Raw genomic sequence first — 72,089 nt, 5'->3', positions numbered from 1 at the left:
GTTCCTGCAACAGGTGCAAGATAATCTCAAGTTACTTTTGCCTTATGCAGCTATGCAACTGCATAAACTCTATCTACAGGGGGATACACCTATGCCCTCTGTAGGTGATTTAGCAATGGTCAAAGTTTTCCATAAAGCAGGTCCTTGGGATGCAAACTGGGATGGGCCATACCAAGTTCTTGAAGTCATGGGTGATACTATGTTAAAAGTACAAAGACCATTGACAACTAAAAAAGAATCTCGAAGGAGGCACAAGGTATTCTAGGTACATATTGTCCAGGTAAAAACCACATGTGCTGTTTCCACTCAATAGAGTTCACACACCTTATTGAAAAAAAAAACCAAGGAAACATTTTATTGCCTATTTTGTATATAATAATTTGTAAATAAGTTTTGAAAAAAAATCTGTATAATCGTATTTTTTTGTTTTTTCCCATTCCTACAGGCCAATGAGAGCAGGTTGTTTAAAAATGGTCTAATATTTAAAAAGGTTCCACTGGATGATTAATTGATTGGTTACACCTAGTGTGTCTGTTTGGAAATAGACAGGAAGAAGTTACATATTGACATACCTGTATTATGTATACTAACATTTCTTTCTATTTTCGCAGTACATTGAAAAGCAGGCTAAAATGGATCAAAGAGCCCAAGACTTCTCTGATTCTCCTCAACAATTAATACACAGATTATTGTCAGGAGAAAAGGGGGGTGTTATATGGGTATTTGAAGGATGAAAATGTAGGATTTCCTAAATTAAGGATATATGTGGAGATTTTTTATTGGAAATGAGAAGAGCAAAGGCATTGCAAGAACTTGAATGCCACCTAGTGAAGGAAACAATGTAAAGTTCAGTCTGTAATACTCGCCAAGGCTAATTATGTGTGGTTTTGGAAACTCCAATATAGAGAAGACAAAGTTATAAATTATCATAAGTGGGTGGGGAGCGACAGCTAATGCTCGGAGAATCTATTTTTCGTCCACATAGGTAAATCAAGTCAACGACAGGATATCTAGACTGCAGACAGATCGGATGGAAGAGAGGACATCAGATTTGGTACGAAAGGTGGAGACATTCAAAAGTACTTATATCTCTTAATTTCTTATTTAGATGCTGATGAGGCCCAGCTGTAGACAGATGATATTTCTGGCAGATGACTGCATGGACCCTAAGATGATTGAACAGAACACAGATCGGAAGGACCTGAACACATATGTTCCAAAACAGATGTCCAAGATGACTACATCCCAGAACTGCCCCTCATCTCATTTGGTGAAGAAGATTTCATCAAAGAAACAACTACAGACTTTTTGTTTGAAATGTTGATACACATTTGGAAAGGACCTGCTGTTTACATAGGAAGATTTATTTTGTCCTTGCATAAATACAAAAAACAAGGTTTTATTTCCATCTACCTATGTCATAGGAGAGAAATGCTGCTTCTCAACTCTTTCATTACTTTGTACTTTGAACTGTAAAAAAAACACATTGCCATAATTCACCTTCTTTGATCATATGTTCATATAAACACTAAAATGGTGACATACTATACATATGTCAGTTTATCTGTTAAGAACAGGCAACTGCCATCAGGGGGACTTGTTATAGGAAAATTCCCAAAAGATGTCTCCTGTCTTGAAAATTCACCCTTCTATCTCTCCCCCCTCCTTCCTATGCCAACTGCAAAACCAGTAAATACTAGTTCTCACACACACACACACACTTGATCAAAGAATAGAGATTGCTCCTTCCATTTGTTGGGTCAAGTTACAGCCTGGCTCATAAAAGTGAATGAAAAGACTGTGAGGACACATGTGCTAGGACTGCAAGCTTAACAACATCTAAGCCAAGCCTGTGATCTCCAAGGACCAATAAGTATCAATATATTTAAACTGTATTTTGTGTGTAATTGAATATATATTGCTTTGTAGTTAATTGTAACAGGGATATATATGTACTGTGTAATCCTACTTTGATAAACTAACTAACAACTCTATGGTTGTTTTATGTTATAGGACTTATATAGTGGGGACGAGGATTCATAAAGAAAAGAACAGTATAAGGAATTATAAGGGAAAAGTATCCCCTAACATTATCCATCATAAAATACCATCAGGGAGGTGTTTGACTGGCTCCAAATTTATTCTGCAGCAGGACAACGACTCCAAACATACACCCAATGTCATTAAGTACTAACTTCAGCATAAAGAAGAACAAGGAGTTCTGGAAGTGATGATATGGCCCCCACAGAGTCCTGATCTGAATATCATCGAGTCTGTCTGGGATTACATGAAGAGATAGAAGGATTTCAGCAGGCCTGCATCCACAGAAGATCTGTGGTTAGTACTTCAGGATGTTTGGAACAACCTCCCTGCCGAGTTCCTTAAAAAAATGTGTGCAAGTGTTCCTAGAGGTATTGAAGAATTTATGCTGTTTTGAAGGCAAAGGGTGGTCACCCCAAATATTGATTTGATTTAGATCTCTCTTCTATTCATTCACTTTGCATTTTGTTAATTGATAAAAATAAACTATTAACACTTCTACTTTTGAAAGCATTCTTACTTTGCAGCATTTTTTCCATGCCTGCATAAAGCTTTTGCAAAGTACTGTATATATATATATATATATATATATATATATATATATATGGCACTCCTACAGAAAGTTAATAATAGTCCCGGTTGCCTTCTGAGCGCTTGCCAACACGTGGCTGCATAAATACATACAGTATCAGCGGCACTCCGGTGTATAAAAGAACCACAGACGCAGGTGTAATCATCAACGTTTCGATGTATTTCTCACATCGTCATCAGGATACAAAACATTATAAATGTTATACACCGGAGTGCCGCTGATACTGTATATATATATATATATATATATATATATATATATGCGAGAAAGTGTTTCTGTCTGTCTGTTTGTCCTTTATGCACGGCCAAAGTTTTGGACCTAGCTCCACCAAATTTGGCAGGGTGATGTAGTATGACCAGGATTAGGTTTTTGCCTAGGTTTGAACTTTGTCAGGGCCACACACTGTCACAAAATCCATAAAAATGGGGACACTCAAATTACACAGTTCTGAGTCTGGCTCAAGTGGAAATTGGTAGTCTGACAAAAACCTATGTGAATGCTACGAAAGTATCCTTGTAATCTCACAGTCTGAGCAAGTTTAAAACTTGAGACATATTCAATAAGCGGGCAAAACAGCCATTTTTTTCACCATTGGCCAGTTGCTATGGGCAACTTCTCCACTTCTAAAAACTCTCACTTTAGTAAATATTCAATTAGTGTCGAAAGCTGATGTTTTTTTTCACCATTGGCAAAAACTACAGGTTTTTGTAGAAAAAAAAATAAAAAAAACATCTACATTTTCACCAAAAAAACCCAGCGAAAATGGCAAACAGGCAGAAACGGAGAAAAAAAACTGATGAAACATTTTCTTCATCCCAGACCAGCAAGAAAAAAAGGAAAATCCCTATTTTTTTGCTAAAAATTTGGGGATTTCTTTCAGAACCCTTTGAACATGCCCACTAATGATAAATTACCCCAATTTTTTGTGTAAGCTGCGTACTTTGGCAATAAACTACCGCGCAAATCTTGTGTCATAAATACGCAATTTTAAAAAATGTTACAAAACCACCTGCTGTGACGACATGCAATGTTTAAAACACTTGAGGCATCCAAATCACACTCAATACGTCAAAACCATTTTCAATGTTTTCAGGGTTTTTTTCCACCCAAAACTTGCGCGGTAGTTTTTTGACAAAGTACATAACTTACAATTCCCCCCCTCCCAGGAATTTATCATTAGGGGGGGGGTGTCCAAAGGGTTCTCAAAGAAATCCCCACATTTTTAGCCAAAAATAGGGATTTTTTTTCATATTTTTTTCTCCTGGTCTGGGATGGAGAAAACTTTTCTACAGTTTTTTTTCTCCATTTTTGCCTGTTTGCCATTTTCGCCATTTTTGGGGGGCAAAAATTTTGCCTTTCTTGGCGAAAAACGGTCGTTTTTTGTCAATGGCGAAAACAACAGCCATTTTCGCCGCTAATTGAATATTTACTAAAGTGAGAGTTTTTAGAAGTGGAGATCTAGCTACTAATCAGATTCTAGCTATTATATTCTATAAGGTGCTAGTTAAATTTTAAGTATAATCTGACTGGTTGCCATAGGCAACATCTCCATTTCTAAAAACTCTCACTTTAGTAAATATACCCTTATGACTCGTGCAAGTTCATATTAAATCCAGAGTTAGTCCTTTTAAAGTGACCATATATATTAGTCAGCCCTGTTTGCATGCAAGGGCGTAACTAGAACTTTGGGGGCCACATAGCATGATCTTAAAAGGGCCCCTCCCACATTAATGCCCTTTACAGATTATGCCACATAGTAGTAGTGCCCCATATAACACATTATTGCACACAATAGTAGTGCCCCTTACACATTATGCCACACATTAATGCCCCTTATAACATTATGCCACACAGTAATGCCTCTTACACATTATGCCCCCCACAGCAACTCACCTTGCCATCTCCCTCCAGCAGCCTCTTGCCCCCCCTGTGTGCCATCAGCAGCCAACAGGGGTGGATTTGGGGATGGGCAGCAAGCTAATTATAGCGGCAGGCAGTGGCATACATGGAAAGATAGCACCAATGCAATTTGAATATTTTGCCGGTTGCGAGCCAATCGGAGCTCACGGACTGGCACCCATTCAGGAGCCACAACTTCAGATTGGCTGTTGGTCCACAAGCTCTGATTGCCTCGCAACTGGTGGCAACTGTCTCTCCATATCTGCCTGGCAGTGAGCCAGTTGTAATCAGTGTGGGTCGGCAAAAAATCAACACCGCTGCCACCCAGGCACCCCTCGGCATCCCTGACTGGACCAGCACACCTTGTGTGCATGACTGGGTTCAGGAGAAGCAGCATGCCACAAAGGCAGCACCCTTTGCACCCGTGGTAGTTATGCCACTGTTTGCATGCATGTTAGCAAACCGTGGGGTCTTTTTTAGGATAAATGGATTGGGGTTAGAGGTGAGGACAATGTAAACAAATAAAGACTGCAGGTGTACTTCAGGGTCCAGACTTCAACCCGGGCAATGCCGAGTATCCCAGCTAGTCTATATAATAAGTGACAAAGTGTGTGTGTTTATGTTTGTCCTTTATGCAAGGCCTGAGTTTTGTAACTAGCTCTACCAAATTTGGCATGGTTGTTTAGTTTGTCTAGTGATGTCAGTGGGAGTAATTTTGGCTCTGATAGAGCCAAAATCACTCCGGGCCTTGCGGTTGAGAAACTCAACCGCAGGCTTCGGCTCGCAGTGGCGATGGTCGCGATGGTCAAGACCATCGCGACCTTCATCCTGCACGCTCGTATATGCTGTGGGTGGTGACCCACAGCTATACGAGCGTCCAGGAGGACGCTCCATAATTATGGAGGTGGGCCCTGATTCAGAGCGAGCGCTCTGTTCAGAACAGTCCGGCTCTGAATCAGGGCCTTTATCCACAATCTTTGATCCTGGTATGGATACCTAATTAAAACCTCGATGCAATCCTGTCTATACCTTCTAAAATCCTGCCTATACCTTCTAAAATTGTCGCTATTTAGCGTAATGAGTCGCACAGTAAATAAATGTTTTCAGACTTTGAATGTGGTTCCAAAGCACAAAAAGTTATTATTCAATATAAAAACAGATGTTTACACGCTGTGATCTAAAGACAATTAGCGCAAATAAATCATACAGACCCGAGGTACAGTTGTTATATACGCACGCGCTCTGGGCCCAGATACCGGCATTAGCATTAGAAACCTCTGTCAACAGCACAGCAAGAAGACTCAAGACTGGGGTCAGAGAGCGCACATATATACTCTTACAGGGATAGGCAAGTTTGACAAGTTTGACATGATTCCATTGGTTATTCTTAAAATTGCTTCTGTTACAGGATAGTCCTTTTTCCAGCTGCATGCTAATCTAAGCTGCTAACATTACAGAGTACATTTTAATGTTTTAACTCTCTATAGTCCATAGTTTGCAATCTTCTCACCGATGATACTGGAAATCTGTGGAGACACAGTGGATCAGTACAACAGCAAACACGGTCTGCTTACCATGTACTAAACCTTAGATATCATATAACCTTTATTACACAACATTAATAATTACTGCATAAACCTTGGATATTACACTTTAATGCTAGGGAACCTTTTATGTAAGTGTGCAGTGTGTAAGTATTGGGGAATTGGGAAAAGATGCTAGTTAGCGTTGTGCGACTATGTGTTTTGTGGAGTACACCATGTTACGTGTTTTGCAGGGTTAATCATTTTATATGTTTTAGTGACTGTCTGTATTGGTATGATGAGGACTCTTAACTTCTTTCTATTGTGTGGGAATCGCATGATGCTAAATGATAGCATCGCCGTATGTACTTATAATGGCGTGATTCACTAAAATGGCGCTGGGCTGCCAGTCGCAAAATGGCATCTCATTGCCATTCGCAAAATGGTGTCACCCCGATCTAATTTTACACCGATCCTCTCTCAGGCAATTATCTGGCTTCGACAGTCCACTCTTTGATAGCAAACAACATGCTATCATACTCTGATTTTAAAATTAATTTAGGCTTACATTATGACATATTATTTAATGTTATATTAAGGGATGGCACAAGGTGGTTCTTAAACCATCAATAATGGGTCTCTAGGAGGGGACATAAAACTACCCCTATACGCACACCGCGGATCTTGGGAGATCATGGGAAAGATGTGGGGTGCACCAATCCTATAAAGGAAGTCTTGAGGGGGAATAGGGACTTACATTATTTAAGATGTTTTAAAATAACATTTTAATAATACATTTTATGCATGTCTAAATCTTATACATTATACGACGGTACCTTCTAGTTCGACGGTACCTTCAGGGTTGTAATGCAGTTCTACATTTACCTCAGTATTCACATTGTTACTACTGACCACCATCATAATTTAATTCTTCCAGTTTACCTTATCTTTACATTTTCCACATTTCAACACAGTAGGAACACACCTGACACATAAGCCAATTACTATGATGACAACCAGTATGAGAATCAGGAGTTTACCTATGCTCGCAATCATTTCCTGGACCCACTCTCCTAGACCTGAGAACCATTTCACTGGGTTCAACCTTGAAACCCATTCCTCTACCTTCTCCTCCTCTCCTCTTCAGCCACTGAAGCAATATGGTTCTTTCGAAATTCCCAATTTAGCTGCAGAATTTCATCCATCTTCCGGTCTATTACCTCCTTGGGATCGCTGGTATAATTTGTAATGTAAGTGCAACACTTTACTCCAAATTGGGTGGCCAAAGTTACGCAATACCCTCCGGTGACAGCTGTTAAATAATTTAACACTAGTCTATGTTGCACCAGTTCTTTCTTGTATGCTTGCAATTCCCTACCTGTATACCTGAATGTGTCATCATACATCTCGGTGATATTATCTATCAATTTAGAAATGTCTTGGATATATCTGAAATTTAGTGTACCCCGAGCGATCCTGTCGGGATCCAGTGCTACCAAAACTTGAAAGCCAGTTGTCTCATTAATTAAGTGAGTGTCTTTATGCACGTCACCAGGTATCATATTTTTTTTGTCTCTGTGTTCATACTGTGTGTGAAGATATGGTGATTGTGTGTGTTTATGAATACCAAGCATTTCACCATGTGTGAGGGTCATAACCTCTGGGACTACTCTTCCCAGGTATCACAAACCTTCGGAACTCGGAGAGAGCCACTTATACACTTTCCTTCCACATATAAAATATACATCATCGGGGAGAACATAAGGAATAGTATGCATCAGGATCATCAAACACATTTCCCTCACAAATGATCCTATCTCAGGTTCTCCCATCTGGCAAATACATGTTTCTGGTTGTATAACCTTAGCACAGTAACCTTCTGATATTCTACCAATCATTTCTTTGGTGTTACTCAGTGTATATTTATACCGGAAGTGTCTTCCACCTGACCTAATTTTGCGTAACAGTTCATAATTCATAGGCTCACGGTCAGCTCTTTGTGAGAAGATCATCGTCTGGTTATTCCCAGTCACTTCCCAACTTCCTGGTTCATTGGAGTTGGTGATGTTTAAACCTATAAGTGTTTTATCTGCCTGGTACTGGTGGAGTTTAAAATGGGGTGGTTTGGTATTAAGAAATTTTCCATCCAGTGTCTTCCCTTTTTGCAATTCATTAAGTTCAGAGATATTGGGAATGGCACTAATCCGACATTATGTTGTCCTTGGGGCACGTGAGAGCACACCCAACAGTCGGTTTGGTTAAAAATTTTGCCCACCATGGTGTGATAATCCTCTAAAGGATACCCACCCCAATACTGGTTATACTTAGGTTGACACTGTTGGATGCATCTCTCGTTGGCTACGGACCCACAGAACTCACACATACAATAATCCTCAGACGATAGACCTTCACACTGTCTCCGAGTATCCAAAATAGCAGATCTCTTAACAATTACAGTACTAAGATTGGTCAGACACTCCCCTGATTGGCATAGCACTCCTCCTCTCGACTCCGCTCCATCAATACTGCCATTAGCTCCCATCTCCTCTATCGGTCCCCCGCCACAGAAACCAGAGATCCCCGAACAAATCAGGATGATGGAAACTCTGGAAGAGAATACAAAAATGAACACAGCAGACCAGTCCATTGCCGTAGGAAGGACCTGCAAATTTCTATAGTTCAGATATCTCACTGCAACCTTTTAACCCTCCCAGAACAAGCTCGCGATCGACAGGTCCACGTTATCAGCCTTGTCTCCACCTTGTTTCTCCGCCGGTTGGTTGACCTTCTTGCAGTGAGTGGAATGGACCCAGGTATCTCTCTCGGCCACCTTCAAAGATGTGGTACTCGTCAGCAACACCTGATACGGACCTTCCCAACGATCAGTCAAACAACCTGAATGCAAGAAATTTCTGATCATAACATATTCTCCAGGTTCAACATCATGACAGTTTCTTTCAGGCATATCATGGGACAACAATTTCAGTTTCTGCTGTTGCTGTTTTAACTGTTTACTCATTGTTATAAGATACCTTACAGTTACCTCGTTGTTACCTTTAAAATTTTCCTGCAGACTTATAATCAAATGAGGTTGTCTACCAAACAGTATTTCAAAGGGGGACAGATTTAGAAGGGGTCTAGGAGTGGTCCTTATGCTATGTAGGACCAACGGTAATGCTTCTGGCCATCCTAGTTCAGTCTCTGCCATGATCTTACTTAATTTATTTTTAATAGTACCGTTCATCCTCTCCACCTTGGCACTGGCTTGCGGTCGGTAGGGCGTATGAAGTAGACTATTAATACCCATCAGTTTACACATATTTTGAAACACATCACCTGTGAAATGAGTACCCCTATCACTCTCGAATATTTTGGGGATACCGTATCTGCACACAAACTCCTGAACAATTTTCTTGGCAGCGAACGCAGCAGTATTAGTGGCAGCTGGGTATGCCTCAATCCAATTGGAAAACACATTGGTACACACAAATACATACTTGAGATTCCTGCAGGGTGGTAATTGGATGAAATCAATTTGTATTACCTGGAAAGGTCCATCAGTCAGAGGAAAGTGGGATGGTTCGGTAGGGATTGTTTTCCCAATGTTTTTCCTCAAGCAGGTCAGACATGACATTGCTCTCTTTTCTGCTTGAGAAGAAAAAGCCGGTGCGCACCAGTATGCTCTCACCAATTTACACATACCTTGCTTTCCCAGATGAGTCAGACTGTGCGCTGCCTCAGCCAGACTTGGGTAGTATGCATTGGGAGCCACTGGCTTACCTTGTCCATCCCTCCAGAGCCTGGAGGACTCTTGCCCACATCCCTTGGACCTCCAGACTGACTTTTCCTGGATAGAACACAAATTTTGCATCTCAATTAATTTCAGCATATCAATTGTTTGAAAAGTCATGATTTGTTCAGTTGGTGCATTCATTTTTAACCCTGCTGCCCATCTTGCAGCTTCGTCTGCCCTGTTGTTGCCCAGTGACACCGGATCATCCTCACATGTATGTGCTTTACACTTAATTACTGCCACTGACTTTGGCAATTGGATTGCTGTTAGTAGTTCTTTTATATGTTTGGAATGTGCAATTGGTGTGCCTGCTGCTGTCAAAAAGTTTCTCAGATGCCATAAGGCACCGAAATTGTGTACTACCCCGAAGGCATACCTAGAGTCAGTGTAGATATTAGCAGATTTACCTTCCGCTAATTCACATGCTCTCTTTAGTTCCACCAGTTCCGCCACTTGGGCCGAGTGTGGTGGGCCTAAAGGTTTGGCTTCTATAATGTCCTCATCATTTACCACAGCATAACCTGTACCTAACTCTCCAGTGTCAGTTTGTCTATGACACCTCCCATCCATGTAAAATGTCACATTTACATTTTCTAAAGGTGTATCCCGTATGTCAGGTCTTGCAGTAAAGGTTTGATTCAGATATTCCATACAATCATGTGCATTAATATAAATGCAAAAACTCACCTGTTTCCAGCGGCTCACCTCTCTCCACCCTTTGTGCATCATGTTGCACATATGGTAAATACATAGCTGGATTTAATGTACTGCACCTTTTGATGGTGATGTTTACAGGTGCTATTAAGGCAAGTTCCCATTTTGTGAACCTGTCTGAGGAGACATGTCTGGTTTGGGCAGAGTTTAGCAAAGCAGATACAGCATGGGGAGTATAGACAATCATATCATGGCCTAGTACCACATCCTCACTCTTACTGACCAATAGAGCAGTTGCTGCTACACTTCTTAAACACGCTGGGAGTGATCTTGCCACAGTGTCCAACTGTGCACTGTAGTATGCTACGGGCCTACTGGCATCACCATGTTTTTGTGTGAGGACACCTGCTACACAACCATCGGCTTCCGTACAATACAAATCAAAAGGTCTTTCATAATCAGGTATTCCCAATGCAGGTGCTCTTGTCAGACTATCCTTAAGATTAAGGAAAGCCTGCTCTGATTCCTCTGTGTGTATGACATGATCGGGCTTTGAGGAAGAGACTAAGGTGGTCATTCAGACCTGGTCACAAGTGCCGAGCACTCGCAACCGGGTCGATGTTTCCCCACTGGGCATGCGCACATCAGAGCCGGCTCCGACATGCGCATGCACGAGACCTGGCTAGCGACGGGCGCTCCATCACTACGGGTCTCGCACCAAAAGGGGCGAGCTGTCGATTGTGAGTAACAGCTTGCCCCATTTGGGAGGCGGGCAGGGGGCATGGCCGACCAAACGGAAGCATTCCCGATCAAAGCAGGAAGCTCCCTATCACGACCAGGGTTTCCCGGCATAGGGGACGACGGGTATCACCAGTGAGGGTGCTGTGGCGTGGTCCTTCCGGTGGAGGGGCTGGTGTGTGGCGGCGGGCATTGGCTGTGCGAAGTGTTCTGCGGGCACTGTGTCATTCTGGCCGGGGTAGGCCTGGTGGTGTTTCCATTCCACTCTGGTATGGGCGCCGCCATCTTGCCTCTGGTCATGTGACTTAGCTGCTCCAGTCCTGGCGTGTCACATGCTCTCTCTGACCTATCACGATTCTGCACTGGGTACTTAAGGGAGTTCAGAGCTTCCCATAGTTGCCAGTGCAACGTGTTTCACAGCGTAGCTGTGAGAGAGTCTGTGTGCCTTGAATTATCTGTCTGAGTGCTTTCCTGTGCTTCTGCTGGATCCCAGCTTCCAAGTAGCCTGCACCACTCTGCCTGCTCCCAGTCTCCTGCAAGAACCATCCTGCACCTCCTATTTACCCTTTCCCTGCCAAAGGACCTGTGTCTACAGTTAACCTTGAACCTGCCCTGTCTCCATTTACCTAGCTCTCTGATTCCACTCTGAGCCATCACAGTTCTACTCTCCACTTAATTCCATCAGCTGTTACTATTCTAATTACTCCATAGCCCCTCTGGATTTTACCTCACCAGTTTTAATCAGTGACTGTAATCCAAGACTTTTATTAATTCTGCCACTACCTGGACATTACCTATTCATACTACAATACAGCCTCTAGTCATCACCTTCCTCGTTATACTCTGGACTTTATTTTATCTGTATACATGTCTGCAACTTCACCTATTAAAAAACCCACTTTCCAAATTAAATCCGTTCAGGTGTCTGCTCCTATTTCCACCCCAGGTCTACAACAAACTCAGGTCCGAACACTCCCTGGGGCTTGCGGTTGACGAGACTCAACCTTAGGGTCTCGTTGCAAGCCCCGATGGTCGCGATGGTCTTGACCATCGCAACCATCACCCTGGTCGATTGCAAGAGCTGTGGGTGGTAACCCACAGCCTAGCAATCGACCAGGAGGCGGCACTTAAAAAAGTAAGTGGCCGCCCTCATTCAGAGCAATCACTTGCAGCAAGCGATCGACTCTGAATGAGATCCTAAGTCCTATAATGGCAAGGCCAAAATAGAAAAACCTGGGATCCACATTCTGCAGTATCCACACATACCCAAGAATTTACGAATTTGCTGTTGGTTCTGCGGCAGTGTCATGTTCTGTATGGCCTGGATTCTGTCATTTGTGAGATGTCGTAACCCCTGAGTTAGGCAGTGTCCCAAATATTTAACCCTGGACTGGCATGGTTGTTGTTTGTCCTTAGCAACCTTGTGTCCTGTTTGCGAGAGATGAAGCAACAAAAGTTTAGTATCATTTAAACATGACATAAACGAATCAGAACATAACAATAAATCGTCGACATATTGTATTAGAACAGATCCATTGGCAGGTTGAAAAGATTGTAAACAGTCGTGTAAGGCCTGGGAGAAGATACTGGGGCTGTCTATGAAACCCTAGGGCAATCGTGTGCATGTGTATTGTACACCCCTGTATGTAAAGGCGAATAGGTACTGACAGTCAGGATGAAGAGGTACAGAGAAGAAAGCAGAACAGAGGTCAATGACAGTGAAATGGGTTGCATTGGGTGGGATCTGCATAAGAATGCCAGCTGGATTTGGCACTATGTGAAATTGGCTCTCTACCACCTTATTAACCCCTCTAAGGTCTTGTACCAGCCTATAACCCCTCCCACCACTCTTCTTTAGAAAGATGGGACTGTTGGCTACACTTGCTGTACAAACTAAAATTCCCTGCTGTAACAATCGCTCAATTATGGGATAAACCCCTAATTCTACCTCCTGTTTTAATGGGTACTGGGGAATTTTAGGAGCTTGCCTACCACTTTTTAGATTTACCATTATGGGACTTACGTTTGGCATTAATCCAGTGTCCTGTCCATTCTTGGTCCAAAGTGAATCTGGAATTTGGGATAACATTTGATCTACCTGAGATGGATTTTCACTTAAACCAGTAGATTGATACATTATCCTTTGGGGAGTGTCCAACATATCCCTCACCTTGTGCGCATCTCTCTCTGGGATATCTAGAAATACACCAACACAGGTACAATATATGACACATCCCATCTTACATAACAAATCCCTTCCCAGCAGGTTAGTATGAGCCGCTGCTGCCAGGAGGAAAGAATGCCTGGTATGCAATGGTCTGAAAGTGACCTCTGTGGATTTTGTTAAAGGATAATGTTGCACTTTGCCCGTAACACCCATTGCTGGTACCGTCTCGCTGGTTACCTGTAAGGTAGCGGAAGATTTTATCACTGACCTGATCGCCCCTGTGTCTACAAGAAAAGGATATATAGTACCAGCTACATCAACAATCATCACCGGTTCTTCCCTAGTACTTCCCGTTAACCTGACTATCTGTAACTACAGGTATGACCTGACCCCTAGCATTGACTCTCACTCTCCAATACAGCATTTACGGACACAATTGGAGCTGGTGACTGTTGTAGGTTTCCTGTACTCTGTGTATATCCCTTATGGGGATATCCAGGTACTCCCTGGTTAGGGGGTCCTACCTTCTTCACCCTACAGTTCCTACTTACATGTCCCACTTGGTTGCAGTTAAACACCTTCGTGAGTGGGGTGGGTGAAAGGATTGCTGTGTGGGTTGAGCAGAAGGGAAAGATGGTGGGTGTGTGTAAGGATATTGAGGGAAATATGGTGGTTGTGGCTGTGTGTAATAAGTGGGGTAGGGTTGTGTTTGAGGTGGTGCAGGATTGGTGAGGACGTGTAGCTGTGCAGGTGCATGTGAGTCTGTTGGCTGTGATGTTATAGTCATTCCTTCTAGAGCTTCAATACTAACAGCCATTAGCTTCTCGCTCTGGGTCTCTCTCTTTTTAAGGATGTTGCAGGATTGGTGAGGACGTGTAGCTGTGCAGGTGCATGTGAGTCTGTTGGCTGTGATGTTATAGTCATTCCTTCTAGAGCTTGAATACTAACAGCCATTAGCTTCTCGCTCTGGGTCTCTCTCTTTTTAAGGATGTTCTTATCGTGTTTAATAGCGGATTCTATGAGGGTGTCTACAGTGACTCCCCTCCAACCAGGTTCTGAGCGATGTTCGCACAACTGCGCATGCGTACGGATTGTAATACGCATGCACGAACCAGTCAGTGCGGCCGAAAATTGTGTGCTCGCTAAATAGCGAAGCCTGCTATTTTGAGTGACAGAATGAGGCGTATGAGGGTGGTAACAGGTGAAGGTGCTTGAAAACGGGGAGTGGAGAGCCGAACGCAGGCGTGCCAAAAGGTCAAAACGGGCGTTTTAAGGGTGTGCATAATTAATACAGCAGCGTCATCGACCACGTCACTTGGTTATTTTATAGTCAGAACTGCTCGCAAGATTGCGGTAGGAAAAACCAACCACAAGGATAGCGAGCAGTTCATTCGCCTTTCGATGTACTCGATTAATGTAATAAATAGCGGACATGACGTATGATGCGAGCGGCCAGGGGGCATTTTTTGCAAAATTAGGACCGCAAGTTTTGTTCGCTCGTTCTAACATAAAGGCGTCAACAGACCACAAAGAGCGAACGGTTAATTTGAATAGCCACCCCTTTTTTCTGAATGAGTGAGCGCAAAAAGCGTCCGGCTCTGAATCAGACCTATTGTTCAATACCTCCTTATCAAAGCTGCCAATTCTGGGAAACGGTCTAACACTCTTCATCGTCATTTTAAACCATACATCACAGTACCTAATTGCATAAGCACCGTACTTAGGGCCTGATTCAGAGCCGGATGCTATTTGCGCTCACTCATTCAGAAAAAAGGGGTGGCTATTCAAATGAACCGTTCGCTCTTTGCGGTCTGTTCACGCCTCTAGGTCTGAACGAGCGAACCAAACATGCGGTCGTTTTTTAGAAAACTACGCCCCCTGGCTGCTCGCATCCTACGTCATGTCCGCTATTTATTAGATTAATCGAGTACATCGACCAGCGTATGAACTGCTCGCTATTCTTGTGGTTGGTTTTTCCTACCGCAAACTTGCGAGCAGTTCTGACTATAAAATAACCCAGTGACGTGGTCAATGACGCTGCTGTATTAATTATGCACACCCATAAAACACCCGTTTTGACCTTTAAGCACGCCTGCGTTCTGAATTCCACTCCCCGTTTTCAAGCACCTTCCCCTGTTACCACCCACATACGCCTCCTCCTGTTACTCAAAATAGCAGGTATTCGCTATTTAGCGAACAAACGATTTTCGTCCGCAATGACTGGTTCACGCAGTTGGGCAAACATCGCTCGGAACGAATGAGCGGCCGCTTACGAGCGGCTCTGAATCATGCCCTTAATATGCATAATATGGCGTGCCGACCCAAGCGGCTCTTCCAACAGCAGCACATCATCTAACATCTCTACCATTTGCTTGTCCCCCATCTGGGAGAACCCTAAGCTTTTCAATAGAGATTTAAACTGTTGAAAGACAGTCAACATATTTTCACTTACCTGTGGACGATATTAAAAGGATGCGTCCACACACCTATGGAAGAATAACCAGGCTGCTTCCACGCACCTAATCCCTTTTTGACTACCTTTCAACTGCTAGCATGTAGGTATTCCAATAACACCTACCCTTTTCAGTAATTTTGTCCACCCTCTACCCAGTTCACAATCACAATTTAGCCAAAACTGTGCGGTTCAATTACAATGCTCAAATAACCCTAACAGATCACTGAATACTATAATCACACTGGGAGCTGAACCTACAACAAAGACAACAACTACACCTGCTTATGTGTTACAATGGTATCTACTACCGAGCTACTAGGTCGACCCCTGCACCTAGTCCTTAAGGGTCCTACAATACCCTTAACTAGGGAACTGTTGTCCCTATCACCAAATACTCACTGTTACACACCCTTTTCCTGCGCAGAAAAATACATGTTTTCCCAGGCTATGGCAACACTGATCAATGTATTTACAAAAATGTTATCTATCATTATCACCGTGCACTCTCAACGGCTTTGTTTAAAACACGTGGCATCAATACAGGAAATACGTATATGCTATTGTGCGACTAGTCTCATACACAATAATGCGACTACTACACAACACGTATTATGATTTTTATGCTATAGTGCGACTGGTCGCATACACAATAATGCGACTTCCTCTTTTTAACACAAAAAACTATCGATGAAGGAAAACAAACTTTTTCCTCCCTCGTCCCTGGATTCTCAATCAGCGCTCCTAAAGCCACAATAACAGGTAGTGGACTCTCAGCGACAAAGTGGTTGCAGATTTCGAAGGCCTTTTGCTGAGAGATCGCTACCGAGTGTTACCAAGTGACCGGTAGCGTGATTAACACTGCGAGCCCCCAACTATGGATACCTAATTAAAACCTCTATGCAATCCTGTCTATACCTTCTAAAATCCTGCCTATACCTTCTAAAATTGTGGTTATTTAGCGTAATGAGTCGCACAGTAAATAAATGCTTACAGACTTTGAATGTGGTTCCAAAGCACAAAAAGTTATTATTCAATATAAAAAAACAGATGGTTACACACTGTGATCTAAAGACAATTAGCACAAATAAATCATACAGACCCAAGGTACAGTTGTTATATACGCACGCAGTCCGTGCCCAGATACCGGCATCAGCATTAGAAACCTCCGTCAACAGCACAGCAAAAAGACTCAAGACTGGAGTCAGAGAGCGCACATATATACTCTTACAGGGATAGGCAATACAATAGACAAGTTTGACATGATTCCATTGGTTCTTCTTAAAGGTGCTTTTGTTACAGGATAGTTCATAGGTCAATTCGAATGGACACAAACAGCCTCTAACAACCCTTTGTGTCCTTTTTCCAGCTGCATGCTAATTTAAGCTGCTAACATTACAGAGTACATTTTAATGTTTTAACTCTCTATAGTCCATAGTTTGCAGACGCATGTTGCGATCTTCTCACTGATGATACCGGAAATCTGTGGAGACACAGTGGATCAGTACAATACCAAACACGGTCTGCTTACCATGTACTAAACCTTAGATATCAAATAACCTTTATTACACAACATTAATAATTACTGCATAAACCTTGGATATTACACTTTAATGCTAGGGAACCTTTTATGTAAGTGTGCAGTGTGTGAGTATTAGGGAATTGGGAAAAGACGCTAGTTAGCTTTGTGCGACTATGTGTTTTGTGGAGTACACCATGGTACGTGTTTTGCAGGGTTAATCATTTTATATGTTTTAGTGACTGTATTGGTATGATGAGGACTCTTAACTTCTTTCTATTGTGAGGGAATCGCACAATGCTAAATAATAGCATCGCCGTATGTACTTATAATGGCGTGATTCACTAAAATGGCGTTGGCAGGCAGTCGCAAAATGGCGTCTCATTGCCATTCGCAAAATGGCGTCGCCCCGATCTATTTTTACACCGATCCTGTTTCAGCCAATTATCCGGCTTTGACGCTGGCAAAGCTTAGCATACAGAGATTACAAACAGCAGGGGAGATTCGTTGCAGCCACACAGTGCCACTGCAGGCGGGCCCCCTTCTATCTGAGAACAGGGCTCCAGTCCTAGCATTCCCCCACTGATGGCAACCCTGCTCGACATAGTCTTCAATGTTGGTATGCAGAGTGATTTCAGGGGGTGATTCAGCTGCAGACACAGCGACAGGGATCATGCAGATTCCCGATTATCAGGAATCTGCACATGACCCGTACTTTGAATTTACAGTATGGGTCTGCGATCCCGCATGCAGTCCAGCAGCAGACTGTCAGAGATTGACAGTCTGCTGCCATTTCTAGGTCGGGAGGGGGCAATGACGTCCTCTGTTTCCCAAAATGGAGGCATATCACTGTCATTGGGGGGGAGTGGAGAGGCCAGGACCTCCGTTGGCTGACAGAGATTTCCTGGCCTCTTTTACTCATCTGGGGTGACCGGCTTGCATGACCACACAGTTACTCAGGCAACCAAAGGGATCACAGATGATCCGATGCTGCGTCCTTGGACAAAGCTCAGATCAGTAATGCATGCAGGTGTGATGCCTCCTGCTGTATCACCATATTACAGCTATTGCATGTTAGCAGCTGCGATAGTGATATATATGTGTGTGTATGTGTATATATGTATATATAGATAGATATATCTCACTGAATGTTTGTGAGTCTATCTATCTATCTATCTATCTATCTATCTATCTATCTATCTATCTATCTATCCATCTCAAAAGACCAGCACTGAACCAGCAGTTTTCAGCATAACAGGGTGCCATCCCAATGCAGCATATGCAAATCTTCAATGTCCCCCAGGGAGCAAAAGGCGACACTCTCTAAATTGATAGTTAAAAAACAGCATTTATATTCCAACTGATGCAAACAATTCAATGCAGTACGTAAATACCAGAACATGTCTCCATATACATTCCAAATACAAGCTTTAAGTTAGGTCAGGTTACCAGCCCTTTCCTCAGGACCACATATTGCAGGTTGCCAATGGTTTATGTACTAACCCGATGGTGGGTGAACTGCGCATGTGCAGGACTCCTTCTGCACATGTGCAGAACGAGTGCTGCGATCACAGTTGAGGTACCCCCTGAGCCGTAGGCTGTGGCTGTTGGGGGTGGCGCCGGGCTGCATTCCTGGAAACTAGGGCATGTCGCCCCCATTTCCTAGGAGTGCTAAGGCCAGGGCAGGGGGGGTAACTAGAGCTTGGGGGCCCCATTGCAAAATTTTCTTGGTCCCCCTAGGTCCCAAGACCACACAATGCCAGAGTCTACTGCTCCACAGAGAGGAGGGGGCATGCACAGAGTAGTCTGCACACGAGCCCCCTCCACTCTTAAACCACCCATGATTGGCAGGTTTCACCCACAGGACCAGCCACATCTGTGCTGTAGCGCAGATAATTGATCCGTCCCTCCTTCCCCTCACCAGCTTTCTTTTTGCCCTGCCCCTTCCTCCATAGCTCTGATTTGCTGTAGTAACTCCAGTGCCAGCTGTGTGTAGGGCACCAACACTGGACTGCAGACACCCATGCACTCCTGTGTCGTGTGCTGCCTGTAGCATTGGAGAGGCAGCCAGTGAAATGAACATACTGCTCTGACAAGAGTCAAGCATTTGAGAAGTCTTATTGAAGAGGTTTGATAGAGATATGTCTGAAAGCATCAGTCACCCTATGCTAGACTGCTCCTTGATTTGGTGTCGTTGGTGAATTGCTAAACACATCGTTGAACAGCAATGGGGCAACGACACAACATTAAGTTCTGCTTCACATTGGGTAAATCGGAGACGGAGACGCACAAAATGTTGGTGAAAGTGTACAGGCAGGATGTTGTGAGTAGAAAATCTGTGTACACCATACCTGCCGACTTTCTGGCTGCTCCTTCCGGGAGGGAGCAGCCAGATCGGCAGGGCGGGGGCGTGGCCAAGTCAAGGAGGAGTGGCCGGGTGGGTGACATCACTTGTGGGCGTGGCGAGGGTGGGGTCACGTGATCGCATCAGTTTGGCCCAGCCCCCGCTACACAATGCCTATTTTATAGGCATTGTGAAGCAGGGGGTGGGGCCAAAAATGATGCGAATCGCATCACCGCCCTCCCCCGCTGCGGGGGTTGCAGGGGTTATAGCGGGGGGGATAGGACAGGTGGGCGGCAGCCGTGAGAATTGCCTGCCTTCCCGGGAGGTCGGGAGCGGCACCCGATTTTCGGGAGGCCCCCGACCATATCGGGAGGGTAGGCAAGTATGGTGTACACACATCGTACACAATCGTGCACTCAATCGTACATACATTGTCTACTCACAGCATCCTGTCCGTACACTTTCACCAACATTTTGTGCATCTCCGTCGCCGATTTACCCAATTTGAAGCAGAATTTAATATTGTGTTGTTGCTCCATTGTTGTTCGACGCACACTGACCCTGATTCAGAGACGGACGCTCTGAAAGAGCACTCGTTCTGAATCAGGGCATTTTTTTTTTTTGGGAGTGGCCTCCTGGCCGCTCGCATACATGTGGGTGACCACCCACAGCTATTGCGAGTGGCCAGGATGATGGTCACGATGGTCAAGACCATCGCGACCATTGGGCTTGCGGCGAGACCCTTGTGGTAGGGTCTCATGGCCGCAAGCCCCAGAGAGCTTCTGTCTCTAATAGAGCCGGAAGCTCTCCCACTAACATCACTGGTGATGTCAGTGGGGCCGCCCACAAATGGCAGGCGTTCGCATGGGAATGCCTCCGTTTGTGAAGCCACCCCCACACCACGCCTCCAAAACGGTGCGAGTTGTCGATCAAAATCGACAGCCGCCCCCTTTTGGTGCGAGACCCGGAATGATGGAGCGCCCGTCGCTAGCCGGGTCTCGCGCATGCGCACGTCGGAGCCGGCTCCGGCGTGCGCATGCACAGTGGACTAACATCGGCCCGCTCACGAGTGCATAGAGCTCATGAGCGGGTCTGAATCAGGCCCACTGCGTGGAACACTCTGTTGAAATTAATGCAATGGCAGTGGGGTGGCGACCTCGGGCAAACCCCGACTGGGGCAGGTCCAGACATGTCCATGCATGTCAGCGCGCATGAGTGCCCTTGTTGCAAGCGTTGCATACAGACATATCAGACCACTCACCCAAATTTTTAGACAGACCACGTATATATATATATATATATATATATATATATATATATATAAATATATATATATCCCCCAATAGCGGCACTCATCTGGACTGGAAAAGAAAACGATCAGGCTTGGCTAGTATCCAACGTTTCGGATTTTACTCCTTTGTCAAGGACCCAAAAATGCAAGACATACAAACATAACTCATCTTACCTAAATAGTGCTCGTAAGAAGGATCCCGCCTCATGCTGCTCCTCCGGTCCGCTGTCCGCATCCGCCGCACTTCCGGTCCGCAGTCACTTCCGATTCCTCAAACCAGAAGCGCGTCATCGGGTATGTTGACTGCATATCCATGGAGACCGCATTGTAGGAGGATCCACACCCAGCCCAATACCGTGCTATATGACAGAACACAACATATATAAATAAGACATACAACATAATTAAAAAGACAGAGCGCTGAATCAGCGCATCGTCTCCTAAACCATGTCCTCAAAACAGCTGTCCATGATCCTCTAAAATGTGCTCTCATATACGTAATCTCATACCTATATACAGTGTGCTGTGATGTATGTAAAGTAGGGGTGTGCACCGGCCACTTTTCGTGTTTTGTGTTTTGGTTTTGGATCTGGATCTTTCTTCGTGTTTTGGATCTGGATTGGTTTTGCCAAAACCACCCTTCCGTGTTTTGGGTTCTGGGTTTTGTGTTTTGGATCTGTATTTTTTTTTTAAAAAGCATAAAAACAGCTAAAATCACAGAATTTGTTGGTTTCTCTGCTCCTATGCTATTATTAACCTCAATAACCTTAATTTCCACTCATTTCCAGTCTATTCTGAACACCTCACACCTCACAATAGTGTTTTCATGTCCAAAAGGTTGCACCGAGGTAGCTGGATGACTATGCTAAGCGACACGAGTGTGGGCGGCACAAACACGTGACCCATCTAGGAGTGACACTGCAGTGGCAGACAGGATGGCAGTTAGAAAAACTAGGCCCCAAACTGTACATAATGCAAAGAAAAAAAAGAAGTGCAAGATGGAATTGTCCTTGGGCCCTCCCACCCACCCTTATGTTGTATAAACAGGACATGCACACTTTAACAAATCAATCATTTCAGCGCCAGGGTCTGCCACACAACTGTGGCTGAAATGATTGGTTCGTTTGGGCCCCCACAAAACAAGCTGGCAATTAATGTGTCCCTGCACAAACTGGCTCTACGGAGGCAAGATGTCATCCTCATCCTCCTCATCCACCGATTCCTCACCCTCTTCAGTGTGTACATCCTCATCCTCACAAAGTATTAACTCGTCCCCACTTGAATCCACCACCACAGGTCCCTCTGTACCTTCTGGAGGCTGGTCTCCCTGGAAGAGCTGATAATTCATTTTGATGAACATCATCTTCTCCACATTCTGTGGAAGCAACCTCCTACGCCTTTCGCTGACAAGGTTCCCGGCTGCACTAAACACTCTTTCGGAGTACACACTGGAGGGGGGGCAACTCAGGTAAAATAGAGCCAGCTTGTACAGGGGCCTCCAAATTGCCTCTTTTTCCTGCCAGTACAGGTATGGACTGTCTGACATGCCTACTTGGATGCTGTCACCGATGTAATCCTCCACCATTCTGTCAATGGTGACAGTATCATATGCAGTGACAGTAGACATGTCAGAAATTGTTGCCAGGTCCTTCAGTCCGGACCAGATGTCCAAACTTGGTCCTGCCTGCCCTGCATCACCGCCAGCGGGTTGCTTAGGATACCTAAGTTTTTTCCTGGCAGCCCCAGTTGCGGGAGAAAATGAAGAAGGAGCCGTTGACGTGTCACGTTCCGCTTCAGCTGACAGTGTGTTCACCAGCAGGTCTTTGCACCTCTGCAGGCTTGTGTCGGCCGGAAAGAGAGACACCACATAGGCTTTAAACCTAGGATCAAGCACGGTGGCCAAAATGTAGTGGTCTGATTTCAACAGATTGACCACCCTGGAATCCTGGCAAAGCGAATGAAGGGCTTCATCCACAAGTCCCACATGCCGAGCGGAATCGCTCCGTCATAGCTCCTCCTTCACTTTCTCCAGCTGCTTCTGCAAAAGCCTGATGAGGGGAATGACCTGACTCAAGCTGGCTGTGTCTGAACTGACTTCACGTGTGGCAAGTTCGAAGGGCTGGAGAACCTTGCACAACACGGAAATCATTCTCCACTGCGCTTGAGTCAGGTGCATACCCCCTCCTTTGCCTATGTCATAGGTGGATGTATAGGCTTGTATGGCCTTTTGCTGCTCCTCCATCCTCTGAAGCATATAGAGGGTTGAGTTCCACCGCGTCACAACCTCTTGCTTCAGGTGATGGTGGGGCAGGTTCAAGAGTGTTTGCTGGCGCTCCAGTCTTCGGCACGCAGTCGCTGAATGGCGAAAGTGGCCAGAAATTTTTCGGGCCACCCAAAGCGTCTCCTGCACGCCCCTGTCGCTTTTCAGAAAATTCTGCACCACCAAGTTTATTGTGTGAGCAAAACATGGGACGTGCTGGAATTTGCCCAGATGTAATGCCCGCACAATATTGGTGGCGTTGTCAGATATCACAAATCCCCAGGAGAGTCTAAGTGGGGTAAGCCACTGGGCGATGATTTCCCTCAGTTTCTCTAAGAGGTTGTCGGCGGTGTGCCTCTTACTGAAACCGGTGATACACAGCTTAGCCTGCCTTGTAACGAGCTGGCGTTTCTGAGATGCTGCTACTGGTGACGCTGCTGCTGTTGCTGCGTAAGGTGATACATCTACCCAGTGGGCTGTCACAGTCATATAGTCCTTAGTCTGCCCTGTTCCACTTGTCCACATGTCCGTGGTTAAGTGGACATTGTGTACAACGGCATTTTTCAGGACACTGAGGACACTTTTTCTGACGTTTCTGTACAGTCTCGGTATCGCCTGCCTAGTGAAGTGGAATCTAGACGGGATTTGGAACCGGGGACACACTACCTCCATCAATTGTCTAAATCCCACTGCACTAATGGCGGATACCGGACGCACGTCTAACACTAACATAGCAGTCAAGGCCTCAGTTATACGTTTTGCTTCAGGATGACTGCTGTCGTACTTCATCCTCCTCGCTAAGGACTGTTGGAGGGTCAATTGTTTAGTAAAAGTAGTGGTGTTCCTACTTCCTCTCTGGGATGATGAACGACTCCCAGCAGCAGCAACAGCAGCAGCGGCAGCAGTAGGCGTAGCAATGCAGGATCCTCCAGAGGAATCCCGGATAGGAGAGTCAGTCATGCCAGTGACATGGCCTGCAGGACTACTTCCGATCCTGACTAAGGAGGAAATTGACGAGGAGGGAGTTGACGGTGTGGTTTGCAGGCGCTTGGATACAACAGGACAACGGGATTTAGGTGTCCCTGGACTGCTTACGGTCTTAGCCAAAGTTTCTGAACTTGACAGTAACTTTTTATGAACGCGCTGCAGGTGCCGTATAAGGGAGGATGTTCCTAGGTGGTTGACGTCCCTACCCCTACTTATTTCACCTTTACATATGGTACATATGGCAAGACAGTTGTTGTCCGGATTTGGATAGAAATATTGCCAGACCAAAGAGGTGGAATGTTTGGTCTTCTGCCCAGGCATGACCGTGATGGGCTTTTTCATCCCACGGACAACAACTGTCTCCCCCGGAGCCTGATTTAAACAAACCACATCACCATCAGAATCCTCCTCGCCAACTTCCTCCTCAGCGCCAGCTACACCAGTATCCTCATCCTGTTGTACTTCAACAGTGACATCTTCAATTTGCATATCAGCAAGTGGACTGTGGGTGCTCCTTTCAGCACTTGCAGGGGGCGTGCAAATGGTGGAAAGAGCCACCTCTTCCCGTCCAGTGCTGGGAAGGTCAGGCATCGCAACCACCACCACACTTGGACTCTCCTTGGGGATTTGTGATATCTTCTTAGAAAGCACAGTTCTTCGCTGTGCTTTTGCCAGCTTAACTCTTTTGATTTTTTTAGTGGGAGGAGGGCTTCCATCGTCATGTGAAGCTGAACCACTAGTCATGAACATACTAGGGATCGACCTTAGCCGTTCCTTGCCACTCCGTGTCGTAAATGGCATATTGGCAAGTTTACGTTTCTCTTCAGCTGATTTAAATGTCTTTTTCAAGGTCATTTTCCTGAACTTTGCCATTTGGGATTGTATGTGCCCTCTACTATGACATTGGGCATCGGCCTTGGCAGACGACGTTGATGGCATGTTATCGTCTATGTCATGACTAGTGGCAGCAGCTTCAGCACTAGGAGGAAGTGGTTCTTGATCTTTCTCTATTTTATTTTTATCGGAGAAAGTTTGGTCCTCCATTTATGTTATATCGATTTGATATATACGTGCGTCTAAACACAGAAAATAATTTTTTTTTTGGTTTGGACTGGAGTGTACTTTGTGGGTTACAGCACCCTTTAATGGTCAAGCCAGCCGGCCCTTTACTTATGACACAGGCGCACTCTTGGCACTACTTTGTTGATGCACGTGCGGCTACTGCGCACACAATTCACAAACACAGAAAATAATTTTTTTTTTGGTTTGGACTGGAGTGTACTTTGGGGGTTACAGCACCCTTTAACGGTCAAGCCAGCCGGCCCTTTACTTATGACACAGGCGCACGCTTGGCACTACTTTGTTGATGCACGTGCGGCTACTGCGCACACAATTCACAAACACAGAAAATAATTTTTTTTTAGGTTTGGACTGGAGTGTACTTTCGGGGGTTACAGCACCCTTAACGGTCAAGCCAGCCGGCCCTTTACTTATGACACAGGCGCATGCTTGGCACTACTTTGTTGATGCACGTGCGGCTACTGCGCACACAATTCACAAACACAGAAAATAATTTTTTTTGGTTTGGACTGGAGTGTACTTTCGGGGGTTACAGCACCCTTTAACGGTCAAGCCAGCCGGCCCTTTACTTATGACACAGGCGCACGCTTGGCACTACTTTGTTGATGCACGTGCGGCTACTGCGCACACAATTCACAAACACAGAAAATAATTTTTTTTTTTGTTTGGACTGGAGTGTACTTTGGGGGTTACAGCACCCTTTAACGGTCAAGCCAGCCGGCCCTTTACTTATGACACAGGCGCACGCTTGGCACTACTTTGTTGATGCACGTGCGGCTACTGCGCACACAATTCACAAACACAGAAAATAATTTTTTTTTGGTTTGGACTGGAGTGTACTTTCGGGGGTTACAGCACCCTTTAACGGTCAAGCCAGCCGGCCCTTTACTTATGACACAGGCGCACGCTTGGCACTACTTTGTTGATGCACGTGCGGCTACTGCGCACACAATTCACAAACACAGAAAATAATTTTTTTTTTGGTTTGGACTGGAGTGTACTTTGGGGGTTACAGCACCCTTTAACGGTCAAGCCAGCCGGCCCTTTACTTATGACACAGGCGCACGCTTGGCACTACTTTGTTGATGCACGTGCGGCTACTGCGCACACAATTCACAAACAGAAAATAATTTTTTTTTTGGTTTGGACTGGAGTGTACTTTCGGGGGTTACAGCACCCTTAACGGTCAAGCCAGCCGGCCCTTTACTTATGACACAGGCGCACGCTTGGCACTACTTTGTTGATGCACGTGCGGCTACTGCGCACACAATTCACAAACACAGAAAATCATTTTTTTTTTGGTTTGGACTGGAGTGTACTTTCGGGGGTTACAGCACCCTTAACGGTCAAGCCAGCCGGCCCTTTACTTATGACACAGGCGCACGCTTGGCACTACTTTGTTGATGCACGTGCGGCTACTGCGCACACAATTCACAAACACAGAAAATAATTTTTTTTTTGGTTTGGACTGGAGTGTACTTTCGGGGGTTACAGCACCCTTAACGGTCAAGCCAGCCGGCCCTTTACTTATGACACAGGCGCACGCTTGGCACTACTTTGTTGATGCACGTGCGGCTACTGCGCACACAATTCACAAACACAGAAAATAATTTTTTTTTTGGTTTGGACTGGAGTGTACTTTCGGGGGTTACAGCACCCTTAACGGTCAAGCCAGCCGGCCCTTTACTTATGACACAGGCGCACGCTTGGCACTACTTTGTTGATGCACGTGCGGCTACTGCGCACACAATTCACAAACACAGAAAATAATTTTTTTTTGGTTTGGACTGGAGTGTACTTTCGGGGGTTACAGCACCCTTTAACGGTCAAGCCAGCCGGCCCTTTACTTATGACACAGGCGCACGCTTGGCACTACTTTGTTGATGCACGTGCGGCTACTGCGCACACAATTCACAAACACAGAAAATATATTATTTTTTTAGCACTTGGGGGGAGCACCCCTGATGGACAGAGCACCCCCTGGACAACACTACAGCACTCCTTTAGGACTGGGACACTGCACAGGACTTTGGAGTGGACACAGCCCCTATGGAGAACTGACTGCACAACACAGTCCAGCCAGCCCCTATGGACTTTGAAGTAGTGGACACAGCCCCTATTAACAACAGCAGCACAGCACAACACAGCCAGCCCCTATGGACTTTGAAGTAGTGGACAACAGCAGCACTACACTACACTACACTACACAGCCCTAACTCCCACCCTCCCTCTTCACTGTCCACAGCCGAGTGAGAAAATGGCGCCGACGCGGGTACCTTATATAGGATCCAAAACCCGCGAGACTCGGAAGGCGGGATGATGACGTTTTGCCTCGATTTCAGATCCGAGTCAGGCGGGAAAAGTCGAGCCTGACTCGGATCGGACTCGGATCGGGGGGGCTCGGGGGGGTTCGGATTTCAGAAATCCGAACCCGCTCACCCCTAATGTAAAGCATAATTAATGGTAACAGATGGATCTTCACTATGGTATGCCAGAATCATTGCTATATAACAAAACGTTCTACATGAACCCTTGTCAATCGGAAATGTATCAACGTCCCTTATAGAGAAAATCCGTCACAATAAAAATGTCTACACACAGACTGCTACAACTCCACAGTAAATATAAACGATAGACATAAACCAGCATGTATGTAGACCAAAACAATGAGGAGCCAATAGAGATATATATGTAGATCTAATAATTTAGAGGAATACTGCATATGAGATCTGTTCTCTATAAGGGTGCCAGCGGTGTCCTCAGTACAGGAGTGCTGAAAGTGTCGGCTGTGTAGGGATGCCCTCGGTGTGGGAGTAGCAGCAGTGCAAGGACACTGATAGAGTCCTCAATACGTGGGGCAGTAGTGCGGGGGTGCTGGCAGTGTCCTTAGTGCAGGGTGCTGGTGGTGTTGGCAAAGCAGGGGTACCAGCGGTGTCCTCAGCGCATGTGTGCTGACAGTATCGGCAGTGCAGGAGTGCCGGTGGTGTCCTCAGTGTGGGAGTGTTGGCAGTGCGGGGGTTGCTGATGGTGTCCTCAGTACATGGGATGGCAGTGCTGCGGTGCTGGTAGTGTCCTCAGTGAAGGGTACCGGCGATGTCGGCAGTGCAGGGGTGCCAGCAGTGTCTTTATTGCAGGTTTGCTGGTTGTGTCGGCAGTGCAGAGGTTACTGGCGGTGTCCTCAGTACATGGAATGGCAGTGCTGCGGTGCTGGTAGTGTCCTCAGTGAAGGGTACTGGCAATGTCGGCAGTGCGGGGGTGCCAGCAGTGTCTTCAGTGCAGGTTGCTGGCTGTGTTGGCAGTGCAGGGGTTGCTGGCGGTTTCCTCAGTACATGGAATGGCAGTGCTGCGGTGCTGGCAGTGTCCTCAGTGCAGTGTACCGGCGATGTCGGCAGTGCGGGGGTGCCAGCGGTGTCTTTAGTGCAGGTTTGCTGGCTTTGTCGGCAGTGCAGGGGTTGCTGACGGTGTCTTCAGTATGTGGAATGGCAGTGTTGCGGTGCTGGCAGTGTCCTCAGTGAAGGGTACCGGCGGTGCCATCGGTGTCTTCAGTGCTTGTGTGCTGACAGTGTTGGCAGTGCAGGGGTGCTGGTGGTGTCCTCAGTGTGGGAGTGCCGGCAGTGTCGGCAGTGTGGGGGTCGCTGACAGTGTCCTCAGTACATGGGGAAGCAGTGCAGGGGTGCCGGCAGTGTCGGCAGAAGTGGTGTCGGCAGCAGGGGGAGCTGCCAGTGGGGGTGACGGCAGTGTCAGGCAGTGGGGGATGGCGGGAGCCATCTTCTTTTGCTTCCTGTGTGCATATGAAATGGGCTTAACGCTGATTGGCTGAGAGCCATGACAGACGGCTCTCTCAGCCAATTAGCGTTAAGCCCACTGAATACAAAACCTTGTGACCCGACAGTGGGGTTTTGGCTCAGGTGAAGGCAGGGAGATCCAAGCTTGGCTCGGATCGCCCCGGATCCCCGAAATTCGGGTGGGTTCAGTTCTCTGAGAACCGAACCCACTCATCCCTATTAAACATCATGGTGATAGGATATGATATCAGTAATCGGAAGGGTCGCACAAAATATTTGTCCTAAAGGCCCCCCACAAACCTTAATCGGGCCCTGCCAGTCTGTTATAGTCTGGTGCTTATTGCCGCTTTTGTGGGGAGACCCAACACTGTTCCTTTGCCTGCTTTAGCTCTGACCAGCCCATTCATGCAGAGATTTAATATGTCAGTTAGATGTGGGTTTCTTAACATATAAGGGGCCAATATATATATATATGGAGATTTTCTATTGTCATTTCTTAGGGGCTATATAAACTCTTCTATCAGCGCAATTTAAAAAGAAAAGTTAATTGGGGAGCTGGGCGATGCTGACTGAAGAGGACTCCTACAGCTTGGCAGGATCATGTGTGAGCCGGCAGACATAGAGGAACTGGAAACCTGGGCTTTCAGTTCCATTTTCCTTAACCATATAGAAAGGCATGTAACCAGTGGCAAAATTTTATAGGGCTGTAAGGCTGCACCCCCCCTCCCCAGTAAAATTTGCCACCTCATTGAGATAGTTGAGGTTTGTGACTGCACTGGTTACACTGTGACTGGCAGTGGCTTCCCATTGGAAGAGCTACTTGCCAGTCACATACACAACAGGCAGTCTCAGGGGGAGGTGTCTCCTCCCCCTGGGACTGCCAGTCCAGGCTGCTATTAGCAGAGAGAGGCTTCCAGTAGGAGATTATGCAGCCCTTTGGAAGCCGATGATATGTGCATGCATGGCTCCCAGCCGCTACTGCACATGCGCAGGTCCTGGCGCCTGTCAGACCCCATTGCGCAGGCGTTGGGACCCGGCCAGGAGCTGGCAAGTGTTACTTCTGTACCCTCACCTCCTCAGCAGCGGCAGCACCCCTCATCTAAGAGGGTAGGAGCCACCACTGCATGTAACCATATAGATCATTGTGCCTTATGACCAATGCAGGGAAATGGCACGGATTATACAATTTGAATGTATATATCTCTGAATTTTTTTTTCTAAGTATATAACAGTTGCATAATGGGGGTAAGGTGCAATCAGAGAGATTGCTAGACTCTTCAGTGAGTTGGGGAAATTGCTGCTATTTCAGGGAGTTTCCCTGTCAATCAGGTAGAGTTGGCAAGTATGGTTATGTTCCTTGTCTGAATTCATGAGACTGAAGTGTTGGGAAATATGCAGAACTTTCAGACAAACAGCTTATACAGACAGGGAGTTTCTGTAAAACAGTGTCATTATGTCATTCACAAGGCTACAGCACTGTATGTACAGTGCTGCAGACCACTTGTGGCGCCCTATAAATAAAATGTAATAATAATAATAATTATTATAATATTGGTGCAGAAGAGTAACCTAGAGCTCAGAGGGTCAAAGTGGTTAAGTATGGTGCCTTGTATGTTGGCATCCTGCACAAGCTGGTGCTGCAATTAGTTATCATGTGATCAATTCAGGTAAGCTAGTTGTCTACATAAGTGTCATCTAGTACATTCCAAGATACACTAGATGGCACTATAGTGCAAGAAATAAATACAAAAATACATTTGTTAATTAAGTACATACGTATGATGAATTCTTAGAGTACTGAACATGCCTGCACTTCTTTATAAAAATGCATTTTAGTTTATTTACAAACAAGATCCAAACTTAGATCCTGATTCAGAGATGTACGCTAATGCAATCACAACTACACACTCTCACGGATCGCATTTGATCGCATTTGCTAAAATATGCTAATACCTTTTAAAGCATATCCGAGCATAGGGACACCCACTGCTGCCTTCTCATATCCGTCTGATGAAGTGCAACAGTGTAAACATCTGTATCATCGACGCACATCGGGCAGTCACCCAGCTCTTCTGAGACACAGAGAGCTCTCATGCTGAGAATGAGATCGCATTGGCTAATTTATGTACGCCCTTAAAAAGGTGTTTAACGACTTGCCTGGTATGGTCGCATTTTTCCGACCACACCAGGCTGCGCGTTATCTGATCTGGTCGCAATAATGCAACCAGTCAGATAAATAGTGTGGGTGGCTGCAGGAAGAGTCTTCCCGCAGCTGCTGCTCTCAGAGGAACCTTCCGGTCCCTCTGCTTGCCTGCGCCCTCACCCAGTGTCTGCCGTGCTGCCGATCACTGCTGATCGGTCAGCACAACAGGACCCCCCACCCAGTGGTTGCAGAGATTAGCAGCCGCTGGGAAAAAGTAAAGTAACCCCACCCTTCACCCCCTAAAGTGTATCTGGTGCCTGAAGCCGCTGTGAAAAGGATAGATGTTATGGCTGTGATGTTTCCGATGTTCCAATGGTGGCGATCCGATGTACTGATGTTTGAAACCTAAAGTTTAAACCTAACCCCCCCTTCCCCGCAGCCTAAACCTAAGTCTCCCGGGGGGGTGCCTAACCCTAACCTCCCCCCGGGGGTGCCTAACCGCCCCCTGCCCCTAGCCTATCTCTAACCTCCTCGGGGGGTGCCTAACCCTAAGTCCCCCCCAGGAGCCCCTAACCTAACCCTCCCCCCCCTGCATGGCTGTCCGCGCCCAGCACCCGGCTTACTTTTGATCGGTAAGCCGGGTGTCGGGCTCCCGGCGTAGGCCTAATGACAAGCGGGGGCGTAGAGAGCCACGCCGGGCCCCGGTAAGGAGGGGGTGTGGCCTAAATTCAGAAGGCGTGGCCACGCCCCCTTGAGGAAAAAAAGAGTTTTGCAGCGCCGCTATGCGCCGGGGAGGGGGCACTGTGAGCCCCTCAGCCCGTCACAACGCCAGTGGGGGGCGCGATCAGTGTGATCGCTCCCCCCTTCAGGCATAGGAGATTGCTGGGCTGCTGCAGAGGGAGGGAGGGAGGAAGGAAGTGAGGGGGGGGCGGCGCCAGACCCGGGCCCCCGCCGGGCCCCTCTGGAAGCCCGGGCCCGGGTAAACTGTACCCGCTCCCCCCCCTCTCGTCGCCCCTGATGATAAGCGTCGAGATTTTGACGCCTGTCATTAGTAACTTGCTGGGATTAGACAGTCAGGAAGCTGGCGGTCGGGATTTCATCCGTCGACTTCCCGACTGCTTCCCAGACAGACACCTGATCCCCTCCGTAGGTGGATGCCAAAGAGATAGTGGAGGAAGAGAGAGGACTGAGACTAAAATGTGTGACAAAGGGACACTATGTGTGACAAAAGGACAGTTGTGGGGCACCATATGTGACAAGAGGAGGATTGTGGGCCGCATTATGTGGCAAGGGAAGGGCTGGGGGAGCACAATGTGCGAAAAGGGGAGGGCAGGGCCGACAATGTGCGACAAGGAGAGGGGTTATAAGGGGATGATCATTGAGTTCAAAAGATTCTCTTTGTATTGTATAGCAACCAATAGGATGCTCTTTGTATTGCTTAGTGGTCCTTAATATGCTCTCTGTATTACGTAGTAGTCTCTAGAATTCTCTCTGTAATTCATAATGGTGCATATATTAGTCTCTGCATTGAATACTAGTTAGATGGGGCTAGTATATATTGTATTTGTATATAAATCTTTAACGTACATTTTTTGTATTACCTGTTTATATCTGCACTTTTTCTGCCACACCCATTTTTGTTTGCAGCATACTGGTAGAACGACCAGGGCTACGTCATTTATTTATCCCACAGCAAAAAGTTGTCAGCCAGCCCCTGCAGCAATAGCTCAATAAGCTGCCCTTGATTATTGACAGAAGCCATTGTATATGGGAATGAAAACGGTTGGTTAGAATTGATGGCTACTGACAACTTTCTATATGAATGCTGGCTCGCTCACATGGTATACTTTGTATCTTATGTTTAATCCTATTTTATGACATATTAACCCAACATCTGCTGCCAATGGGTACGTACAATGGCAGTTGGGAAATTTCACTTCTAGTTAGGAAAATCCAATTATTTGTTTATGCCAAATAAGCACAAAATAAAAAGCATTGATGAACACCCACTATTTCAAATCCGGTTAATTTCACATACCTTTTGTACAGAAATATGGTAAATACTAAATGTAATATTCAACTGTAAACAGTGTTGGAAAGTTGATATTAAGAAAATTGAAGTGTTTAATGCAAAATGCGCATATCCATTATCTAATATCAACCTTCACTCGTACTGTCAGGGGTATATTTACTAAAGTGCGGGTTTTTAGAAGTGGAGATGTTGCCCGTAGCAACCAATCAGATTCTACTTATCACGTATCTAGCACCTTCTAGAAGGTAATAGCTAGAATCTCATTGGTTGCTATGGGCAACATCTCTGCTTCTAAAAACACTTTTACAGCATAGGAATAGGAATTTGTGTTTATTTTCGCAGTCTAAATTGTAGAGGTAGTATTTCTGTATAGTACATTTGTTCTGGGCAAAGTATTAAAATACACTGGTTGTTGTTCGTGGACTGTTTGGTAGAGGGCCCTGCAGTAGAATCAGATTGTTCTAGAAGAAAATCCTTCTAGATAAATTATGTACAATTTCCATTTCTTTTTGTGCTCACATTCAACTTATAACAAACCAGTGAAATACATAAATAAGGTATAGAAACATTCAGCACATACAGTAGGGGTTACATCATACTTGCCTACTTTTGAAAATTAGGTTCAGGGAGATTATAGTCAGTTGTAATATGTGCCTTCGAGGGAGGTGTGCCATGCTCCACCCAAAGGGCGTGTCTAGCTTTACCTATCTGCATATCCATTTGGTAGTGGATAGATCCCCTTCAGTAGATGTACCCTGTCGTCATCGTTCACTGTCCAACGTCATTAGTTACTATCCATGTGCACATGGAGGGGAAATATAAACCTGTGATGAGTGAAGCGGGACGAGCGAACAAATTTCTACTTTTGGTGTCCTTTATGGGCATGGAACCGCACTTCTGCCCCAACTCTACGTCACCTCCAGGTACATCTACTGAAAGGGATCTATACACTACCATATCTATTTCTACTCAGGGGTGAGACGCCAGCAATGAAGGGAGATCTGGGTTGTATACTGCAAAATGCAGGTGCTGGGGATTGCGGGCAAGAGTAATGGCTGTCCAGTTGCTGTGTGTCGGCTGGTGTCTCAATGCTGTTGCAGCAGTGCAGGATGTGTCATATATCATTAAACAGTCCCCTCTCCTCTATATAATACCACAATAGTGTGTGCTGGGAGCTGTGCTATTCCCCCTCATATATCATTGTACAGTCCCCTCCCCCTATATAATAATAGCACATAATGGGCTCTATTTACTACAATCCGCATATTGAATGCGGATTGTAGTGTGATATTACCGAGTGAATTCGCATTGCGAATTCAGGCAATATCACACGGATTTACTATAAATCCCTTGCAGGGACAGAGCTTGCGATAAAGCTCTGTCCCTGCGGATCCCATCCGCACTCTAGTCGCGGTATTTTCAGAAAAAATACCGCGACTAAGAGCCCACGCATGCGCCGACCGACCACCGCTACTAGCCCCCCACCAACGCTAAGCCCCGCCCCCCGCGTTCGCGGACCCCCGCGACCCCCCCTCCCTTCATTACACTTACCTGCATCCTCCTGGCCTCCGGTGATCTTCTCCGGGCTTCCCGATCAGGTGATCTCCCATACTGCACTGGGGCCCGATCACCTGATGACTGGGCCCCAGTGTACTATGGGAGACCAGCTGGCCGGAAAGGAGCCATCACCGGAGGCCCGATCACCGATCCCTGGATTCAGGTAAGTAAAAAAAAAAATGTTAATTTTTTTTTTCTTTTATTTACAGTAATCAGCTTGCGGTCTGCTTAGACCACATAGCTGATTACTGGTACCGGCTCCCAGCTCTGCTCTCCCCGTTAGAGCAGAGTGGGAGCCCGGTAACCGGGGGAGACCCTGGATAACGCCACCTCCAGGTGGCGTTATTATCACAGGGCTTCCCCCGGTATTTTTTTACAATTTATTTTTAGTAACTGTGGTCGGATCACATTTCCCATTACAATTATGGGAAATGCAATCTGCTTTACTAAAAATAAGTGATACTGGGGGTTGGAGTAGTATTTTACTAATTCTACTCCAATTGCCCTGTAATAACTACAGGTGAAACTAAAATAATGTGAAAAGGGTGTGAAAACACCCTTTTTCACTTTATTTTAGTAAAAATAATGTTAATAAATAGAGCCCAATGTGTGCTGGGAGCTGTGCTATTCCCCATCATATATCACTGTACAGTCCCCTCTCCTATATAATAATACCACATAATGTGTGCTGGGAGCTGTGCTATTCCCCATCATATATCACTATACAGTCCCCTCTCCTATATAATAATACCACATAATGTGTGCTGGGACCTGTGTTATTTCCCCTCATAGATCACTGTACAGTCCCCTCCCCCTATATAATAATACCACATAATGTGGATAATAATACCACATAATGTGTGTTGGGAGCTGTTATTTCCCCTCATAGACCACTGTACAGTCCCCTCCCCCTATATAATAATACCACATAATGTGTGCTGGAAGCTGTGCTATTCCCCCTCATAGATTACTGTACAGTCCCCTCCCCCTATATAATAATAATACCACATAATATCAGTGTTTTCTGGAAGCTGTGTCCCCTCCCCAGGCCAGTGTGCAGTCTCCAGTTACTTACCTGGTACACATGACTCTGCTGCTGCTGCTCCGTTCACGTGGCACTGGCTGCCGCGTAGGAGGAAGCGGGTCCCGCCGCATTGATTGTGGAGAGGAGGTAAGGGCACTGTGGCTGTAAAGGTAGCGCTGCCACTGCACAACACTGCCGCGCACACTAAGATCGGGCTGGGTTAGGCGGCCGGCCTCCCAACCCCGCGGTGGTTGGCTGTATAGCAGGGCACTTCATGGGGGCACTGTGGGGGTGTTTTCTAGGGTCAATGCATAGTGGGGACAACTACTGGCCCCACTGTATAGGGAGGGACAACTACTGGCCCCACTGTATAGGGGGGGACTACTACTGGGGCAATGCATGGGGGGGCTACTACTGGGGGCAATAGGGGGGGACCACTACTGGGTCTGGGGGCACTACTGGGGGCTGTATAGGGGGACCACTACTGGGGGCATTATATAGGGGCACTGCATAGGGGGATCACTACTGGGGGAGCTGCATAAGGGCATTACTACAGTGGGCACTGCATATGGGGGACCATTACTGGGGGCACTGCATAGGGGGGGACCACTACTGGGTCTGGGGGCACTATATAAGGGGCACTACTGGGGGCACTGTATCGGGGGACCACTACTGGGGGCATTATATAAGGGACACTGCATAAGGGGCATTACTACAGTGGGCACTGCATAGGGGGGATCATTACTGGGGGCACTGCATAAGGGGCACTGCTACTGGGGACATTGCATAAGGGGCCCCCACAAGTTTGTTGCCCAGGGGCCCCACAGACCTTAATCCGGCCCTGATTATGGAGCTGTTATTTGAAAGGACTCATGGCATGGAACTCTCTGTGAGATGCAATCACATATCCAGGGACACTGAACTGCCATCTGCAGGTTGATGTTAGTCCCTGGCTAACAGGCAGTACTCTGCCAAGGTTCCTTGTGGAACAAATCGAGACAGGTTTGCTATCACTCCTGTGTGGAGGTATTTGTTTTCCTGTGTGGACCAATTAGCATCTCTCTTGTGTGGAAGCAGGGATAGTTTTCCTCTGTGGAACTCCTATTGCGTGTTGTGTGGAATACATAGTAACGCCTGTGTGGACTTATACAACTTTGCTCCTGTGTGGACAAGTTGCTATCTTTCCGGTGTGGAATCTCTATTGCATCCTGTGCTATTACTTCTGTGTGGAATTGTTTATTCTTAATCCCTGTTGTTGTAGAACTATGGGCCTGATTCAGAGACGGACGCTCTGACCAGGGCGCTCACTCTGAATCAGGGCCCTCCTCCATTAAAATGGAGCGTCCTCCTGGACGCTCGTATAGCTGTGGGTCACCACCCACAGCATATACGAGCGTCGAAAAAGAGGGTCGCGATGGTCTTGACCATCGCGACCATCGGACTTGCGACGGAAACCCTGCGGTCAGGTTTCCCAGCCACAAGCCCTGGAGTGATTTTGGCTCTATCAGAGCCAAAATCACTCCCACTGACATCACTAGTGATGTCAGTGGGGCCGGCTTCAGACGGAAGGCGTTCCCATGGGAACGCCTCCGTCTGGCAGGCACGCCCCCGGCACGCCCACCAAAGTGGGCGTGCTGTCAGTCACCATCGACAGCACACCCCCTTTGGTGCGAGACCCGGAGCGACAGCTTGGCTGTCGCAGTCCGGGTCTCGCGCATGCGCACGACGGAGCACCCTCCGTCGTGCGCATGCGCAGTGGGGAACATCGACCCACTTGCGAGCATACTGCCGCTTGCGAGTGAGTCTGAATGACATCTAATATCCTCTCAAAGGGACTGATTCTGTCTGGACTACTACCTACATATTGTTTATTCACTACATTTCCTGTTTATTATTGATTTAGGATGTAGTTATTATCCCAGCTGTTGGGATGCCAGTGCTCAGAATGCCGGCACTGGAATTCCGATACCAGTCAGAATCCCGGCACTGACATCCTGACCGCCAGCATCCCGACGGTAAATATTGGGGTTAGGGTGAGGTACTAGGGGGGCGGGTTAGGTTTAGGCTGTGGGGGAGGGAGGTTATTTTAGGCACAGGGGGGGGGTTAGGGTTAGGCTGCAGAGAGAGAGGGTTAGGTTAGGAGAGTATACTTACCTCCTTCTGTCGGGTTTGTGACTCTGTCTGGATGTCGGCATCGGGATTCTGACCGCCGGAAACCCAAGTACCGGCATCCCGTAGCCAACCTATTGATTTTTGCGTTCTGTGAAAAAGGGAGGGCCCTAGCTTGGAAATAAGTACAGAACAATAATAAACATATGAATCACTGTTACAAGGCAAAAAGGCAGTGGGTAGATTGAGAAGCTGACCATGGGCTCCATATTTTATCAAAGGATTTAGAAGAATGAAAAATAATGCTAATTGCTGTGCCCCTATTTTTCATAGATATGCTATATTCTTTTAAACTGCCATGTGTTTGTGCTGCTGCCCTGTTGTTTAGTTTAGCCAGCCAGCTCGCTGCAGCCCTTGTCCAATATTGGAAAAACAATACTGTGAGGTGGTCATAACTGACTGGAAATTAATGTTATTGATGTTAATAATACTGTAGGAACAAAAACAAATCCAAAATACATGATTTAGCTGTTTTTATACATTTTTAAAGAAAACCAAAATAATTGAGGGTGGTTTTGCCAAAACATGATGATGATCTAGAACCAAAACCAAAATACGGGGGTCTGCACACATCACTAGTAATTATAGAGAGATAAAGAGGTAAGAGGGCCCTGTTTGCAAGCTTACAATCTATGGCCCTCATTCAGAGTCGATCGCTAGATACAAGCGGTCGATCTGAATGAGGGCGGCCGCTTGTGGTGTGAAGTGCGGCCTCCTGGTCGCTAGCTAAGTTGTGGGTTACCACCCACAGCTCTAGCGAGCGAACAGGTTGATGGTCGCGATGGTCAGGACCATCGCGACCATCTGGGCTTGTGACGAGACCCTAAGGTTGGGTCTCGGCAAGCGCAAGCCCCAGGGAGCTTCCTGCTCTGATCGAGCAGGAAGCTCCCCACTGACATCATTGCTGATGTCAGTGGGGCCGCCCGCAAACGGCAAGCGTTCCATCGGGAACGCCTCCGTTTGGCCGGTCACCCCACCTGCCCGCCTCCCAAACGGGACGAGCTGTCAATCACCATCGACAGCTCGCCCTCTTTGGTGCGAGACCCGTAGCAACGGAGCGCCAGTCGCTAGCCAGGTCTCGCGCATGCGCACATTGGAGCCTGCTCCGATGTGCGCATGCCCAGTGGGTAAACATCGACCTGGTTGCGAGCGCTCAGCGCTTGCGACCGGGTCTGAATAAGGCCCTATGTTCTTATATACTTACCGGGTCCGGCAGCGCTGGGGTCCCGGCCGGCAGGGAACAGCGGGCGGCGTACTACTGGCCGGCACCCGCAGTGCAAATACGGCGCGAGCACCACTCCGTCTTAGATTTAAAGGGCTCTGTGATTGGGGCGGAATTGGTTGGAGACAGAGTATAGGCTCATACCTTGCTCCAGCGTACCTTGATCTTGACCTTGTGCTATTGGCTACCTGTTCCTGACCACGGCTGTTCTTGTGACCTGTCTCCGTCTGATTCCCTGGTACTGCGTTCAGTGATTCCTGGTTCCACTTCGGCTTCCGTGTGACCTGATTTCGCCTTCTCCCTGCTACTTAACTGTCTGTTTGGTTCTGACCCGGCTTGTCGACTACGCCTCAGTACACACTTCCAGCAGCTCTACCGAGCATGCCAGCACCTGTACAAGGGAACCTAAGCAAAGGGCCGCAACCTGCATGTCGGGTTCAGCTAAGTCCATACTTCCTTGCGGGGGGTCCCTGGTGAATACCACTGGCACATTAGACTTCGCGCCTCTGTTATGGGTCTTTGCCAATCCTGAGTACAGCCCAACATCCAAATACCTATCCGTGAGTTGTGACAGTGACGTTTTGTATTTTTGATGAACCTATCCAACATGTATATAGTTTGAAAATATTAACAAGTTATTTGAAATTACCACACCACTGTCTCCATGGTCAGCTTTGCCTGTTCCCAATTAAGAGTAAAAAATTCAGACAAGCTTAGCCTTTTACATACTTAATGTAGTTAATAAACATTGAAAGAATTCGGTATCATTCTGACTCTATGTAATTGTGACCGGGTGACCTTGCTCCGCCAGGTGATCACAAATTTTTTACACTACTAGAATAGAGGGTGGTTACTCTTCCCTGAAGTTACCTGAGTGGGTTTACTTCACCACTCCTAGGAATCCCCTCTCACTGTCAGTAACCGCCTGTTACTGACTCCTCCAACTGCATAGTGGTCGGTTAACTCGCTGCCACCACCAGGCTCCTACACTGGCACCTGGAATCACTTTTCCCAGGCTCTTACCACCGACACCTGGAACTACTTACTTCTGAGCATGTGTGGACACGCAGCTGCATTACCTGTTTAGCGTCCGCTAATTCCCACTGGCCTCTCACTATGGTCCAGTCTGCATGGGTAGCTGGCAGATGGTTTCAGCTTGAATACTCTGGGCTCAATCCAGATCAGCTGGAGAATTGAATAGCATTTTCTGCTATTCTTGAAGTCACAGGATACTGTAAGCTACAGGAGTCTTAAAGGCAAGATGTTTATTGCTCATAAGTCCCTTGCAGAAGGTACATAGGACAAATAACAGCATACAAGGTGTCACAGAAGTTCAATCCTTGATGTTCAGAGGATACACATTCAGGGCTTGTAGTCCCCTTTGTATCTAGTTCCAACACACAATACCACATGGGGTAAGCTCACCCTGGGTCTCTTAAACAATCAAGCTAAGTGCATATGCTGTGCATGCATACATTTAACATTGTCCCTAATGGACAGTGGGGAGTGGTCACTCCTCTATGCCTGAGACCACCTGGACTGTTAATCGCAACCCAGGTACTGGCATGTCTGGAGTGAGGGGATATTCCCTCTAAAACTTTACTTCCACGATTCTGCTGGGAGACCTTATCATCTTCTCAACCTGAATTTGGACTCCAGAGGCAGGGAGACAAGATCCCCAGGCAGCAGTTTCCTGGCCACTGAGTGTGAGCTCTTTGGAGCTCCAAGACAATTAGATGGCTGTGCTGGTCAGCTCTCCCTGCATCTTCTCATGCTACTCTAAGCCATGAGGATTCTGGTTCCCTGGGAGGAGGACTGGGGTAACCAGCAGGCCCAGATTCCCCTCGATTACCATGGAAGGATTAGTGCTTTATCTTTAAAAATACTGTACATTCAGACACATATATCTGCAGAGAAACAAGCTCAGCAATCAGTCCTCATTTACAAAGCACCTGAAATTCGTCTTGGACTTATATTGCAAGTGCGGAGCTTATTTATTAAAAAACCCAATGCGTATTCAATATGCACTGTGGAGAAGATGGTACGCAGACCCATGTTTGACCAGTGCGGTCGAACAGGGGCGCCACCCCATAGAGGGTGCACCCCTCCCAGCCATTGCCGATTTCAGTGGGACAGTCCCGTTTTTTGGGCACTGCCCCGCTGTTTCACCCATGAGACGAAGAGTCCCGCGGGCTGTTGGGCACATCCACTGCTGCAGCTGTGCTGTGGTGCCGGCCCCTGGGAAGAAGAATGGATGCCACGCGCATGCGCGTGGCATCCATTCAGTGCAGGGAAAGAGCTGGGGGAAGCCCAGCTACTAACGTAGTGCTGGGCTCGCCACCAGCCTGACAATAAATGGGAGGCATACCATATGGGCACGCCCCCATATAGCATCATTAAGGGGGGGTGGCCTGTGTTAATTAGGTCACAACCCTTTTCGGTCGTGCTTGGCTCTGCCGCGTATGAGGTTTGGGGCATCTGGGTTCCTCGCTGCACAGGGCGTGGCTCATGTTGGAGCCGGTCCTGATGGCGCGCATCTATCTGTCCCTACCCTTTTTCCTGTGTTTTCCTCCCAAATTCAGTCACCTTGGGTCCAGGCCTGTGCAGCTTTTCTACATATTCAGCCCTGCCACCAAGATACAGAAGAGTCCTAAGCTAGTGGTAAAGTATTGCTCATCAGCGACCTATGTTACATAATATTTCTACTTATATCTTATGAAAAAAACATTGTTGCCCTGTAAATTAGTTTTACACAAACATCCTCCTTCCTACTGATATATTAATTGCTCTGTGGTCACAGTGAGAGTGACATTTTCTTATCACTGGTTATTTTTATGCATCCTTGTGGTATATAAATAATACACACTTTATCTTGGGCAGTGAGAGAGAGCGGGAGAGGAAGACTGTGTGACACTGTGGACATTACAGAGATTAGTGTGACACATGGAAAAGATAGCGTTGGGTGTACCTCAAAGATACCACTGCTGGTCTACAGAAAACACAGTGCTTTCAAATGATGATAGTTTTATTAGCTTATGTTGTAGCCCACGACACATCACTATAAACCATAGAAAACCATACTTTCCTACTTTTGAAGAAGCATTTCAGGGAGATTGTGAAAGCAACACCTACTGTATGAGCGCAAAGTGGACGTGTACTGCTACATGTGAGAGGCGTGCTATAAAATGTACTTACATGTAAATATAAATGAGCCCCAAAGCAGTTAGTAAGATCTATTAGTTGATGAAAACACACTAATACTTTTCAGGGCTTGCTCATGTATTGTGTTTTACAAGGGGATCCATATAAGTTGCCGTGAGCAACCTTCTTTTCTTTCTCTTTTCCTTGCAGGATTAACAGATCGGTCTTCTTCATACTGGAGAATAGAAGCTAATACATATATCAGTCACCTGTTTTACCATCTTTATGGAGTTGCACAGGTTGTACACAACTTTAAATCTGCACCTTGAGTACGTCAGTGGCTGGGTTACTAGCCTTGATCTTTTCTCTCTTGGTAATGTCTCTTGCCTGGGGATGTGCTCCGTCTCCCAGCTTGGTAACACTCTTCTTCCCAGATGTACAGTATAGTCCCTGCTCACACAGTGCTCTGTCTTGCTTACACTGAAGTACATTACATATTGACACCAGATTTACACTAGTGTGAGGACAAGGAAAGGCTGACAGCAAGCAGTGTATTTATTATCGGTCAGAGAAAATAAAACTAGGTTTTCAGACATCCTAACACTAACAATGAACAGCTCAGGCCTAAAAAAATAAGTTTACAAGATCTGTCTATAAAATACTTTCCAATAATTAATAACAAACACAGAGGTGGTGGTGCAGCTGAACTAGCAGGGTCACTGGCCTCTGTCGCGACATCTCTCGTAAACTGCTGGGAAGGAGACCCTCAGGGCACATCCTTTCAGTATGCAGGACAGAGCTGTAGACGCTCGGCGTGGCCGTGTGTGCGCAGCAGCACACAAGGTCAGAAGTCACGTCTCCCAGAGCCGGCCCTAACCAATTTGATGCCCATGGCAAGACTTTGGCTGGTTCCCCCTAGCACCGCCGTTAGTTCCGCCACTGACCCACAACCCCTCTTCCAGCACAGCACCCATCAGCGCAGATCACAGCAGCAGCCAGCAACATCTATCACCCCTTACCCATAGCAATCCTCATCCACAGAGCAGTAACTAGACATTTTGGTGCCCCCAACCCCCATATTTTAATTACAGACAGCATGCACCACACAGCAGTACCCCTTTACCTTATACACGTTACACCATACCTTATTGCTCCTTATTCACATAACACCACACAACAGTGCCCTTTATACACATTACACCAACAGTAGTGCACCATGGCCCTGATTCAGAGCCGCTCGTAAGCGGCCGCTCGTTCGTTCTGACCGATGTTCGCACATCTGCGCATGCGTACGGATTTTAATACGCATGCGCGAACCAGTCAGTGCGGCCGAAAATCATTTGTTCGCTATATAGCGAATGCCTGCTATTTTGAGTGACAGATGGAGGCGTATGTGGGTGGTAACATGGGAAGGTGCTTGAAAACGTGGGTGTGGAATTCGAACGCAGGCATGCTTAAAGGTCAATACTGGCGTTTTAATGGTGTGCTTAATTAATACAGCATTGTCATTGACCTCGTCACTTGTTTTTTTTTACTCAGAACTGCTTGCAAAATAGCGGTTGAAAAAACCAGCCACAAGAATAGCGAGCAGTTCATACGCTGTTCGATGTACTCGATTAATCTAATAAATAGCGGACATGACGTATGGTGCGAGCGGCAAGGGGGCGTATTTTTCAAAATTACAACCGCAAGTTTTGCTCGCTCATTCAGACTTAGAGGCGTGAACAGACCGCAATTAGCAAACGGTTCATTTGAATAGCCACCCCTTGTTTTAGAACGAACGACCGCAAATAGCGAGCAGCTCTGAATCAGGGCCCTTGTACACATAATGCCACACAGTAGTGCCCATTACACATTATGCCACACATTAGTACTGCCCTTATACATATAATGCCACACAGTAATGCCCCTTACACATTATGTCACACATTATTACACCCCAACCTCCCCGCAACCCCTTCACAATACTCACCCGGCCAATAAAACTGTGACCTCGTCACATCAGCCTGCCTGGACTCTGCAGATATTGTAGCCGCCATCCTTACTCTATGCTCAGCTCGGAATTATGTGTCTCTCTGCAGACAGGCAATCTTAACTCTGCAAAGGCCCATGGGAGAAGAGCGGCCATTTTTGTTACTGCCCACTACCCCCACTGTCTTTTTTCCCCACTCCCACTGCTGCTGACTGTATGAGCTGAACTGAGCTCCAATCGCGGTAGGGCAGACAGAGCAGAGTCGCCGGAGTCATCTGCCCGTCCCGGTCCCACTGTGAAGCACAGCCTGCTCTACGCTTGGAATGTCCTAGGCCTAGAATACGCACACACAGGGGGGTATCTGAGTACCCAGAATCCCCCTTTGCCCACTGATCAGTAAGTGTAGTGCGGACCGCAGTGAGTGCGGTCCGCACTACATGGTAACAAGCACACCGTCGCCAGGTAGTACACTCGTACTATTTGGCGGCGGTGTGTTTGTTTTAGCAGCCAATGAGAGTCAGACTCTCACTGAATGCTGCACCCACTGCCAGAGCCGGCCTGGAGCTCACTCATGAGCTCCACCTTCCAGCTCTCTGCAGTGGGTGACGTCATGACGTCTCTCCCATAGTGCAGAGCGGACCGGGAGGATGGAGGCGTGGACAGCAGCAGGTGCGGGGATTCAGGTAAGTGTTTTTTTTGTGTTTTTGTCCTATATATGTAAGGGGCACTTTATAAGGGACACTAAAGGGGGACACTGCATAGGGGGGACCACTACTGGGGGCACTGCATAGGGGGGACTATTACTGGGGGCACTGTTTAAGGGGCACTGTATGGGGGGGCACTGTATAAGGGGCACTACTGAGAGCACAGTATAAGGGGCACTGTATAGGGGGACCACTACTGGGGGCACTACATAGGGGGGACCACTTCTGAGGGCACTGTATAAGGGGCACTACTGGGGGCACTGTATAGGGGGACCACTACTGGGGGCATTACATAGGGGGCACTGTATATGGGGCACTGGCACTACTGGGGGCACTGTATAAGAGGCACTACTGGGGCACTGTATAAGGGGCACTACTGGGGGCACTGCATAGGGGGACCACTACTGGGGGCACTGTATAAAGGGCACTACTGAGGGCACTGTATAAGGGGCACTACTGGGGGCACTGCATAGGGGAACCACTACTGTGGGCACTGCATAAGAGGCACTACTGGGGGCACTGTATAAGGGGTACTACTGGGGGCACTGCATAGTGGACCACTACTGTGGGCACTACTGGGGGGAGGGGGGTCTTAAATAAATCATGCTGGTTGTATTTATTTGCCTGCTGTATTCATGTTTTTTAGTGATAGAGGTGTGTGTGTCTGTGTCAGTCAGTTTGTGTGTACCCCGTCATATACAAGTATAGGTGGCACTCAGGCGGTCAAAAGAAATAGGTATGCGGAATCTCCGCAAGTCAAGGTCCTTGACTTGCGGAGACTCCGTGTCCTCATTACCGCCTGAGTGCCACCTATATTGCTGTATACTTATGTATTGTTGGAGGAAGGCACCGGCCACATTTGTAGCTATTTAGGTTATAGTGCTGAGTATTTGCATATACAGTCAGGTCCATAAATATTGGGACATTGACAGAATTTTCATATTTTGTCCTCTATTCACCACCACAATGGCTTTGAAATGAAACAAACAAGATGTGATTTAACTGCAGACTTTCAGATTTAATTTGAGGGTAATTACATCCAAATCAGGTGAACGGTATAGGAATTACAACGGTTTCTATATGTGCCTCCCACTTTTTAAGGGGCCAAAAGTAATGGGACAAACTAAACAATCCTAAATCTAACTTTCACTTTTTAATACTTTGTTGCAAATCCTTTGCAGGCAATTACAGCCTGAAGTCTGGAACACATAGACATCACCAGACACTGGGTTTCATCCCTGGTGATGCTCTGCCAGGCCTCTACTGCAAATGTCTTCAGTTCCTGCTTGTTCTTGGGGCATTTTCCCTTCAGTTTTGTCTTCATCAAGTGAAATGCATGCTCAATAGGATTCAGGTCAGGGGATTGACTTGGCCATTGCATAACATTCCATTTTTTAGCCTTAAAAAACTCTTTGCTTGCTTTTGCAGTATGCTTCGGGTCATTGTCCATCTGCACTGTGAAGCGCCGTCCAATGAGTTCTGAAGCATTTGACTGAATATGAGCATATAATATTGCCCGGAACACTTCAGAATTCATTCTGCTGCTTTTGTCAGCAGTCACATCATCAATAAATACAAGGGAACCAGTTCCATTGGCAGCAATACATACCCATGCCATGACACTACCACCACCATGCTTCACTGATGAGGTTGTATATTTTGGATCATGAGCAGTTCCTTTCCTTCTCTTCCCATCACTCTGGTACAAGTTGATCTTTGTCTCATCTGTCAATAGGATGTTGTTCCAGAACTGTAATGGCTTTTTTAGATGTTGTTTGGCAAACTCTAATCTGCTCTTCCTGTTTTTGTGGCTCACCAATGGTTTGCATCTTGTGGTGAACCCTCTATATTCACTCTTGTGAAGTCTTCTCTTGATCGTTGACTTTGACACATATACATGTACCTCCTGGAGAGTGTTCTTGATTTGGCCAACTGTTGTGAAGGGGTTTTTCTTCACCAGGGAAATAATTCTTTTGTCATCCACCACAGTTGTTTCCCGTGGTCTTCCGGGTCTTTTGGTGTTGCTGAGCTCTCCGGTGCGTTCTTTCTTTTTAAGAATGTTCCAAACAGTTGATTTGGCCACACCTAATGTTTTTGCTATCTCTCTAAAGGGTTTGTTTTGATTTTCAGCCTAATGATGGCTTGCTTCACTGATAGTGACAGCTCTTTGGAACTCATATTGAGAGTTTACAGCAACTGATTCCAAATGCAAATGTCACACCTAGAATCAACTCCAGACCTTTTACCTGCTTAATTGATAATGAAATAACGAGGGAATAGCCCACACCTGTCCATGAAATAGCTTTTGAGTTGATAGTCCCATTACTTTTGGCCCCTTAAAAAGTGGGAGGCACATATTGAAACTGTTGTAATTCCTACACCATTCACCCGATTTGGATGTAATTACCCTCAAATTAAATCTGAAAGTCTGCAGTTAAAGCACATCTTGTTTGTTTCATTTCAAAACCATTGTGGTGGTGAATAGAGGCCAAAATCTGAAAATTCTGTCAATGTCCCAATATTTATGGACCTGACTGTATGTATGTATGTATATATATATATATATATATATATATATATATATATATATATATATATATACAGAGCCAGATTAAGATTCACATGGGCCTGGAGCTGAAATTCATGAAGGGCCTATTGAGTGCTGCTGCAGGGGGTGTGACAATCACTGTGGTGGTGTAACTAATAATGTGGGGGCGTGACAAGTGTGTTGTGGGTGTTCCACGCATGCACAGTACTATTATTCCTAAATCTGCGTGAAAGTTTTAATTTTCAAATTTAAGAAAAATTATCATATCCCATCCACATTATAAAATGTGGGATATGATAAATCATTCCCTTAGTAACAATAGTTAAACAGTCATGGCATATAACTGCCAATTACAGATACATCTTGCAGCTCTATAAATACCCTACACCAGGGATTGGGAGCCACAGGCCCGGGGGCCGTATAACGCCCCCGGAATGATTTGGTCTGGCCGTCTGAGCTTTTTTCTGTTAGCCTCATCTGGCTAGCAGGGTGGCTAGAATGACACCTTGCAGCCAGAATCTATGCAGCAGTGCAGCCTGGAGCGTCCTTAGGATGCTTCAGACGGTCATACCGCGGCCCTTATAGCTCCCCGGAGCATCCTCAGGATACTCCGGGCTGCTGTAATCACCGGCGATTGTGGCCCGCACCCTTGTGACATCACAGGGAGGGGGCGTAGCCTGCCCCGGGCCTGCAAATAATATATATATCAAAATGGCCCAATTTAGAAAAAAGGTTCCCCACCCCTGTTCTACACTATGACCAGATATCCTACACCCTGGCATATATATTTTTTCCCACATACATATACATATCTTATTTTAAATAAGTCGGGTCTGTTGGAGAGATTTCATATATATATACATACAAACATATTATATGTACAGATACATATGAATACATAAATATGCCCTCCAAACCCCACATATTGTAATTATAAACACATGACTAGAATTCAGATTAATTACCTCACTCTTAACTCTCTTAGGTGACAGGTCTCTGTCAGTCACAAGGAGGCCAGCTGCTCTGTAGTGCCGGATTAATGGCAGGGCGGAGTGGGTGTTTATCTCGGAGCCCATACACATTACACATGGAGGGCTCCTACACGTAGGGCCTGATTCAGACCCGATCGCTAAGCAGCGGCATCTCGCTTGCAAAAGGGGCTGGGTATGTAAATCCCGCGATTACACTGTGTGGTGTAAGGACGCCCTCTATAGAGAGCGATGACAGTGAGTGTATGCAGGACTATAAAACCTCCCACCTGTCACTCGCTGCACACGTCATCTCCAGGAAGTGTGTGTTCAATTGGGAACATCGAGAGCCATCGGAGCTGCTCGCAGCCCGTGTGGTAGACCTTAACCTCCCACAAGCACTGCGATCAGTTCAGGCTAAAATACAACCAAGTGACGTGTACAATGACGCAACTTTGCTAATAATGCACACCCATTAAACTCCGTTTTGACGGCCTGACACGCCTGCGTTCGCACATCCACACCCCCGTTCACAAGCACCTGCTCCTGTTACCACCCACAAACGGTGCAACCTGTCACTCAAAATAGCGGGCAGTCTGTGCACAGCGAGCGCACAATTCCCGATCGCTAAGACTGGCTTGCGCACGCACACTGCAAACCATACGTATGCGCAAACATGCGATTATCGGCAAGAGTGTGCGAGCGCAGCTTAGCGACCGGGTCTGAATCAGGCCCATAGCCCTTACATTGCGGGTGTGCAGTGCAGCTGGAACTTGGAGGCTCAGCATTTCTGTGCTGTGACACAGAGCTGTACAGGATGCAGCAAAGGGGATGGGATGGAGAGCATTGGGATCATAGGGGGTCCCTAATAACCTTAATCAAGACTCTGCCTGTGTGTGTTGACACTGTCCCTTTGGGAGTGGTGGGGTGGTACTCTATACCAGTACCGGGTCCAGGCACGCTCCGTGCGTGCGGCCGCACAAGGGCTCCAGGGTCCAGGTCTGAAAAAAAAAAACCGCCCTCCATCCGTTCGCTGGCGTTATTAGTATAAGCTCGGGGAGAGAAGGGGCGGAGGGGGAGCACAGGACAGCGCTGGGTGCGAGTAACCTAGTGCCGGCCCCGCTCTATACGATGCAGGGAGGGCTTGTGAAGTCTTCCATATTAGTCGTCCCCTCTTGCACTCCCAGCTGTGGTGCCCTCAATGAAAATAATTGGTCCCTTATGTGCGTCTCAAGCTCCTAGACCAGGGGTCTTCAAACTTGGCCCTCCAGATGCTGTGCAACTACACATCCCAGCATGCACTGCACATAGTTTTAGCATGCTGTTATATCAAAAAGGTGGCAGTGCATGCTGGGATGTGTAGTTCCACAGCAGCTGGAGGGCCAAGTTTGAAGACCCCTGTCCTAGACCCTCCCAATTTACCACTGTGTGTGTGTATATATATATATATATGCACATATATTTACAGACCAACACACATATATATATATATGCTATGTACACACATGCATCATGCACATATGTATATTATATATACACACATTTATATAAACATTTACATATATATACATATACACACACATACATATTATTAACACATATATACATATTCACATACATATATACACATTCCCAAGTTACATACTTATTAACGTTAATTTCCATAAAGGTTTAAATTAATTTATTACACACACACACAAAGGCTTAAAGCAGTTTAATAGCAGTATATATATATATAATCTCTATATCAAACTGTTTTAAACCTTTGTGTGTTTTATATATATATATATATATATATATATATATGCTGCTGTTAAACCTTTATGTGATCAGATATTATATATAATATACTACACACACAATGCACATACTGGTGCCAGACATCACACCCACCTGAGTTTTCTGTCACAGCTACTGCCCGGCTGCAGTTGCCGAGGGAGGTGCAATGGGCGGAGCCTCAGAAGATACGGGGGCAGAGCCTCGGAAGACACAGGGCGGAGCTTTGGGCAACTCAGAGTATGCAGTACACAGCTTCAGGTTCAGAGAGTTTAGCATGAATCAGAGGCGGAGCTTAGCGCAACTCACAGTCGGCCTGGGGACGGAGTTTCGGACAACCCGGGGAAAGCTTCACACAAGCCCAAGGGTAGGCGGGGTGGAATAGGCAAGAATTCTGGCTGCCAGTATAATGGATAGGCTTCAGAATGCTGTGGTGGTGACAGGAAAAGTTTTTTCCTGTCTGCACTGCAGCAGTGAGTCTTGTGGGCCTATTTCCATGGGGAGGCCTGGAGATGTAGCTCCACCCGCCCCATTGTTAATCCGGCCCTGTATATATATATATATATATATATATATATTTATTTGTGGCTAGATATTTTTTCATTGGTTCGGAAACCAGGGATTTGGAAACCCCCCTTTCCAAATCCTGTGTTTGCAACTGCCTAGGGCCGGCTCCTCGCCTCCAGCAGTCCCAGGTCCTAGCCCCAGACAGAGACAGCTCAGGATGCTCTCTCCTAACATTCTTCAAATTTATGAACCTGAAAAGATCCTATAGTATGGTAATGATGCTTCATGCTCGGTTGTGCTCGGACATGCACTGTCTAGTGTGGGACCTTATATAGACAGGTGTATGCCTTTCAAAATCATGTCCAAACAACTGAATTTACCACAGGTAGATTAAAATTAAGTTGTAGGAACATCTCAAGGATGATCAGTTGAAACAAGGATGCACATGAGTTCAATTTTGAGCTTCATGGCAAAGGCTGTGAATACTTATGTACATGTGATTTCTTAAATTTGCAAAAATCTCACAAAATCCTTTTACAAGTTGTCATTATGGGGTATTGTGTGTAGAATTTTGAGGACAAAAATGAATTTATTCCATTTTGGAAAAACGCTGAAACATAACAAAATGAGGAAAAAGTGAAGCGCTGTGAATATTTTCCGGATGCACTGCATCAAGTACACTTTATACAATTATACAGTAGGTAAAAGCTGTGCTATGGGCAACTTCTCCACTGGTGTACTACTTCACTCTTTTTATTGTCTGGTACATAAACTCCTATATTTGATATGAGACTAAACATGCTACAAGACACGCACAAGCTGTGCTTTTATTTATCGGGAGGCTTGCAACCAAACAACAGCTGATGGGTGGTGAGCAGTGGCGGATTTTACCTGGAGGCTGCAGGGCTGCAGTCCCCCATCTCAGTGAGCCAGTTGCAGTCCTAGACTGCACTGACTACACTCTACGACTGGCAGTGACTTCCTATTAGAAGCGCTACCTGCCAGTCACACACAGGACAAGCAAACCGGTCTGTGTTCAGTGGGAAGCCGCTCCTCTGCCTTTCAGGCTTCTAGAGACTGCAGTCGATGTAGTCCCTAGAAGCCGGTGTTGTGCACATGCGTGGTCTTCAGTAGCACACACAGGGGGGTTTCTGAGTACCCAGAAACCCCCCTGACAGACTGGAGTGCAGGCAACATGTTCTTAAGCCCTGCCCACTTGCGGCAAATTGCAGCGATTCGTGTGTCAATATGGAGGAGGCAGAGCCAATATGATGCGATTTAATTAGAATTGAGTAATTTGACCCGCGAATCGTAGCATTTTGCTGAGGGGGAGGGGTCTAATTACATGGTGCCAGCCTGCTAGGTCCTGTCCCGATCAGATCCGCTGCAATGTAAGTTTGTTTGTAATGTATATGTGCGTGTATATATGTGTCTGCGTGTAAGATATGTGTGACATGTATGCGTGTGTATATATGTGTGTGTGTACAGCCATGGCCAAAAGTTTTGAGAATGACAAGTATTTGTTTTCACAAAGTTTGCTGCTTCAGTGTTTTTAGACCTTTTTGTCAGATGTTACTATGGTATACTGACGTAAAAATACAAATATTTCATAAGTGTCAAAGGCTTTTATTGACAGTTACATTAAGTTTATGCAAAGAGTCAATATTTGCATTGTTGACTCTTCTTTTTCAAGACCTCTGCAATTCACCCTGCCATGCTGTCAATCTTCTTGGCCACATACTGACTGATGGCCGCCCATTCTTGTCTAATAAATGCTTGGAATTTGTCAGAATTTGTGGGTTTTTGTTTGTCCACTCGCCTCTTGAGGATTGACCACAAGTTTTCAATGGGATTAAGGTCTGAGGAGTTTCCTGGCAATGGACCCAAAATTTTGATGTTTTGTTCCCCAAGCCACTTAGGGCCTGATTCAGAGCCACTCGTAAGCGGCAGCTCGTTCGCTCCAAGCGATGTTTGCCCAACTGCGCATGCGTACGGATCGTTATACGCATGCGCGAACCAGTCAGTGCGGCCGAAATTCATGTGCTCGCAAAATAGCGAATGCCTGCTATTTTGAGTGACAGAATGAGGCGTATGTGGGTGGTAACAGGGGAAGGTGCTTGAAAACGGGGAGTGGAGATCCGATCGCAGGCGTGCTTAAAGGTCAAAACGGGCGTTTTATGGGTGTGCATATTTAAAACAGCAGCGTCATTGACCACGTCACTGGGTTATTTTAGAGCCAGAACTGCTCGCAAAATTGTGGTAGCAAAAACCAACCACAAGAATAGCGAGCAGTTCATACCCTGTTCGATGTACTCGATTAATCTAATAAATAGCGGACATGACGTAGGATGCGAGCGGCCAGGGGACGTAGTTTCCCAAAAAACGACCGCAAGTTTTGTTCGCTCGTTCAGACCTAGAGGCGTGAACAGACCGCAAACAGCGAACGGTTCATTTGAATAGCCACCCCTATTTTCTGGACGAGCGAGCGCAAATAGCGACCGGCTCTGAATCAGGCCCTTAGTTATCACTTTTGCCTTATGGCAAGGTGCTCAATCATGCTGGAAAAGGCATTGTTCGTCACCAAACTGTTCTTGGATGGTTGGAGAAGTTGCTCTTGGAGGATATTTTGGTACCATTCTTTATTCATGGCTGTGTTCTTAGTAGGGGTGAGCGGGTTCGGATTTCTGAAATCCGAACCCCCCCGAGCCCCCCCGATCTGAGGCAGATCCGAGTCAGGCTCGACTTTTCCCGCCTGACTCGGATCTGAAATCGAGGCAAAACGTCATCATCCCGCCTTCCGGGTCTCGCGGGTTTTGGATCCTATATAAGGTACCCGCGTCGGCGCCATTTTCTCACTCTGCTGTGGACAGTGAAGAGGGAGGGTGGGAGTTAGAGCTGGCTGGGCTATGTAGTGTAGTGTAGAGTAGTGTTGTGCTGTGCTGTGCTGCCGTTGTCCATAGGGGCTGTGTCCACTACTTCAAAGTCCATAGGGGCTGGCTGTGTTGTGCTGTGCTGCTGTTGTTAATAGGGGCTGTGTCCACTACTTCAAAGTCCATAGGGGCTGGCTGGACTGTGTTGTGCAGTCAGTTCTCCATAGGGGCTGTGTCCACTCCAAAGTCCTGTGCAGTGTCCCAGTCCTAAAGGGGTGCTGTAGTTTTGTCCAGGGGGTGCTCTGTCCATCAGGGGTGCTCCCCCCAAGTGCTAAAAAAATAATATTTTTTCTGTGTTTGTGAAAAGTAGTGCCAAGCGTGCGCCTGTGTCATAAGTAAAGGGCCGGCTGGCTTGACCGTTAAAGGGTGCTGTAACCCCCAAAGTACACTCCAGTCCAAACCAAAAAAAATAATATTTTCTGTGTTTGTGAATTGTGTGCGCAGTAGCCGCACGTGCATCAACAAAGTAGTGCCAAGCGTGCGCCTGTGTCATAAGTAAAGGGCCGGCTGGCTTGACCGTTAAAGGGTGCTGTAACCCCCAAAATACACTCCAGTCCAAACCAAAAAAAAAAATATTTTCTGTGTTTGTGAATTGTGTGCGCAGTAGCCGCACGTGCATCAACAAAGTAGTGCCAAGCGTGCGCCTGTGTCATAAGTAAAGGGCCGGCTGGCTTGACCGTTAAAGGGTGCTGTAACCCCCAAAGTACACTCCAGTCCAAACCAAAAAAAAAATATTTTCTGTGTTTGTGAATTTTGTGCGCAGTAGCCGCACGTGCATCAACAAAGTAGTGACAAGCGTGCGCCTGTGTCATAAGTAAAGGGCCGGCTGGCTTGACTGTTAAAGGGTGCTGTAACCCCCAAAGTACACTCCAGTCCAAACCAAAAAAAAAAATATTTTCTGTGTTTGTGAATTGTGTGCGCAGTAGCCGCACGTGCATCAACAAAGTAGTGCCAAGCGTGCGCCTGTGTCATAAGTAAAGGGCCGGCTGGCTTGACCGTTAAAGGGTGCTGTAACCCCCAAAGTACACTCCAGTCCAAACCAAATAAAAAAATATTTTCTGTGTTTGTGAATTGTGTGCGCAGTAGCCGCACGTGCATCAACAAAGTAGTGCCAAGCGTGCGCCTGTGTCATAAGTAAAGGACCAGCTGGCTTGACCGTTAAAGGGTGCTGTAACCCCCAAAGTACACTCCAGTCCAAACCAAATAAAAAAATATTTTCTGTGTTTGTGAATTTTGTGCGCAGTAGCCGCACGTGCATCAACAAAGTAGTGACAAGCGTGCGCCTGTGTCATAAGTAAAGGGCCGGCTGGCTTGACTGTTAAAGGGTGCTGTAACCCCCAAAGTACACTCCAGTCCAAACCAAAAAAAAAAATATTTTCTGTGTTTGTGAATTGTGTGCGCAGTAGCCGCACGTGCATCAACAAAGTAGTGCCAAGCGTGCGCCTGTGTCATAAGTAAAGGGCCGGCTGGCTTGACCGTTAAAGGGTGCTGTAACCCCCAAAGTACACTCCAGTCCAAACCAAATAAAAAAATATTTTCTGTGTTTGTGAATTGTGTGCGCAGTAGCCGCACGTGCATCAACAAAGTAGTGCCAAGCGTGCGCCTGTGTCATAAGTAAAGGACCAGCTGGCTTGACCGTTAAAGGGTGCTGTAACCCCCAAAGTACACTCCAGTCCAAACCAAATAAAAAAATATTTTCTGTGTTTGTGAATTGTGTGCGCAGTAGCCGCACGTGCATCAACAAAGTAGTGCCAAGCGTGCGCCTGTGTAATAAGTATAGGGCCGGCTGGCTTGACCGTTAAAGGGTGCTGTAACCCCCAAAGTACACTCCAAACCAAATAAAAAAATATTTTCTGTGTTTGTGAATTGTGTGCACTGTGGCTGCACGTGCATCAACAAAGGAGCAGCGCCAAGCGTGCGCCTGTGTCCCATAAGTAAAGAGCCGGCTGGCTCATTTCTTAAAGGGTGGTGTAACCCACAAAGTGCACTACTCTCCAGCAAAAATAAAAAAATATTTTCTGTGTTTGTGTGCGCCTTAGCCGCACGTATATATCAATATAACATAAATGGAGGACCAAACTTTCTCCGATAAAAATAAAATAGGGAAAGATTAAGAACCACTTCCTCCTAGTGCTGTTGCTGCTGCTGGGAGTTGTTCATCATCCCAGAGAGGAAGTAGGAACACCACTACTTTTACTAAACAATTGACCCTCCAACAGTCCCTAGCGATGAGGATGAAGTACGACAGCAGTCATCCTGAAGCAAAACGTATAACTGAGGCCTTGACTGCTATGTTGGTGTTAGACGTGCGTCCGGTATCCGCCATTAGTGCAGTGGGATTTAGACAATTGATGGAGGTAGTGTGTCCCCGGTTCCAAATCCCGTCTAGATTCCACCTGCATCCTCAAAGCAGCAGCGACAAGCGTGCGTCTGTCTGTTAAAGGGTGGTGACACCCTCAAAGTGTGCTCCACAAACAATAAAAATATTCTTCTTTTTTTTTCTGTCTTTGTGAAATGTGTGGGCTGTAGCCGCACCTGCATCCTTAAAGCAGCAGCGACAAGCGTGTGTCTGTCTGTTAAAGGGTGGTGTAACCCTCAAAGTGCGCTCCACAAACAATAAAAAAAATCTTTTTTTTTCTGTCTTTGTGAATTGTGTGGGCTGTAGCCGCACTTGCATCCTCAAAGCAGCAGCGACAAGCGTGCGTCTGTCTGTTAAAGGGTGGTGTAATCCTCAAAGTGCGCTCCACAAACAATAAAAAAATTCTTTTTTTTTCTGTCTTTGTGAAATGTGTGGGTTGTAGCCGCACCTGCATCCTTAAAGCAGCAGCGACAAGCGTGCGTCTGTCTGTTAAAGGATTACATCGGCGACAGCATCCAAGTAGGCATGTCAGACAGTCCGTACCTGTACTGGCAGGAAAAAGAAGCAATTTGGAGGTCCCTGTACAAACTGGCTCTATTTTACCTGAGTTGCCCCCCCTCCAGTGTGTACTCCGAAAGAGTGTTTAGTGCAGCCGGGAACCTTGTCAGCGAAAGGCGTAGGAGGTTGCTTCCACAAAATGTGGAGAAGATGATGTTCATAAAATGAATTATCAACTCTTCCAGGGAGACCAGCCTCCAGAACGTACAGAGGGACCTGTGGTTGTGGATTCCAGCGGGGACGAATTAATACTCTGTGAGGATGAGGATGTACACAACACTGAAGAGGGTGAGGAATCGGTGGATGAGGAGGATGAGGACGACATCTTGCCTCCGTAGAGCCAGTTTGTGCAGGGACAGATTAATTGCCAGCTTGTTTTGTGGGGGCCCAAACGAACCAATCATTTCAGCCACAGTCGTGTGGCAGACCCTGGCGCTGAAATGTTTGGTTTGTTAAAGTGTGCATGTCCTGTTTATACAACATAAGGGTGGGTGGGAGGGCCCAAGGACAATTCCATCTTGCACCTCTTTTTTTTCTTTGAATTATGTACTGTTTGGGGCCTAGTTTTTCAAACTGCCATCCTGTCTGCCACTACAGTGTCACTCCTAGATGGACCACGTGTTTGTGCCGCCCACTCGTATCTCTTAGCATAGTCATCCAGCTACCTCGGTGCAACCTTTTGGATATAAAAACACTATTGTGAGGTGTGAGGTGTTCAGAATAGACTGGAAATGAGTGGAAATTAAGGTTATTGAGGTTAATAATAGCATAGGAGCAGAAAAACCCACAAATTCTGTGATTTTAGCTGTTTTTATGCTTTTTAAAAAAAAAAATACAGATCCAAAACACAAAACCCAGAACCCAAAACACGGAAGGGTGGTTTTGGCAAAACCAATCCAGATCCAAAGCACGAAGAAAGATCCAGATCCAAAACCAAAACACGAAAAGTGGCCGGTGCACACCCCTAGTTCTTAGGCAAAATTGTGAGTTGTCCCACTCCCTTGGCTGAGAAGCAACCCCACACATGAATGGTCTCAGGATGCTTACTGTTGGCCAGTGACAGATCTAGACTTTTCATTTAGGGGGGGGGGGGCGGTTTCCGTTTAGCACCGACCCTTCACCTCTCCAGTCATGATTCGTCCTCTCTCCAGTCCAGACTCCTCCCCTCTCCAAATAATTTCTTTAACACCTTGCCTTGCCAGTCAATGAGGTGAGCTGGGAGGAGGAGGGACGAACCTGTGACTCTGTAAGTCTCTAAACTAAGGAGCAGGGAGCTCAGCTTGGCAGTCAGTAAGGATGGAGGAGAGAGGGTCCGGGAGGCGGGAGCAGGACGCTGGGAGTTGGGCAGGGCGTGTGCGTTCGTGTCGCAGTAAACCCTAAAATTTTCTCTAAATACCCCATTTTATAGAGGCAAAGCGACCATCTATGTATATATATGAGGGCAGGTGTTATAGGAAGCACACACACATACAGTATATGTAACATGGCTATGTAGATGGCACCATGAGAGCCTGTATTAACAGTGTGACTACTACTTATGTGCTATTCCTACCTGCCATGCCGCTCTGCCCAATCACTACCTGGAACCTGCTATCCATGTGGGGCACACATCTCACTACCCAATCCAGCCTGATCATCCACTGGCAGCAGCATAGATTGAGCAGCAGTGGCCCCAGTAATAACTGTGACTGGTGATGCATCCGTGGTACTTTCTAATGGGATCTGGTCCTCGGGAAAATGGCCGCCGCTCCTCATCTCTAGTGCCCGGATCTCTACCGCCTGATGTCTGCAGTAGCGTGCAATGACCGGGTGCTGGTTGCTATGGGGACAGGAGCGCTGTCCTGCGGCAGCCGGGTTTGTGCTGCTCTGTCTGAAAGGGGGGGCGATCGCCTCAATTGCCCAAACCCCCCTCCCCCCTGGATCCGCCAGTGCTGTTAGCATGACACAGGACTGATGGTAGCGCTCACCTTTTCTTCTCCGGACAAGCGTTTTTTCAGATGCCCCAAACAATCTGTAAGGGGATTCATCAGAGAAAATAACTTTACCCCAGTCCTTAGCAGTCCAATCCCTGTACATTTTGCAGAATATCAGTCTGTCCTTGATGTTTTTCCTGGAGAGAAGTGGCTTCTTTGCTGCCCTTCTTGACACCAGGCCATCCTCCAAATGTCTTTGTCATGTGTCACCTGTACAGCAGCGGTGGCTGACAGCTCCCCCCTCTGTCGGCCCTGTCATGGCGCCCAGGGCACGTGCTCCGCTCGACACCCCCCCTAGATACACCACTGGCAGCTGACCAGGGTTACAGTGCAGGAGCACAGAACGCTGATCCCCAGATGCAGGTAAGTGTGTTGTGGTTTTTTTTTTAGCAGTGATCAGCTTGTGGTCTATTTAGACCACACAGCTGATCACTGGGGCATGGCTCCCGGTTCTGCTCTGCCTGTTAGAGCAGGAGTCGGGGAGCCGAGGGAAATCCTGGATAACGTCATAACAAGTTAATGTTATTATGAGAGGACTTTCCCTGATATTTTTTCACAATATATTTTTAGTAGATCTGGACAGATCACATTTCCCATTCTAATTATGGGAAATGCAATCTGCTTTCTAAAAATATGTGATAATTAGAGTTTTGAGTAGAATTTTGCAAATTCTACTCCAATTGCCCTTTAGTAAATTCATGTGATACTAAAATAATGTGGAAAGGGTGTGAAAACACACCTGTTAATAACTATGGGCCTGATTCAGAGGCACTCGCTGTTTGCGAGCGCTCGCTCTGAATCAGGGCGGTGGATTTGTTTATTCTTTTCGGCTACCAGGCCGCTCGCTAAGCTGTGGGTGACCACCCACAGCTTTTGCGAGAGGCCTGGCGATAGTCGCGATTATTGCGACCATCGGGCTTGCGAGGTGAGCCTGTGGTAGGGTCTCAGCTCTCGCAAGCTCGAGTGGACTTCCTGCTCTAATAGAGCAGGAAGTCCACTACTGACATCACGAGTGATGTCAGTAGGGCCGCCCACAAACGCCAGGCATTCCTAAGGGAACTCCTGCATTTGTGCAGCCACCCCCCCTCCCCGCCTACAAAACGGGGTGAGCTGTCAATCAACATCGACAGCTACCCCGTCTTGCGACGGAGCTGCCATCGCAGTACGGGTCTCGTGCATTCGCACGCCGGAGGCGGCACATGCGCAGTCGGAGACCATCGACCCGCTTGCGAGTGCTGTGCGCTCGCAAGCGGGTCTGAATCAGGCCCTATGCCTCTTAGGGCCTGATTCAGCTTTAGGAATACAGTAAGATATAGCAAGTTACTGTGACAAACCAAGTTGCAATGCAAGGGGTGCAAATACATATATTTTGTTGCATGCAGGGTAAATACTGGCTACTTTTGCATGTAGCCCGCAAATACTGCACTGCTTTATTTTTACACTGTGATTTAGATTTCAGTTTGGACACACTCCTCCCAAATCTAAATCTCTTTGCACATTTTAAATATGCCCCACCTTCAGTGCAGCATGGTTTTACCAAGATGCATAGGGCTCTATTTACTACAATCCCGATGCAGATTGTAGTGTGATATTACCGAGTGAATTCGCATTGCGAATTCAAGCAAAAATCACTGGGATTTACAAATCCCTAGCAGAGACAGAGCTTGCGAGAAAGCTGTGTCCCTGCGAATCCCCTCAGCACACTAGTCACGGTATTTTCCCCAAAAAATACCGGCCGCCGCTGCTACCCCCCCGGCACTAAGCCCCACCCACATCGCCAAGCCCAGGCCTCAAGATCGCGGACCCCCCCCTGCTACCCCCCTCTCCCTTAATTACACTTACCTGCATGATCTGGGCTCCGGTGATGTCCTCCATGTCCCCTGGTCAGCTGATATCCCATACTGCACTGGGATCCTGTCAGGTGACGACCGGGCGGCAGTGCAGCATGGGAGACCAGCTGACAGGAGGGAGGACATTACCGGAGCCCCGAACTCCGGTCCCTGGAGTCAGGTAAGTTTGGTTTTTTTTTACTCTTTTTTACAGTGTATCAGCATTTGGTCTGTTTAGACCACACAGCTGATTACTGGGGCCGGCTCCAGGCTCTGCTCTCCCCGTCAGAGCGGAAAGGAGTCCGGTAACCGGGGGAGACCCTGGATAACGCCACCTCCAGGTGGCGTTATTATCACAGGGCTTTCCCCGGTATTTTTTTACAATTTATTTTTAGTAACTTTGGCCAGATCACATTTCCCATTACAATTATGAGAAATGCGATCTGCTTACTAAAAATAAGTGATACTTAGGGGTTGGAGTAGAATTTTACGAATTCTACTCCAATTGCCCTTTAGTAACTGTAGGTGATACTAAAATAATGTGAAAAGGGTGTGAAAACACCCTTTTTCACTTTATTTTAGTAAAAAAAAAAAAATACAGCCCATAGTTACTTGCTATATCTAATGCTGGGCATACACTATACAATTATCTGTCAGATATCTGTCCAATCTGGCTGGTTGAAATGAAAATCTGGTAATGTATGGGAGCAAATGACAAACGACCATTTGCTCACAAACACTGGAAAACAGACAAATGATCGTTCAGACAAATTGCTTAAAACACACAAATTTAACCAATTTCAACAATTGTTTTTTGTCCATTTTCCAGTGTTTAAAACCATATGATCGACTGTCATTTGCTCCCATACATTACCAGGTTTTCATTCCAACCAGCCAGATTGGACAGATATCTGACAGATAATTGTATAGTGTATGCCCAGCATTACTCTATTAAAAAAGCTGAATCAGGCCCTTACGCCCTTATTTACTACAATCCATATTTCAAATGCGGTTGTAGTGTTATATTTTTGCCTAAATTCGCATGGCAAATTTAGGAAATATAACAGGAATGTTTAAAAAATCCCTTGCAGGGGCAGAGCTTGTGATAAAGCTCTGGGCCCAATTCAGACCCTCTCGCTAGGCTGCGTTCGCACGCAGCCAGCCGATGTTTTGCATCCTGCACATGCGTACTCATCGCAGTACGCATGCACGAACCAGTGTGAGCGATCGGGAAGCGTTCGCCCGCTGCACATAGACAGCCCGGCTCATTGAATGACAGGAGAAGCCGTTTATGGGTGGTGACAGGGGCTGGCTGCTAGAAACGGGGGAGTGGAGGTGCGAACACAGGCGTTACTGAGCGTCTTAACGCCGTTTCAGAGGCGTGCATAATTAAGAGGCAGTGTCATAGTACACGTCACATGGTTGAAAACACACTGAATAACTCGCAGTGCTTGCGGTAGGGTATGGTCAGCCACAAGTGCTGCGATCGCTTCCGATGGTACTCAGTGTTACCGATGGTTGCATACACTTCCTGGAGATGACATGCGCAAGTGGACATCTTAAGACAGACTGATGGGCTTCTGCATACACAGAGCAATCGCACGCTAAAACATAGTGGGCGTGCTAATGCCTTGCCGTGATTTGCATACGCTGGGTGCATGCGAACGCATCTTGTGAGCGGGTCTGAATCCAGCCCTCTGTCCCTGTGAATCCCCTCCGCACACTTCCCACTGTATTTTATTTTTTTTAAATACAGGGAGAATGTGTATGCACATGTGCCACCTGTTGTGTGTGGGTAGTGCATAAAACAATCACCAATATTTGAATGTGATGAAAAAGTGGATGAGAAAAGACTTGAATGGGTAAAATAGAACCTTAACAAGCTTTCATACACTAAAGGCCTAAATCAGGGTTGGACGCAAATGGAATTGCAAAATGCGACCTATTCAGAGTTAATCGCATTTTCAAGTTTGTACAGTAGCTGCAGCTCCCTCCCTCCCTGGGTCAGATGTGCCTGGAATACGGCTGGGGGCTGTGCCTTACATGCACATTCCGGCCCCGGTTCTGGCACCCTAGATTCACCCAGTCGTAGGCCTGATATATGCCGCAAAAATTAAGTGCACTGTAAAAAGATGCACGTGTGCACAAATTGCAACTTGTGCCCCCACCCCACCCCGAAAAAAAGCTAAAAATCATGTTTACATCTTACTTTGAATAAGGCACAAAATGCACAGATAAGCAAAATATTATTTTCAAATAAAGATATTGAGTAAACTATTTATTAAGTTATTTACATAACACCTAAACATTAGGATGCACTCTTACGGAGAATAAGTAATCACACACATCAGTCCCTGTCCCAGATTATCCGCAAGGCAGTACAGGCAGCTGCCTAGGGCTTAGTGGGTCCCAGGGGACCCATATGCTGCCAGTATGTGTATCTAGCTCATACAGAACGGGAGCTTTGAGAGGCAGAGGTGTGCGGAGCTCATATCCAATCCCCTCAAGGCATACACTACATGGATCTGCTTAACTGCAAGGGTTTTATGCTGACAAATAAAGAAAGCTACATATAGTAACAATTACCAGGTTTCCTATGTAGGAGCAAATTTAGCTCCATGTGTTAGTTTTTGTAATAGGTCCGCGCTCCAGGGGTCTATGGGCCTGATTCAGAGCCGGACTCTATTTGCGCTCGCTCGTTCAGAAAAAAGGGGTGGCTATTCAAATGAACCGTTCACTCTTTGCGGTCTGTTCACGCCTCTAGGTCTGAACGAGCGTACAAAACATGCGGTAGTTTTTTTGAAAACTACGCCCCCTGGCCGCTCGCATCCTACGTCATGTCCGCTATTTATTAGATTAATCGAGTACATCGACCAGCGTATGAACTGCTCGCTATTCTTGTGGTTGGTTTTTCCTACCGCAATCTTGCGAGCAGTTCTGACTATAAAATAACCCAGTGACGTGGTCAATGACGCTGCTGTATTAATTATGCACACCCATAAAACGCCCGTTTTGACCTTTAAGCACACCTGCGTTCTGATCTCCACTCCCCGTTTTCAAGCACCTTCCCCTGTTGCCACCCACATACGCCTCCTCCTGTCACTCAAAATAGCAGGCATTCGCTATTTAGCGAACAAACGATTTTCGGCCGCATGGACTGGTTCGCGCATGCGTATTACGATCTGTACGCCAGTGGTGTAAGGGCAGGGCGAGCGGGGTGCTTGCCCTGGGCGTCGTGGGACCGGCGGCGCGGGGGGGGGTGCCGCTGGCCACGGTACCGGCCCGCCCGCCCTAGTAAGCCAGTGTAGCGCCGACTGCAGTGAGTGCGGTCAGCGCTACATGTTTACACAGGACCAGCGCTAGACTTCCAGCGCCGGTCCTGTGCTGCGCGCCTGAGCCCGTTCCCTCCCCCTGAGCGCTTGCCCAATAGCGCCAGGGGGCGGGCTCAGGCTGTGCATAACACACGCATCGCCGCCAGCGCTGGCGGCGATGCGTGTGTTAAACAGCAGCCAGTGAGAGTCAGACTCTCATTGACTGCTGCAGCACCCACTGCAAGAGCCGGACTTCCGTCCGGCTCCTGCAGTGGGTAATAGAACTGACGTCATGACGTCTGTCCCATTATGCTGAGCGCGCCAGCCCGGGAGGGCTGGAGGGCGGGAGCGGCGTCGCAGACTGGAGGAGCAGCAGCAGCAGCGTGGATTCAGGTAAGTAAGTTTTTATATATGTATTTTTAAAAACCTGTCAGCACTACTGGGGCACAACGGGGGTGGCTACCACTGGGGGGACCTCTACTGGGGTGGGAGCACAACGGGGGGGGTTGCTACTACTGGGGGCACCATTATTAGGAGGACCTCTACTGGGGGGGCTATTACAGGGCGCACTTAATCGGGAGGGGGAACCTCTGCTGGGGACCACTACTTGGGGGGGGAACTACTACTGGGGGCATTATAAAAGGGGCCTACTGCTAGGGGCACTGCACTGGGGGGGCCAGAACTGGGGGCAATAAGAGGAAGGACCACTACAGGGACCACTGGATAGGGGGGGTCACTACTGGGAGCCTGCATCAGGGGGACCACTACTGGGGGCACTGCATGGGAGGGGGGGGGACTACTGCTGGGGGCACTATATAAGGGGCTTACTGCTAGGGGCACTGCGGGGACCACTACAGGGGGCAATAGATAGGGGGGATCACTACTGGGTGCCTGCATAAGGGGGACCACTACTGGGAAACCTGCATGGGGGGGACTACTGCTGGGGGTACTATATAAAGGGCACTGCATAGGGGTTGGGGACTACTACTGGGGGCACTATATAAAGGGCACTGCATAAGGGGATACCACTACTGGGTGCACTGCATTGTGGGGACTGCTACTGGGGGCACTGCATAAGGGGGAACACTACATAGGGCACTGCATTTGGGGGGACCACTACTGGGGGCACTGGGTAAGGGGCACTACTATGGGCCTGCATAAGAGGGACCACAACTGCATACTGGGGGTACTGTATAAGGGGTACTACTGGGGTTAAGGTGCATATGGATGGGAATGTTCAGCGTGAAAATAAAGGGGTGTGTCATGTTGACACGCCCCATTTTTAAGTGACCACGCCCATTTTTTTGCCGCGCGCGCCTTAGGCGCGTGCACATATTGGGATTTTTTTTTGGGGGGGGGCTCCATTTTCAAATTTGCCCTGGGCTCCAAATACCCTAGTTACGCCACTGCCGTACGCATGCGCAGTTGGGCAAACATCGCTCGGAACGAACGAGCGACCGCTTACGAGCAGCTCTGTATGTCTGCCTCTAGCTGCTAAGCGCTCTAAGGACTGGTTAAAGGTGTAAAATGTGTATTAATTATGGTATCGGATGTTCTATACCTGCAGGTGTATGTAAAGTATTGTCTGGTTTTGTATAGTTCCAGGTGTGAACCATCTTATAGTTCTGTAGGATGGGTGTTCTTAAAAGGTGTAATGTTCAATAGACGTTTGGAAAAACTGGTTACAAAAACTTTAGGCAGTGTGTTCTTATAGAAACCCACAGTAAGTTTTATATGATAAGAGTCACTGTTGATATATTCAATGTAAAGTCTTTCCTTCTCCACTGGTATCTGCTGGTCCTAGTTGCCTCTCCACCTCAAATGTCACACAAAAAGGAAGAAAGAACCGGAGAATCAGGTACTGTTGAGCACTAGTGTGCAGTGCAATAGGTAAGTTATGCAGACTTACCCTGGTCTTGCCGCTTGCCTGCTGGTCCACCAGATGTCCTTGCTCCACAGGGTTAAGGTGTGTGGGTGTGAGGGGCATATATATGGTCCGGCCAGACCGATGTCGATACACTATCACATGGAGAATGTGGGGTAAAAATTGATTTATTGGCTGTCCACACACCATTCTGGTCCATGTGGTACAGGTGCAGTTCAAAAGGTAAAACAGTAAATGAGAGTACAAAAACATGAGCAATGAAGGGGTTAAATGTCAATGGGTTTGGATCGATGGAATAGTCATGATGTGCTCCCAACGCGTTTTGTCCCCTGTAGGGACTTTTTCAAGGGTAGGTGGTGTGATGGGCATGATGCGTTTGTTGAATGACTGCAATGTACAGGGCCGTAACTAGGGTAGTGCGACCCGTGCCATGGCATAGGGCACCATAGGGCAGGGGGCGCTGTTTGGACCTGTCAATTTTCCTGTTTATTATCATTCTCGCATGTAGCTTCCTCTTCTATTATCCCCAGCATCTCCTGGCCTCCCCTATCTCTTCCCTGGCCCTTCCCCATGAAGCCATGCCCCTTTTTCAGGTGCACTATTTTATGTTTATATTAAAAAATATATTTATATCCTTGAATAAAGTATGTATACTTGAATGTTTGTATACATTTTCTAAAATATTCTTTTTGTTTTTAAATACATTTATCTATTTTTAAAGTGTCCATTACAGTAGAAATGTTTTTTTTTTTTAATTTAAGCTGGGATGGGTCAAAGTTGGGGGTGGGGGGCCTCAGACCAGTAACTTGCCAAGGGCTAACAAGATGTTAATCTTGGTCTGGAGAAAACCCACTGGAAAAACATATAAATTCTACATAGATAAGGACCTGATATGAGTCAAACCATTATACCACTGTGCTGCCCAGAATTTATTTTTGATAGTATTAGAAAATATATATCTATAATATATAAAAGCAATTTTAATGTGAGGAATAGATTTTGGGTGAAAAATGCAATACTAGCATCAGCTAAAAAGTAGAAATATTTTGGGTGCTGTATAATAATATAATGAGTTCATATTTGTGACAGATTAAACATGGTAAGACTTTAATTAAAATCCCCTTATTTTAGGATTAAATATTACCTTAGTTACGCCCTTTATGTTATATTTTACTGTGTCACAAAGGTACAATGCTACCTTGTTCTGCAACAATTATTGTTTAATGCTTTAATTGTTATGACATGATATAAAAGGGAAAGCACTTCTCTGCTATTCAAAATGGGCTATTTGCAAACTCCTAGAAATGTTGTTTAGGTCCCTCCAATTTTAATTTACATAAAAAACTGTCCGCTGATAAAAGTTATGTAACCGCGGCTGCATACCACCTTATGTAAGACCACTAATGAGAATGCAGCAATGTCTATGCATTATTGTCCTGATTGAGGTGCGAGTACAGGGGCCCATACATCAGCAATCACAAAAAAAAAACATTCAAAGATTCTTTGATTTTTTTCCCCCCCAAATTAAAGATTCCCCAATCCACCAATCTGCACCCATACATTACAGATATTTTCCAGCGATTTGCAGATCATTTTTAGGAAAGACAGGTCTGCCAATCTTGAAAGGCTCATCATTTTACTAATAATGGTTGGCAATCTACACCCTGAATTAGACTGTGAAATCTAACATGTTGGAAACCTGATTCACCAATTCCAATCACTTTTTGGTCGGAATCTGTGATCTGTAAGCCCCATACATTGCAGACTTTTTAAACACAATCTGCAAAACACAGAATTGCCCCAAGGGGTGCAAATACATTATTTTGCATGCAGGGTAAATACTGGCTGCTTTACATGTTGCCCACAAATACTGGCCAGCTTTATTTTTACACTGCAATTTAGATTTCAGTTTTGACTCCCAAATTTAAATCTCTCTGCACATTTAAAATCTCCCCCACCTGCAGTGCAACATGGTTTTGCCAAGTTGCACAGTTATTTGGGGGTCTAATTATTATGTTAATTAACAGTATCCAACTTGCTGCAAGCAGCAGCGTTGGATACAAGATTACCGGGGGAGCAATTCACCATTGCTCTGGTGCGGAGAAAGCTGATCCGAAGATCCGTTGTCTCTGCAGTGAAAATTAGCACTACCGAGCCTGATTCGAAAGTGCTTCCTCACATTCAGGGCCGGCCCAAGCCTAATTTTTTTGGTAAGCGGATAGATTTTGGCGCCACTTGTTGAAATAAAGCCTCATATTTCGGTGTGTGAAATATCAGGAGTGCATGTAATAATGTAACAATGACAAAATGGAAACTATAGATCATAATACCAGCTTTATATACACATGGCTATAAGTTAATACTATACTCAGTGGCGTCACTAAGAGTGGTGTAACCGAGTGTAGTTACTAATGGTGTCACCCCACATGGACCTTCTCCTGCATCAGAAAATACAGAGGGCCTGATTCAGAGCCGCTTGTAAGCGGCCGCTCGTTCGCTCTGAGCGATGTTCGCACAACTGCGCATGCGTATGGGTCGTAATGCGCATGCGCAAACCAGTCATTGCGGTCGAAAATCGTGCGATTGCAAAACAGCAAGGGGCTGCTAATGTGATTGACAGAATGTACCGTTTGTGGGTGGTAACAGGGGAAGGTGCTTGAAAACAGGGGAGTGGAGATCCGAACGCAGGCATGCCAAACAGTCAAAAGGGCGTTTAATGGGAGTGCATAATTAGTAAAGGAGCGTCATCGACCACGTCACTTGGTTGTCTTTTAGTCTGAACTTCTCGCAGTGATAGCGGTCAGAAAAACCTACCACAAGCACTGCGAGCAGTTCAGATGCCTTTCGATGTACCCGATTAATCTAATAAATACCGGAGATGACGTGTTGCGATCGGCAAAGGGGCGTCTTTACAAAATAGCGAGCGCATTTTTCACTCGCTCAGACATAGAGGTGTCAACAAACCGCAAAGAGCGAGCACTCATTTTAAATAGCTGGCCACTTTTTTGGAACGACCGTCCGCAAATAGCGTCCGGCTGTGAATCAGGCCCAGAATCCTTAGTGATAATATACAATGGACCCAAAAGAGGGAAAAAAAAAAACACACACAATAACCTCCACTGTGTGGGACCCCACGTGATAAATAAAAAACATATACATAAGCTTTGCATGAAAAAAAACACATACATAGGCCCCCACATGAAAATAATAAAGCGCATAGGCTCCACATTTAAAAAAATCAAAACACATTCTGCCTCCACGTAAAAATAAAACAGATATCGCTTTGCAGAAAAAAAACGCACATAGATCCCCACATGAGAAAACACCACACACATTAGCATCCACATAAAAGTAATAAAACATATAGGATTTGCATGAAAAAAAAACAACACATAAGCCCCTACATGAAAATAATTAAACCCACACATAGACACACACACAGACCGCCACATAAAAATGTATGAAGTGTTAAAGGGCCCCTATACAGCAGGACCACCCTGGGTGTTAAGCTACAAATACACCCTAACAAACATATTCAGGGAGAGGGAGACAGCCAGTGGGTGACAGGGAGAGGGTGACAGCACTAGGTGACAGGGTGTGGGTGACAGAGAGAGGGTGACAGGAAGGTGACAGGGAGAGGATGATGACAGGGTGAGGGTGACGGAGAGAATGACGACAGGGTGAGGGGCCGACAGCACTAGGTGACAGACAGAGAGGGTGACGACAGGGAAAGAGTGACAGCACTGGGTTATGGAGAGAGGGTGACAACAGTGGGTGATGCCAAGAGACAGTGAAAGCAGTGGGTGACAGGAAGAAAATGAACAATGGGTGAAAGCACTGGGTGACAGAGGGTGATGACAATGAGGGTGACAGCACTAGGTGACAGAGGGTGATGACAGAGAGGGTGACAGCACTAGGTGACAGGGGGAGGGTGACAGCACTAGGTGACAGAGGGTGACGACAGGGAGAGGGTGACAGGGAGAGGGTGACGACAGGGAGAGGGTGGCAGTACTAGGTGACAGGGAGAGGGTGGCAGTACTAGGTGACAGGGAGAGGGTGACGCCAGGAGACGGTGACAGCTGTGGGTGACAGGGAAAGAAAGAATGACCAATGGGTGACAGTGACAGGGTGATGACAGGGAGAGGGTGACGGCCAGTGCATGATAAATACAAAAGAAATTAAATTGTCTTACCTGGGACTGCAGCACATGGATGGCTCCTCCTAAGCTGGGATTTTCACACCGGAGGAGAGGGGAGGAGAAGAGAGCGGCCACTCCTCCCCCTCCAGCCGTGCCCAGCCTGCTGTCAATCAACAAAGTATGGGCCAATGTTCCGGCTGTGGCTGGCTGCCGCTGCGCAGCGGCATATGAGTCAGTGTGACTCATTGTAACTCCGGCGGCTTTGGGGGACAGCAGCACAGCGGCAGGACAGATGACGCCCTTACAACTTGGCGCCGTACGCGGCTGCGTACTCGGCATAATGGGCTGGCCGGCCCTGCTCACATTGCGCGAACATCGGTTCACGCGTGTGTACCCCTCGGAGGAGCCGAATGGGGGCGGAACGCAACCCGGTACTCCTTCCCATAGGAAGGAGCTGCGATCCAGCAACAAACACCATTTAAAGACCCCCATACATCTGAGATTGATTGCAGAAATCGTGCAATTTGCAATCGATTGTGTATAAAAATCTTTCCTTTTTCAATCGATTGCAGATTGCAGAATTGCCACAATCGATTGAAACCTAACCCCCTCTGCCCATACCCTAACCCTCCCGAGGGGGTGCCTAAACCTAACCTCCCCCCGGTGGTGCCTGACAGTGTATAGGGATGGTAGGCCACGTCAGGGCTGAAATGTAAGCAGGAATGAATGGCCCCGATACTTAATTTATACAAAAGTGAAAAAGTGATGATGAATAGACCCCTTGCTCTTTTTTTCCCCTTCCACCTCAGATTCAGGCCCTATATATGTTTGACTAAACCCTGCTACGACAAATATGACAGTGATACTTAATAGTAGTATGTTATTAATGACAGTCCTTTAAAACTAAAGCATTTATGGATGAATGATATGACCTACTAGTTGGAGAAAGGCAGAGGGAGCTGTTGCACTAAAGGATGTGCAGTTTTTGTGGCAGAGGACAGTAACGATTTCCCTTTTGTTCCCTGGATTGTGTGTCAGCAGAAACAACACATTCTGCATGTCACTTCAGCGCAGGCAGCCGCACTTATTGATTCTACACAGACCGTGCGTCTTGTGGTTAGGGAGTGCATCTCTATTCCCTTTCACACAGAATAATATCTTTATTGTCCAATATTAGCTACTAAAGACTACATAGAATAGGACATATATTGGGTCAAATCAGATGTTATTACAAGGGTGGTTTTAATTCATAAGTTGTAAGTTGCTGTATAAAGGAGAAGATAAACCAAAAGAACTTATGTCACAGTAATACTATTTTTATTAGGCTTTATACTGTATATATAGCACCACACAGCTCTGTACAGAAGGAAAGTTTGTACCTGCCACAGTAGAGGTTAATTGCCCTACAACAGCAACATAAAGCTGCACAAAAACACACAGACGCCCACAGTCGTGGGCGTCCTTGCGTCTTTTTGCAGCAACAAATCCTTTCCCTGGTGTACATTTGTGCGTCTAATTGTGCAAGGACTGTGACGCCCGCTTGCAGCATCTATAGACGCTACATTAACGTGGCGCATATGTACTAAGCTCTGGAAAGTGATAAATGAGATAGTGATAAACTACCAGCCACTCAGCTCCTAACTATCATGTCATACTTGCCAACCCTCACTCATTGTCAGGGAGACTCCCTGAAATAGTAGTAATCTCCCTGAAGAGTCTACCAATCTCCCTCATTTCACCTAACCCCCATTATGACACTTATATAAAAGAAAAACAGAGATATATACATTCAAATGGGATCAGCAGTATAATTTCCCTGCATTGGTTATAAGGCACAATGATCCCTATGGTTACATGTATTTTCTGAGAAGTATCAGTGTGTTTTCATCAATAAGTAGATCTTACTAACTGCTTTGGGGCTCATTTACATGTGGATGTAAGTGAATTTTAGGACACGCCTCTCCGATGTAGCAGGACACGCCCACTTTACCGCCCCGTTCATAGGTGCTGCTTTCAAAATCTCCCTGAAATTCTTTTTCAAAAGTAGGCAAGTATGTATCATTTTACAGGCTGTAGTAGATTGGTTGGTAGTTTATCACAAATTTTTCCAGAGCTTAGTACATCTGCCCCTAGAGTGGTGCATCTGTGCGTCCAAATCTGTACTGCGACTATATGTACAAAATCGGGACCCATGCTCAGACATGAAAACATTGCCCGTT

This window comes from Taudactylus pleione, unplaced genomic scaffold (genome assembly GCF_031769625.1).
Source record: "Taudactylus pleione unplaced genomic scaffold, aTauple2 ptg000256l, whole genome shotgun sequence".
In the NCBI taxonomy this organism is placed as follows: Eukaryota; Metazoa; Chordata; class Amphibia; order Anura; family Myobatrachidae; genus Taudactylus; species Taudactylus pleione.
This window is presented reverse-complemented; position numbering follows the sequence as displayed.